Here is a 51,442-nt window from a genome sequence, read left to right on the forward strand (position 1 = left end):
ACATGAAACTCATGTTAAAGTCATGTATCTTTCAAATGGTTGTAGTTATGAGTTATTTAGACTTCATTTGGTCAAACAAAACCTCAGTGTAACTAGAATCACATTTCTTAAAATTTACACAGTCTGTCAACAGTGATATAGGTCCATAAAATGAAGTATAACTTTCAAATGATTCAGAATTTCAATTGGACCCAAACATGAAGATTAAAATAGACTCAGAGACATTTCTAATGGTGGTGATTTGAGGCAATTTCGATGCTATTATTATATCAATCACGTGTTACAAAGTCATGCACAGTCCCTGGATTTTCATGTCACAGTCATAGCATGCCCTAAAGATTTGTTCATAGCTTTCAACTTTCACTAGAAATCAGCATGCAATCCTTTTTAACACATAATAGATACACATCCCCCTTAATTCACAAGTTTTTCCCAATAATTTGAAGAGTTTCATTACTCATTCATCATGCAAAGGCCAGCCATTGTTGCTGAAAAATCATAACAGGAAAGTGTGCATATAGTGTCGTTGTTCACACCCTATTCATGCTCACCACATGCATTAGTCATGCTTATTTTATGATCAAAATCATGCTTGATTCATGTTCAATTCATACTATGAAATGGCAATGTAATGATCGCCTTACTTTAACAACAGAAGTACCCTCCAATCCTTCCTTCCACAGCCACTTCAAGCTCCTCCACAAGGCCTCCAACAATGAGGTAGAGGGTGCTTCTTCCAAGCTTCTCCAAATTTCTCTTAAAGAGAGAGAGAGAGAGAGAGATGAGAAGAACTGGACGGCGTGAGGGTGAGAGGGGAAAAGGGAGAGAGAGCTGGGTGGGTTTAAAAGAAACAAGGAGAAGGGGGAGGTGAGGTGGCAGCAAGCCACCTCCAAGTGTCATAGGGAGGGCAGCAAGTGGCACAAGGAGGAAGAGAAAAAGAAGAGGGAAAAGAAAAAGGGAAAAGAAAGAGGGAAAAGGGGGTAGTCCCTCAAGGACCATCCTACACAACCAGTTCTGGTGGTCTAAATCCAGTGCATCACTAACACTCACGGCGACACATTCATATCGTCTTGTCGTGCACTTCGCCTTATCCCATCGTGCGCCTCCTTCTGCCGTGTACAACACCACACCAGAAGTTTTGGGATGTCACATCATCGCCCCCTTAAATAAGATTTTGTCCTCAAAATCGGGTCTCAACTAGTCAAATAACTGGGGGTACTTATTCCTGATTTCTTCCTCTCGATCCCATGCCGATTCTTCCTGTGAGTGATACTGCCATAGGACACGCACCAGGGATGTTTCTTTATTGCATAGTATCTGCACTCTCCTATCCAGAATCTCAATTGGCTGCTCAACATACGTTAAGTCTTCCCTGATCGGAATTGACTCATATTTCAGGACATGGGATGGGTTCGGCTGATACTTTCTTGACAGAGATACATGAAACACATTATGAATATGTGTCAACTCGGGTGGCAAGGCAAGCCGATAAGCCATACTTGCAACCCTCTCCAAAATTTCAAAAGGCCCAATAAACCGTAGGCTCAACTTTACCTTCTTGCCAAATCTCAAAACACCCTTATTTAGTGATACCTTCAAAAAAACTCAATCATTTACTTCAAACTCAAGGTCTCTTCTTCGATTGTCGGCGTAACTATTTTGCCGACTCTGAGCGGTCTTAAGTCTTTCCGGAATCAAAACAATCTTTTCTGAGGTAACTTGAATAATTTCTGACCTTAACAACCTTCTCTCACCTACCTCGTCCCAACATATAGGAGATCTACGTTTCCTCCCATACAAAGCTTTAAAAGGTGCCATCTGAATACTGAATTGGAAGCTGTTATTATAAGCAAATTCGATCAAAGGCAGATGTTCCTCCCAGCTTCCTTTGAAATCAGTAATACAAGGTCTCAACATGTCTTCCTGAGTTTGAATAGTTCTTTCTGATTGTCCATCAGTCTGAGGGTGAAAAGCAGTGTTAAAAGTAAGTCTCGTCCCCAAAGTTGATTGCAAACTGTTCCAAAATCTTGAAGTAAATCTGGTGTTGCTGTCGGACACGATACTGACAGGTGTTCCATGTAATCTAACAATCTCTTTAATTTACAAATGGGCAAGTCTATCCAAGGTGTAAGTCTTGCAGACCGGTAAGAAATGGGCTGCTTTAGTCAGCTAGTCTACAATAACCCAAATACTATCATGTCCGGCACCTGTCCTAGGTAAGTCAGAGACAAAATCCATGGTGATGTATTCCCACTTCCATTCGGGTACCGGTAAGGGTTGCAGCAGTCTCGTTGATGTTCAGCTTTCACTTGCTAACATGTCAAGCACTTGGATACATCATATTATTCCACTATAAAGTTTTCTTCAGGTCCTGATACATCTTGGTACTCCCTAGGTGCACAATATAACGGGAGTGGTGTGCTTTTTCTAAAATAGCCCGTTTTATACCAATCGTTTGGAACACATACCCGATCCTTAAACATTAACAGATCATAACTGCTAATAGAGAAATATCTTTTCTCCCCAGCTTTATTTCTTCGACGATTTTCATGACTTGGGGATCCTCTTTCTGTGCCTTACGAATTTATTGAAAGAGCTGGGGCTCCACCCTTATACCAGCAGTCATTCCTACCCCATTTCTGAGGGGGCAGATCTAGGTGTCACTCCACTGCATCTTCTATCAGTTTCATTTCTCGAATCATCAGATGTGCTATTGATATCACCAGTTTTCGACTCAAAGCGTCGGTTACTACATTAGTCTTGCCCGGTTGGTAATTGATGGCACAATCATAATCATTCAGTAGGTCCATCCATCTTCTTTGCCTCATGTTCAACTCTTTCTGTGAAAATAGATACTTAAGGCTTTTATGGTCCGTAAATATCTTAAATTAGGCCCCGTAGAGGTAATGTCTCCAAATTTTCAAAGAAAATACTACAACCGCGAGTTCCAAGCCATGAGTAGGGTAGTTTTGCTCATACGGCTTTAACTGCATGGAGGCATAATCCATGACCTTTCGTCACTGTGTCAACACACATCGAAGCCCTTTAAGAGAGGCATCAGAATATACCACAAAATCGTCGTTTCCTTCGGGCAAGGTCAGTATTGGGGCTGTGGTCAGTCTCCTCTTCAGTTCATGAAAACTCTTCTCACAATCAGCTGACCATACAACATTCACTTCTTTCTGAGTTAGCGGGTCAGGAGCGTTATCTTTGAACAACAAAGCGCATATAATATTCAGCCAGTCCCAGAAAACTGCGGACCTCAGTCACATTTATCGATCTTCCCCACTTCAGAACAACTTCAACCTTATAAGGATCAACTGCGACCCTATCCTTAGAAATAATGTGCCCAAGGAAGAACAAGCTAGGAAGCCAAAACTTGCTCTTCCCTAACTTGGCATACAACTTTTTTGTTTTCAGAGTCTGGAAGACCGTTCTTATGATGCCTATGTTCTTCCAGGTTCTTTGAATATACCAGAATATCATCTATAAAGACCACTACAAAATCATCCAAAAAAGGTTTAAACACCCTATTCATCAAATCCATAAAGACTACCAGGGCATTGGTGAATCCGAATGGGATTATTAAGAACTCATAGTGGCCATATCGGGTTCTGAATGCGGTCTTAGGGACATCCCTTTCCTTGATCCGCAGTTGATGATAACCCGATCGGAGGTCAATTTTAGGAAATACTTGAGCCCTTTGTAGTTGATAAAAAAGGTCATCAATTCTAGGCAAGGGGTACTTGTTCTTTATAGTGACCTAGTTCAGCTGTCTGTAATCTATTCAAAGTCTTAAAAATCCATCTTTTTTTTTCACAAATAGGACCGGTGCACCCCAAGGTGACACACTAGGTCGAATGAACCCTTTTTCTAATAATTCTTGCAATTGCTCCTTTAATTCTTTCAATTCAGCTGGGGTCATCCTATAAGGGGCTTTAGAGATGGGAGCAGAACTAAGAACCACATCTATTTCAAACTCTATCTCTCTAGCTAGAGGCAGAGAAGTCAACTCTTTGAGAAAAACTTTTAGATACTCTCTCACCACTGGTATCTCTTCCAACTTGGACTGGACATCCCGATTCTCGACTACATATGCCAGATACTCAACACATCTTTTGGCCAATAGGCGGGAAGCCCGAAGGGCCGAGATAAAGTGTATAGGGGAAACATCCTTAATACCAACAAAATTCAACTCAGGTAAATTTGGGCATCTGAAGGTCACAGTTTTATCATAACAATTTACTATAGCATAATACGTGGACAACTAGTCTATGTCCAAAATTACATCAAAATCCTGAATGTTTAGCAATATTAAGTCTATAGGCAAAATACATCCTTCAAACAAAACTTCACAGTGTTTATAAACAGTATCACTTTTATAGACTCCCACATAGGTGTACTAACTACTAATGTCCAGTTAAGCAATGCAAGTCTAACATTTATGTGGCATGCAAAGTGAGGTGCAACAAAAGAATGAGTGGATCCAGGGTCAATCAGAATTTTAGCTTCCCAACCACGGACGGAGAGTGTACCTCTGATAACTGAAGTTGATGTCTTAGCCTCCTGCTCAGTGAGAGCAAATACCAGACCTGTCTTTGGCTGGTTCTTAGGTCCCCTTACTGGGCTATCTCTAATTTGGTGGCCCAACTTGCCATATCTGAAATATGCCCCAGTCTTCCTTCGGCAATCGGCCGCCAATCCCACAGTGTGGGCACGTCGGGCGTTGACTCTCTCTTACATTGCCTAGCCATGATTTTTGAATCTTCCTGCCCCTCTAAATTTCTCCTCCCCTAAGGTTCCTCTTAAGCGGTGGGCGAGCTTTTCTCCCCGAATTCCCAACCCGGGATCCTTCACAGTCCCTTTCAATCTTCATAGCTAAGTCTACCAAAGGGGAGAAAGCCTTCAAATTTTCCTATATTACATTCCCCCTTATCTCTGACCTAATGGCCCTCTCAAACTTATTCGCCTTCCGCGCTTCGGTATTGATGATGTAGGGCGCATACTTTAATAACTCAGCAAACTTGGATGCATATTGTTCCACAGTTCAATTTCCCTATTGCAGCTCGATAAACTCTACTTCTTTTATTTCCTTACTGATCAGAAAAATACTTCTCATGGAAGGCTCCAAGAAAGTTTCTCCAGTTTGCTTCCATTCCTGCTTCTGCCCATGACTGCTTCACTGAGCCCCACCAGTGCTCATCATCCCCTTTTAACATAAAGGTCCCCAACTTGACCTTCTGTTCTTTTGAGAAGGTTGGAGGAGCCAACCTCCTAAATTTCTCTATCAAACTGCTATCATTTAAGTCAGGGGCAGGGGTAGATAGGGTTGGTATAGCCTCCTTCATCATCTGCGTCATAACCCCTAAAGTCCTGACAAACTCCCCAAGGGCATCAGTATTTTCGTTACTGGAGCTTACATCATTGGCTCTTGTTCTCGGCATCTTCAACCTAAAACAGAAGCACCAAGGAACATTCATGGTATCATAAGTATGTCATTTCAATATCTTATATCTGATAAAATACCATGGTATCATCTCTCTTTCCTCTCCCTCATCCCTCATCTCTCTCTCCTCTCCCTCTCATTCTTATAACATATATGGTACCCCAAGCAAAAGATTTGCTTGAATAAGCATGAATAATGGAGTAATGATCCCTCATAAGTGGATCATTACCCATGAATAAGCACAAATAATGAAGTAAATTTCCCTCATAAAATATAATTAGAGGGTACTTTGTTGTTAAAGTAAGTGGATTATTACCTTGCCAATTCATAGTATGAATTGAACATGAATCAAGCATGATTTTGATCCTAGAATAAGCAGGAATAATGCATGTGGTGAGCATGAATGGCATGTGAACAATGACACTATATGCACACTATTCTATTATGATTTTTCAGCAACAATGACTTGCCTTTGCATGATGAATGAGTGATGAAACTCTTCAAATTATTGGGGGAAACTTGTGAATTAAGGGGGCATATGTATCTTAAAAAGAATTACTTGTTGATTTCTAGTGAAAGTTGGAAGCTATGAATAAATCTTTAAGGCAAGATATGATTGTGATATGAAAATTTTGTGTAAGTCTATATCAAAGTTCTATATAATTTAAGAGTTGTATTTCAAAGTATGTGAATATGTCACTGTTGATAGATTGCAAAAAACTCATCCCAAGCTATTGAATTTGACATCTAATGAGTGAGAATGATTATGATCTCTATGCACAAAAGATAAATGGTCTCTTTGTAGACAATCTTTTTTTTTTATTGAAGTTTAGTCTATAAGTTAAATAGGTTATATTGGTAAAATTTGAAGTCCTAGAAATACTTTTAAATTAAATTTTACTTGATGGGAGCAATGGACATCATAATGCAGTATAAAATAATTTGGGTATAAACACCTTATTTATGTAAAAGGCGAATGGAATTTGTGGGAGGGTAGTGTACAACAACTTCCCAGGGGAAAGAGCAGCTTGGGAGGATGTTCTTTTTGAAAATTTGAAATCTAACTATAACTAAATGACTCGTGAAAAGATATGGCAAAGATTTATATTGGTTGCCCTACCTGACGCAACCCTTATCCTTTATCCAGGCTTGGGACCAACATGACTAATTTGGAATTAGCTATGGTGGAGTTAACTACAACTAAATGACTATATTCAATAAAAAAAATGGATTTTGGGTTCTTGCCCTTCAAAATTTTGATAGTTCTTATTCAATATCGGGACCTTTTTTTTTTTTTTTTTTGAGGCACATAAGGAGTGTTGTTTAGCTTTTTTTCTCCATAAATTGGTTATTAGGTTCTAGAGATTACGTCCCCAAAAGTTGGGATTCAAATAATACTTTGAGCTAGAATTTTACTCAAGAGAGCAAATGCATAGTATGCCCCTGCTATCAAGCATTAAATATTGTCACTATTTGTATCTTGGGTGGGATTGCATGTGGTCACTTTTTAGGTTACAAGGAGGTCAATTTCACTTATAACTATCAGATGTGAAACCTGACAACTTCGAGAGTGTATCTCTAAAGTTTGAAACTTTTATTTGGAATTTGAGTCAATTAATGGGGTACTCAGCCACTCAAATTCACATCTAAAGGTCATAGTTGATTTGGCCTCTTTGTACCAAAGATAAATAATTTTATTGTATACTTTCTCTAATGATTGTAATATCTATATGATCTATTGAACTTGTGATTTATGACCATAAAAAACATAGATATATGGGTAAATTCGTGTCTAGCACATCTAATCTTGATGGACGGTGATGAAGAGAAAATGGAACTCTCACTTCTTTGATGTAATTTTTTGTGGATCGGTTTCATCCATTCATTGGATGATCGTGATGCTTATGACCGTGGCTTTTCTATGAGCTCTTAACCATGCATGTAAAAGTAGAGCCCAAATGATGCTGACCAGCTCTATTCTTAAGAAAAAAACGGGGATTTGATTTGCGCTACAAAATTTCAACAATCTCTATTCAATCTTTGTATGTTACTTTTTTGAGGCATATAAAGTGCAGTGCAATTTAAACATTTATTTTTTGGGCATCGATCACTAATTTGAAGATATTACATCTACAAAATATTGGGCGGGAAACGTACTCATAGATTGTTTTAATTGAGAGTATGCTCTATGCTCCCGCGGGAGCAAAGAATATCTGTCAGGTATATACAATAGATTTAAAAGAGGAGCAAGTAGAGTAATTTTAGCACTCCACGCCCTTTTTATATGTAACATGTATGACTTCATGGGGTGTTACCATTAGAAAAGCCCTATATATATATAAAAGTGCTTAAAAAATAAGACTAGTGGGTCGAATTGGTTAACCGCCAATCCAACCTAAGCAGGCCGAGTCGCCAAGTTGGATGGGCTGATGCAGCCAACTATTCAATAAAAAAAGAAGAGAAAGTAGAGAAAAATGGCAAAAAAAAGCATGTAGTGAAACCAAATATCTGACTTCATAAAATAGGAGGTATAAATCAAAATAGAAAATTAAAACAAGAAAAAAAAAGCCCAAAAATAAAAATCGATTTTAAAGATTTTTCGTTTTGATTCAGTTTTTTAATCCAATAAATTATTAAGGGTCTATCAGAGGGTTCCAATGCTAACATTTTGAACTAATTTGTTGATGAATTGCTTGAAAAATGAGAGAGAGAAATTGCAATAAATTGTGAAGTTTTTAAGACAAATATATACGCAAATGCAAATTTTGGTCAAAATATGATTTTTGAGCAGTCCAAACGAACCCATCCAAATTGATCAAAATAGGGATTAGATACAAATCACAAGGAGATATATACAATGAGACCATTTACTTTCTATACAAGGTACAAATCACAAGGAGATATATACAATGAGACCATTTACTTTCGATACAAGGTAGTCACAATTAACTTTGACCATTAGATGTGAAAATGGGTGGCTGCATTTATTTCTTTGACCAAGCTCAAAGTTCAAAAGAATTTTTTTCAAACTTTATGATACACTCAAGCTATAAAATTTCATATTGGCTGATTCTAAATAATTGTGACCTCCTTATATCGAAAGAAAATGATGTCATTGTATACAATCTCATATATCATCGGTTAAAATAAACAAAAAAAAATCTCAAAAATAAATATATTTAAACATATTTTTTCATATAAAAAAAGGGTTCCAGGGGAGCATCAACATTTCCCTAATCACTTGACTAATCCTTCAGTGAGGTTGGAACTCGATTTAAAATTAAAGCTGCCTTGAGCAGCAAGGAAAGTTTGAGGACTCTTAACGCAAATAATAAGCTGCTTGAGAGGATGCCAGGTGATGGAGGGGGAAAGAGAGGTCAAAGGAGTTTATGCTCTGGAGGGAGCATGCTATCCATTTACCGTCTTAGGCAACACCTAAACTAGGAATACTTTTAGTATCCCAAATTCTTTTGATATAACATCTTCAAGTCATATACTATATTCCATAAAAGAATTTCATAATAGCATTAAGCTCGAAAGGAACAATACCTCAATATTAAAGGAAAAAGTCAATTTTTTGAAAGCTGAGATTCAAGTGTTAGAATTTCTTAACTGAAGATTTTTCTTTTGAATATAATTATCTACTAATTCTTAATTGGTTCTCAAAATTTTTGATCAAACAAAAACGAGAAAATCTTCCAAAATTAGTTATTTTACCGAAGGGAGTAAGCATACAGTATGCTGTGGCGGGAGCATAGAATACACGCTGGACCTGGGGAATTGGTAATTTACAATGCACGGTTAATTTATAATACACATACAGAGAGAGAAATATAAGTTGGGTTGGAATTTAAACTAATATTTTTCTTCTAAATTGGAAGCATTTTGAGTAAATAAAAAGACAAAAACTTGATTGTAAAATACAAAATATTGAGGACTTTCTTCAGTTTTGCAAGTTATGAATAATATTTACTTAAATTTCCCCACTGACTTACCCCAAAAACAGAAAAAATAAATCATTCAATTTTTGAAAGTTAAAACATTCATATTAAATTGCAAGGAAGGAAAGACCTTAACCTGTAACAAACTCATAATTCAAGTAACTAGTGAATAAAAGATATACATTTCCCTAACAATAATGAAATCCCTTGGATTTTTTCCCCCTTGTTTCTACTGCCTAGCAAAGGAGAGATAGAAATGACTAGCAAAGGAGAGATAGAAATGAATAGAAGCTGTCTTAAAGGTCGTCTACAGATTTTATGCTCCCACGGGATCAAATCATACACTTAGTCATGAACTTCAAATGAAAATGTTTCAAATTTTACAACCCCATAGCTATTGGAGATGCGTCCTCTGAACCTCGTGACCAACTTCAAAAAAAAAAGAAAAAAACTCCCAAAAAAAAAGAAGCAAAAAGTGAGTTAAAAAGTGATTTTAAAGTGGATCCTAGAAGAATTTAAGAGTTAACGCTTTCTTCTTCTTTTCTTTCTTTTGAAAAAAAATATCTACAACGTAATTTTAAGTAGTCTTAAAATTTCAAAAAAAAAAAAAAACCAAAAAATTTAACCACTGCAAGTCTATTGACTAAAGGAGTAAGTATATAGTATGCTCGTGTAGGACTACGCCAAATGCGTGAACCAAAACTCTTACCTCAATCAATTAGTTATGGTGAATTACCAAAAATAAAAAATAAATCAATTAGATATGGCATAAACTAGGTAATAACTCGCTTTTGAAAAATCATATAACGAACTTGAAGTGACTTGGTCTAAATAAGGCATCATTTGTTAACAGAGTATATAATGACAACTATGCAAATGATTATAACCCCATTTCATTGGAAAAGCAAATCCCCTACTTTGCAACTCTCATAAGTGGAACCCGTGTTCGCAAAACCGGCCGGTGAGAACTGGAACTGGCCGGTTAGTTCGCTACCAGTGGGGTGGCAATTTCAGTTATGGCCGGTTTTGCAGTACACATGGTAAGGTAGAACTCACCAAAAAAAATCGAGGCCAAAACTGGCCGGTTCAATGTCAAACTGGCAATTTTCTTAAAAATCGGTCGATTTTCTTAACCGGTCCGGTTTACTATTGTTGTCGTGCGTTACAACGTTGTTATAATGCATAAAATAACAGCCGTTATTTGACACATGCCAGTTATTTTCATAGTTCAAGATTTTGTAGCATTTTTTTCTTTCATTTTGTAGTTTTTTTTTTTTTTCAGTCAAATATTAATGTTATACACCGTAAAGTTTCTATAGATTATCTATTATTGAATCAGAGATCGAAAAACAAAGACTTCTTGGCGAATTGAAATGGAGATTTTTGAAAATTAAAAATTTTCGCCATTCTATCAAATGTAGCTTTAATACCTCATAGATTTTCATATAAATGGAGGCCTTTGATTGATTGTTGAAGGATTCAATGTTTACATATTTCAATTTTTCCAAAACGCTGAAGATTTGAGGTTTTTTTGGGCCCGAAGTACTGCTGCTCGAAAAACTATTTTTATCCAAACAAATTGATTTCTTATCGATCAATTGATCGATTTTTATAGAATTAATCACTGAAGTTTGATCATAAAGTCCTTATCTATCAAATAAACTAGTTATTTTGATTTACTATTGATTAAATTTTTTTACAGCAATTTTTTTTTACTGCGTTTTTTCCTGAAATTTTCGTGAAGTAAAAAATTCACAATTTTTTGAATAAAGATCTCAATAGTGAATAAGTTTTCATGAAATTTGGTGCATTTGAATCTTAATTGAAGTATCTATCATATCCGCATATCAATTTGTTAAAACATGAAAGATTTGGGGTTGATTTCGACTTTAAAGTTTATGTATTCTTTGGCTCGATTTTAGGATTCTTAAAACATTTTTTTAAAAATAAAATTACGTTTTGTTTTATAAAAATATGAAATTTGTGATGAATATGAGGGAAAAAAAGAATATACCCTTTTTTTTCTAAATTTCTATATTTTTGGTGAGCTTGTTGGATTGTTTTTACAAAAATATGGTTATTTGTGATGAATATGAGGAAAATTTTTGTTTCTTTTTAATGTTATACATTTTTGGTGAGCTTGTTGGATTGTTTTTAATGTTTTATATATTTTTTTATAAAAATATTATTTTGTGATGAATATGGGAAAAAATTTATTTCTTTTTAATGTTATTTTTGGTGTATGTTACTTATGTATGTGTTCTCAACTTCTTGTTTAGTTGTGATATTTTCTTCTAATTTATTTCTTTATTTGCTACAAGCTATCTATTATTTGTTTTAACGTCATACTCCTTAAATCTGTTTATTAGCCTCTATGAAGAAAAGACGTAGAAACTAAAAAGTGTTTTACTTATCTCTCATGTCTCTACATATTGAAATGGATAAAAACTTAACCTGTTTTTTTTAAAAAATATGCATCTTAACTGCAAAAAAAAAAAGAAAAAAAAAAGCAAAAAGTGAGTTAAAAAGTGATTTTAAAGTGGATCCTAGAAGAATTTAAGAGTTAACGTTTTCGTCTTCCTTTCTTTCTTTGAAAAAAAATATCTATAAGGCAATTTTAAGTGGTCTTAAAATTTCAAATAAAAAAAACAAAAAAATCAACCACTGCAAGTCTATCGACTAAAGGAGTAAGTATATAGTATGCTCGTGTAGGACTACGCCAAATGCGTGAACCATCATATGTTCTTTAAAGGTCAAAATTTTTACCTCAATCAATTAGTTATGGTGATTTACCCAAAAATAAAAAATAAATCAATTAGTTATGGCATTAACTAGGTAATAACTCGCTTTTGAAAAATCATATAACGAACTTGAAGTGACTTGGTCTAAATAAAGCATCATTTGTTAACAAAGTACATAATAACAACAAAGCAAATGATTATACTCCCATTTCATTTGAAAAGCAAATCCCCAACTTTGCAACTCTCATAAGTGGAACACAGTAACATCCTTTTGGCTACCAAAAATACGGTTTCATCCTTCTAATAAAACGCTATCCCTCTCTCAAAGTAAGATTCCAACTTTATACTATTGAACTAAGGTGCACTTCAAAATCCATAAAAAATGAGTGTTAGGACGTTGAACAACCTTCCTTTTGATTATCTCGACCTTGAGAAGTATGGGTATAAAGAAAAAAAATTCAAATCCTAAAGTTGTCGATCTTGTAACAAGTTATATAGACGGTCTATTTTCAAATATTTATAAATTTACTCAATCTTCAGCATTTTTAAAATTTTAAATTTCATAATTAGAGTGAACTTGAATTTTTTAATTTTTCTAACATTGAGGTTACATCTTTCTACAAAATTTAGAGGTTAATCCTACTTCTATAGTATAAGGTGGGCACCTCGTACAAACCTTACTTCAAGAATGAATTGAGACCGTTCAGAACTCATAATAGCTTTTTTTTTTTTTCTTTTTTTTTTTTAATATTCATATACTGATTATGATTATTACATGGTTCCCAAGATTTGAGATTGAAAATATTATCCCAAGTAAGCGTTTTACCCGAGGGAGTGTGCTCCTGTGGGCTATGCTCTCTCTACATATATAGGGAGTAATTTTATGCAAACCTTTTAAAAACCATGTTAAGGTATTTGTTTGACTCCAATTCTAAAATACACATTATTTTCATTACGATTGAACAATTTATGAGAAACAGATTTTGAGAGTATAATATAAAAAGTGTTTTTTGTAACCCAATGGACATAGGCTGTGTATTTGAATTAGACGATTAGATATAGACATTTAAAGGGTTATTTTAATACCATATTTTGTTAATAGCCTTATCATTTTTAGACAAGCAAATTTAAAAAGCACAAAATGATTTTAAATTTTTAAGGACCTAAATATCAATATCGACCAAATAGATGGTCTAGATTCTTGGTTAGAGAGAAGAACCATGTTTAACTTTTGGGGTTGATTAGGATGAAGAAATTGCTTGAACAAAATTTTAGGTCATACTCGCGTTACAAACATAGTTTTTTCACTATATTTTGAAATAGTGGCATAAAATCACTGACCGTTAGAACAAGGAAATGTATATAATAAGATCATTCAATTTTGGTATAAATAAAGTTACAATCATTATTAACCATTAAATGTGTAATCAGGAAGTTGGAGATGATTGCATACAAAGTTCAAAATAAATTTTTTCAAATATTATGACGAACTTTAATCTATTAGATTTCACACCAAGTGGGTAAGAACGATTGTGACCTCGTTGTACCAAAGTGATGAATCTTATACTACAAAATCCTATACAAGAACATTATACAATAAGACCACCTATCTTTTGTACAACGTCATCACAATTAATAATAATTATTGAACGAGAAATTGGGTGGACACATTTATTCCATTGGACAAGCTCAAAGATCAAAATAAATTGTATCAAACTTTATGACACATCCAAGCTATTAAATTTTATATCCATTGGTTGTTACTGTTGGGTTTATGTGGCCTCTAAAGGCTTTAAGAGAGATTGTGTAAACATTTGAAATAAATGAATCATAAACTCTATGGGAATGTGGTATTCTTGTGAATCATACTAGACAAATGCAATTTGCCAATATTCAGAGTAGGCTCGACGTGCTAGGCGAGCCAAGTTGGAAAACCCAAGGTACTTAGGCATAGAGATGAAACCAACGAGGGTTTATTGGACTAGCCCTTGATGAGGTCGTAGTATGATCGGATGAGAGCCGAGAGACTATGTGACCCTTATATGTGTGATGAACAATCCATAGAGACACGACTAAAACCTCATTGTTGTATCATCACACAGCATGTTCATAAATAACCGTACTGAGATAGTAATTCACCATTGAAAGTGAAGTGTGTACACGTGCGAGATATTACCTTTATGTACCATAGAGTTATAGTTACATCATGGTCTGACAGATCATGATTTGTCTCTAAAAGAGAACCTGAAATCCACAAATTGGAATTGCGTCCCCTAACCCATTGATTTCATCTCTTAGCCCATTGATCTTCAATCATCTTCTTAAGATGATGTGCATGGAGTTGAACACAAGCACTTCATACTTTAGTCCATGGCTTTTTTGGTCATTACGCAAATTCTCATATTTTGTCAAATTAGGCTTTCTACCCAAATCCTTAAAACGGCCACAGCCCATGAACTTCATTATTTTACACAATTCATTTCTTAAGAAAAATTGCTTAATTGAAATCACTAAAATCCAACAAAATAACCCAATCAATCTCATAAAATTTAATTTTCTCTTTTATGATACAACATTTGACCAGCCGACCCAAGTAATTGGGATAATGCTCGTATGATGATGATACAATATTCCCCTTTGATAGTCGACTCATTAATTTATGTCCAATTTTTTTTTTTTTTACCTGGTTCTCTGATCAATATCTCACTGCTACCAGTAATCCCCACATGAGCACGAACCGTCGCGAAAATGGTGAAAGCGATTATTGTCCCTCAAGATTATCTCCCTCCCCATGACCTTTGAAATGAGCTTAATAACAACATGGCAGTCATTGCAGATTCTGAGATTCTTCACAACCCTAATTGGCGTCCCTTCAGTCGTGCTAATCAGCCCAAATGCAACTGCTAACCTCTCACTGTGAACTGAGACTGATTGTTCCTTCTCCTCCTCCTCTATGTCATAGGCCACATAGCCCACATCAGGCACATAGCCCTCAAGCTTTAACCTTGAGGTTAACTCATCAAGCATATTATAAATCTCTTCACTTCTTTCATGTGATCTATCCCCAACCTTGAATCGGTGAACCACAGTCCCAACCTCAGTCCAACTGTTACCAGGCATCTTCTTCATTCCCATCTCAGTCATCTTCTTCCTCACCTCCGCGGCCTTGTCCCATTTCCGGGATTTCGCGTAGACATTTGAGAGGAAGACATGGCATCCGGAATGGAGAGGCTCCAGTTCTAAGAGCTTATGGGCAGCGAATTCTCCAAATTCGAGGTTGTGGTGAGTCCTGCATGTGCCAAACAGGGCCCCCCATATGATGGCATCGGGCTCGACGGGCATTTGAAGGATGAACCTGCAAGCGTCTGCGAGCAATCCCGCTCTACCGAGGAGGTCCACAATGCAAGCATAGTGCTGCAGTTTGGGGACTAAATTATAGCATCTAGTCATGTTGCGGAAGTGGGTAAGACCATCAGAGACTAGGCCCGCATGCGCACACGCGCATAGCACGCCCACATAAGTGATGTCACCAGGCTCTAGTCCCTGATCCTGCATCTCACTGAAGACCTGTAAGGCCTCGAGCCCAAGCCCATGCATCGCTAGACCACTTATCATGGCTGTATGGGCCACAACATTACGCTCCGGCATGAGATCAAACACGCTCCGCGCCTTGTCTATGTCACCACATTTCGCATACATATCTATTAGAGCAGTGCCAACATAAATGTCGAGCTTGAAACCGTGATCCAACAAGAACATGTGCACTTCTTGGCCCAGCGCAAGCCCACCTAGATGCGCACAGCACGATAAAACACTCACCAGAGTGATATCATTCGGGCTTGGGCCAGAGGCTTTCATCTGCTCAAAAAGGCTAAGAGCCTCATGGAAAAACCCATTTTTCGAGTACCCAGAGAGCATTGCACTCCACGATACCACGCTCCGCTCCGGCATCTCATCAAAGATCTTCCTTGCGAGCTCCAATTCACCATGCATGGCCAGACCCGACACAATCGCGTTATAAGAAGGCACATTTTTTTGTGGCATTTCATCGAATACTTGGAGTGCAGCCAAACTGCTCTCCGCCTTATAGTAAGAATCAAGGAGTGCGGTCCCCACGAACGCATCAAACTCGCACCCAAGCTTCACGATGTGGGCATGGACTTGTCGGGTTGGCTCGAGGGCTTGGAGCCCAGCGCACGCCTTGAGGAGAGGAGGAAACGTAAACCGATTCGGTGGGGATGAATGGTAGAGAGAAAAAGACTTGTAGAGAGAGAAAGCTCGAGCATGGAGGCCATTATCGGACAAGGCTTGGAGCATGGTGTTAGAGAGATAGGTGGTGGGGTTAGGGAAATGGGTGAAAAGAGAGAGGGAATAGGCGATGCGTGTAAGGCGAGATGAGAGAGAAATGAGTTTGGAGATGAGGGCGGGGTCTTGGTGGTGGTGGAGGCGGAGGATGAGGGCGTGGGCGCGGTGGAGGAGAGAGGGAGGGGGGAATTTTTGGTTTTGGAGGAGAGAGAGGAGGGTGGAGGGGTCGGGTGGCCATTTGGGGGGTGTCGGTTTAAGGTGAGAGACCAATAGCCTTTGTAATTCTTTCATGTTTGTTTGAGTACGTAGAGGGGTGTGCCTTAAAACTCTCTCTCTCTCTCTCTCTCTCTCTCTCTCTTTCTCTTGCAACTTTCTCTCTCTAACCACATTTTTTAGCCCAACATATCTCAACCAATATAGAAGTACAAGAGATATGCAACATTTCAGATTTACTCTGCCCTAGCTTAAAAAAAAACCTCAAGAGGGGTGATTTTTTGTATTTCCCCTCCATCAAACAAAATTCGTTTTGTAAAAAAAGTGAAAAAAAGTTTATATAAGGTTGCAACCTTCAATATAGAATTACATATACATCTCAAAACTCCATCGGAAAAAGGTTGTTTTAATGTTGAAAAACCTTCTAATTGATCATCTCAACATTACCTTCTATAAATATGAAAAAAAAGAAAAAGATTTTCTGTCTCATAAATAGGGCATCTTGCAACACATTATTTAGACCTCCCATTTTCAAGATTTTCATATGGTTATAAATCTATTTGATTTTAACCATTTTTTAAGTTTTAAAATTTTATAATTAGATATCAAAATACATTTTCAGATAATCCTAAGAATTTTTTATGCCAAAAATACATGCTATGATAAAATTTGGAGTTGTGCTTTAATTGGATTGTTTAAGGTTGCAACGTTATAGGAAACCACACCCAAAAAATGAAGAAGTTTATATAAGGGCGATGCCCTAAACAATCAAACCTAAAAAATTCACTAGAAGATGTTCTTTCGATGCTAAAAAATCGTTAAATTGATCATCTCGACTTCAACATGAATGGTCATGAGAAAAAATAAATTTTAAGTTTTGGAAATAGTGTATTTTTTTAATACATTTTCTAGACCGTCAATTTTCAATATTTTCAAGTATTCATAGTGAAGCTTTGAATTTTATAATTAGAGACGAAAAAAAAAATTTAGGCCATCACAAATGTTTTCAGTACCGAAACAATACCTTTCAATATTTATTTGAAGGTGCGCCTTACTTTGATTGTTTAGGGCCTCAGCCTTATACAAACCACACCTTTAAAAAAAAAAATTGTACCTCCACCCATTTTTCCCCACCATTTGTGACTATGCTTTGATGAAATTTTGAAAATTAAAATACAGAAAGAAAAAAAAAAAGAAATAGTTATACATAAAGTGATAAATTTCCCATTCTTGCTTCATTCATTCATTCTTGCTTAAGCCAAGTCAAAATGTCTACTTGGTATAATGAGTAGAAAGAAAAGAAAAATAGAAAGATTTGTCAATAAAAAGAGACCATTTATCTTTTGTACATGGAAGTTATAATCATTCTCACTCATTAATGTCTAATTGGATGGCTTGGTGTGAGTTACAAAATCTTATTTTTTTTGGAACTTATTGTCTCTTCAATGGCACTCTTAAAAACTGCCCATATTGAAAGCGTTAGTTTGTTTGGTGTTAAATTTTGGGAAGCACCTTAGAATCACTACTCCCATTTACCTAACTGCAAAAGAACGGAACAAATATATTACTGCAAAACTGCAAAAGAACGGAACAAATATATTTTCTTCTAAGCACTTCAATCTGATCATCAAAAAGTGGATTGTCCATATTTTGAAAGGAACTTATGAGGAAGTTCTTAGTGTGCCATTTCTCTTGTTCCTTTTAATATGCCGTAGAATGACTAGATCACAAACCAAACTTGGGGTAAAAACTACTTCTAAAACACTTTTTGCATGAGAGAGTACATGTACATTTTACTCCAGCAAGATGTAATCTTTTATGACAAAAGAAGCAAAAGAGAAAATAAATCATTGAGCCCGTATATTAATTTTATTGAATAAAAAATATGGGGATTTATGACTTAACTGATGGTATGGCCCTTAATAAAACAGAACGATAGGCCGGAATTTGTGTAGCTGACTCCAATAAATTAAGCAAAAGCTTTGATAATGATAATAATGATGACATTTATTCCATTGAGCACATGACATACTTGGTATGATTTTCTTCATCTAAAATTTTGAAATCCCCTTAAAGAGTATTCTCACGTAAAAAAGATAAACAAAATTGGATTTCTAATTGCAAACCAGCTTGATTTGAAGGTCCAAAGTTAAAGGTCCATATGGTGTGAATTTTATTAGGCAAATCCTAGATGTATCCCTCCAAGTTATTTTATGGGTTAGTCGCTTGACTGAGTAGATCAGGAAAACCAAAATTCAAATTTTGGTATTCCATGTAGTACCCCAACTATGCTTTTGCCTGAGGGAGCAAAAGCGCACGTTACTCCCTAGGGAGCATGTACTCTATCCGGCCAGGAAAGAGTTGTCAATCAGTCAATGGTCCCAGCTCGGGTCCAGGTTCAAATTCGAGTTTTGGAGTCAGAGGTTGAAAGGATCTAGGTCTTTGGACCCAACAGTCAAGTCAGCTCAGGTCCGGCAAGGGTTCAACCATGACCTAATCGGGTCAAGCTTGGATCTAATCGAACCAAAGGCAGGTTCAACTATGACCTAGTCGGGTCAGGTCCAGAGCTAATCTAATCGAACCAAACCAAACCTGGTGGGGTCCAGGTTCGAAAAAGGAGACGCAACCCATTCACACCATGGTTAATCCGGGACGTGAGAAGTCATCGACAAACGCCTTTCAGCGGTTTAGACCCAATAAAATCTGATATCTCCATTTTGGCCAATCATAAAGGAAGATACTGCCATGTATCACAAAATTAAAGATAAGGAGCAAGCAAGAGAAAAGATCCACTCATTTTCCCTCGGGTCTCTTTCATTTTTCCTTCTATCACATTTTTCCTCGAATATCTCTCTCCTCTCACATTTTTCCTTAATCTCTTTCACTCTGATTGCATATTACACCATGCCTCCTGCTCTTCATTTCCTTTCTTCCATGCTCACCCAATCATCCTTCCATAGGGCGCTCTCTCTCTCATCAAAACTCACAAACCACTCATCAGAAATGTCCTCAAAGCTCCATTTATCAGATCCACCAAAAGCTCTTCAGTCCATTAAAAAAATCTCAGAAAACAACTCCAAATTAGGGACCCAAATTTCCTTGAATATCAGTGAAAAGCCTCTCCAACATAGTGAGAAAACACATCCAAAGAAACCCACTTTACAGTCTCAAATTCAATCCAATTTGGACGGAGAAACATGTAATTTAGATGGCCAAATACCCACAAAAAACCATGAGAAAACCCAACTGAAACAACCCATTTTAGAGGACCAATTCCCGTTCGAGATCGATGAAGAAGAGCTCCAAATCCCACCTCACTTAGACCAAGAAATCCCTGATAAATTCAAAGAGATGATCCTGTGCCTTGAGATCATGGGCATCGACTCAGGTAGAGCTCTCTCTCTAAACCCATCTCTGCACTCTACAAGTCTAGACTCCATTAATAGAATTCTCTCCTATCTCCAAACCAAAGGAATTCACCAAAAAGACATCCCAAGGATCATAGGAATGTGCCCAAAGATCTTGACCTCAAGCATAGAAAATGACCTCAAACCAGTGTTCCTCTTCCTAGAAGATGACATGGGAGTCCCACACAAGAGCTTCAGGAAGCCCATCACCAAGTGCCCAAGGCTTCTGGTTTCTAGTGTGAGAGACCAGCTCAAGCCAGCTCTTTTCTACTTAGAGAAACTGGGTTTTATGGAGAGAGAGGCACTTGCCTTTCAAGACCCCATTTTGCTTGTTTCTAGTGTTGAAAACATCCTCATTCCAAAGCTTGAGTTTATTCAGATTCTAGGGTTCAGTTATGAGGAGGCAGTGCAAATGGTGTTGAGGTGCCCTGCTCTTTTCACTTTCAGCATTGAGAATAATTTTAAGCCAAAGTTTGGGTATTATATAGATGAGATGAGAGAGAATTTGGAGGAGTTGAAGGAGTTTCCTCAGTATTTTGCATTTAGCTTGGAGAAAAGGATAAAACCTAGGCATGAGGAGATGGTGAGGAGTGGGGTTAGGTTGCCTTTGTCTACTATGCTCAAGAGCACTGATGAGGAGTTTAGAGAATTGATAAAGGGTCGGAGTCCAGTGAGTGGTGGTTGATATAGGGTGCTCTCTCTTTCTGGGTGACCTATAGCTTAATTTTTAATGCTCTTGAATATCTATTGGAATTGCACTAACATTTCACCTTGGAAGAGTCTAATAACTGCCTGTATAGATTCAGGCCATAGCATTTGAATTCATGTATGTTTTTCAGGGATGAAGTTTCTACAAGGCCTAGGCTTTGAATGAAAACCAAATAAATGCCTCACCTCAAACTCTCATAAGAAAAGTAAGGTTGTAACTGTAATTTTTATGATGGCTTTAAAATCAATTTTCAACACTGCTAATAAATTTTGAAACTCAAAAATTTATACAGATCTTGCAGATTTTTTAACACTTTTTTTTTAGCATGAAATGATGGTCTAGATAATTTGTTAAAATATATATTGTTTCAAATCTTAATTTTTTTTTCACATTTATTTTCAATGAGTTATGATTATGAGGTGAGGCTTTACTTAGGGACGCAGCCTTATCAAACTATAATTTTTTTTTTAATTCAACCTCAGTTTTATTTTGAATGTTTCAGTTGGGCCCACATATGTGTGAGAGAGATTTTGTCAATCACAGCATTTATAATACAGGCCTCAGTTTTATTTGAAATATTAGTTGTGACGCAGCTTCTATGAGGCTTAAGGCTTTATCAAAACAAAGTAGAGACTCAATTGGATATTCGAATGGAAAGCGCTTTGGGCATCGGAAATCATCATCTCAAGTTTTTCCTATTTGGGATTGACTACATGAGTTTTATTATGCCGTTATGTTCTATCAAGAGATATACCCCCCTCAGTATAGTCATAAGTCGCCGTATATTTTCTCACTACTTTCAACCATGTCTTTTTACAAATCCATGAACATTTATTTTTAAGACGATTTAGATAATGTATTATAATATACACATTTTTAATATTACAACCCTAATGTTTTTGCACAACTACATGGTCAAGGCCAAGATAATTAATTTGAAGGCTTTTCAAAGCAATAACTTCAATTTTCAATGAATTTTGAAGTGAGACTTTACTTATTTTGATAAGATCAAAACATTTTCCTTTCAAAATTAATAAATGGTCCTAAAAATTTTCAATTTTATAGTGGGGTCCCTTTTCATCCTCGGTTTTTGTTTATTCCAAAATTACCCGCGATTGGACTCTCATTTCAGGTTATTCCATACTTGAACAAGCCATAAGGACCAACTCAACCCTCCAATGGTGTAAACTTAAGCAAAACTGATGCTTTGTCGAACTTAACCTAGCCATAGGGACCATTTCAGCCCTTTAAGGGTCGAACTCACTTCTAGACTTTCCGGAAGAACTGTTGAACACAAAAAATCGATGTTGCTCGATCTTAAGCTAATCATAGGGTACGAGTTCGTCCTTTCAAGGGTCAAATTTAAAGCAATTCTAACCAACATAAGATCAGCCGAGTTAGCATCGACTTTACCGAGTTACTCAGGCTCGGCTACTTGGCAAAGATTGAAAAATATTTTGAACATGAATACTTATTTTTACTTTCGAAAACAACTCCTATCACGTACTGATTCTTGAAAATCTTTTTTTATTCCCTACCATTTATCCTCATTTATATGTATTTTGTTTAATCTACTTTAAACATATATTTTGTATTTTTTTGGTATTTTTGATATTTTTAAATTTTTAAATACTGTTTTGCTTGAGCCAAGTTATCCGAACTCAAGCCGAGTATTTGGCTCGGGCATGGGCGGAGTGCTCAACCCGACACATTCAACACTTGCTGGCCATTAGGACCAATTCAAAACTAGTTCCATTAGCGAGTTGGACCCTCTCAAAGGTCAAACTCAAAGCAAGTTCAAACATTCAAGGAGAAATTCTAGAGATAAAAAACTGAAAAAAAATACTTCAAATAAAATCAAAAAAGTCTTAAAAGTATGTTTCATTACCATCTAGGTCTTATCCCAACTATTAAAAATCTATTACATAAATCATATTTTGCTATTTTGCTCTATTAAAAACCATACCATCAGTACCATAAGTAATCATATTTCATCTCACTACTTCTATCCATATTCTTTTAAACTTTCCGCTTGCCCATTTAAAACATTCCACTTAATAAAAATTCAAACTACTTTTTAATAAAATAAAAACCAATTCCCAAAAAAAAGAAATCAAATTTGGCTTGTCCTCCTTTTGGTAGAGAGAGTGCAGGCCAAAAACGGAATTCGCCCTCTTTGGCTCTTGACCAAAGAGTTGGTCCTCTTTTTGGCTCTTGAGTGAAGTTGAAGATTGCAGAACTTGAAATGTACCAAGTTTCAAAACAATCATAATATTGGATTCATCAACCCTTCTATTGGGTTCTGTGTCGAGAATGGCGAGTATATATAACAGTGTATGAGCAGGTACATCGAATTACAAATTTCAAAAGAAAAAGAATTACATCAGACAACTATCCAAAATCCGTTATTTTTCAAAAAGGAAATGTGTATATAAGGCCCAAGTTTTGTGGAAGAATATAAAGCTGCACCTCAAAACCCTCAAATTGATGATCCCGATCACAAAAGCAATGGATGTGAAGAAAAATTGGATCTCAAACCTAATAAATAATGCATTTTATAACACATTATGTAAACCTTGGACTTCCCATTTTCAAGTGCTCATGGATCTATCAAATCTGCACTATTTTTGAAACTTCAAATTTTACAATCAAGGACAAAAATATATTTTCAAGCCATCGATCTCTAGCACTGAAACCACAATTTCCGGTGAATGTTCATTTCAAGGTGCAACTTCACATTTCACCATAAAGCCTAGGTCCCCTAGGCCTTTCATAACAGCAGTAACAGCACGCTTCTCGAAATATGGCCCTCAATGTTAATAAACTTTATTTTGATAGTATAAGAAACTATTCAATCAGTAAAAAGAATATGAACACCTCTTTATTTTCCTGATTTCCTGTCTGTTCCAAGTTTCCATCTGCCGTAACCATCACATATCGTATCAAGCCCTCTCCTATATGCATATCCATTCATTTTTTGGAACCTTGCCTTTCAATAACAGCAGTAATATGGCCCGAAATGTCAATATAACTTTATTTTGGTAGTATCAGAAACTATTTAATCAGTAAAAAAAAAAATATGACCGTCTCTTTATTTTCCTAATTTCTGTTCCATCCGCTGTAACCATTGTATATCGTATCAGGCCCTCTCTTTACATGTGAACCCCATGCATAAAAGCACGCATGCAACTGACATGTTATCCATGCATAACATCTACAAACTAAGCCAAGAAACCAAAGGAAAGAACAAATAGATAAACAGTTCAACAAAAAATTTGATTACAGAGTCGAGACTAATTTGTTCAATAACAATAAAATCAAAATTAATTCTTTAATCCACAAGTTAAGAAGCTGCAAAAGCAAATGAGTTTCCATCCAGGAATACAGCCCCATATTAAGAGACAGTAACCCAATGCAGGCTCCACTTAAACCCAATACATCTTGCATTAAGGAACTATAACTAGGCTACACTTGCGCAAGAAAATCACTTAGTTAAATAGCTGCATATAAGTGTCTAAAATCAAAAATTTCGGGAAGAAAGCGTACAGGTTTTTGCATCATATGAAGATAAATAGTCATCGCCAGAGCAACTGACTGCAACAGTCAATCAAGCGGAACATGAGTTTGCGGACCTGTACACACTCTAAAAAACAAGATAACATAGGACAAAATGGTGAACTTGTTTAACCTTCTCAACATTTTTTGGACGAATAACACCCTTGCAACTTAATGCGCGACATGTATGGCAAAGAGCAACGCATGTCATTTCTCAGAATAATAATGACAATTATAAGTAAATGATCAAAGTATGACCTATAGGTATTATAGATATTTTTCCCTTACCAAGTTGCATTTACCGCTAATTTTCATTCTCCCTGGATGAATCTCATATTGCACTAAGGTGTAGAGTTAAAAGAATCCAAAAAGTTAAGTATCAAGGGCATTGTAACAACAGTCCCCATTATTCTTTCGACACATATCATTCTTAATGGCTAATTTTGTCCTCTTGATTCTTGATTTATTCTATTTTGTTCTTTTGTCTATCTATTAAGTTTAAATAAATTCAAAAATCTCTCTTAGCTCATTTGATCTTTCACAAAATATGTCGCATGTATAATCTACTCCACTGTCTCCACATCTCTCTCTCTCCTCTAATGAGATATTTATCTAACTTATCTCTTCTTACAGAATATTAGGACTGGCAACATGCCAGGCTAGCCTTGGCCCTAGCCCGGCCCTATTCCTTTGAGGGTCAGCCAAGCCCAGCTCTGGTCCTATTAGGCCGGGCCAGGAAAAATTAAAGGACACAATGCGAAAAAGATAAAAATTAAATAAATAAGGGTTGGGCCAGGCCAAACCAGGCTGGGCCTATCTGGGTCTGGCCCAGGTCCAGACACTCGGGCCACATTTTGTGGCCTTGGCCGTATGTTTTTAGGGCCATGCCGGCGGGCCGGGCCAGGCCATCTGGCCCATTGCCAACCCTACATAATCTCTTCATAAATCTTCTATGGGAATTGGGATAAATTTTTCTGAAGTATACTTCCATTGGATAGATTTCTTTACAAACAGAAACACACACATATTGTCAAGATTTGATTGATATTAGTAATTTCTCGACCAGTTAATCACCACCCTTTTTCACAGTCCTCCGAAATAATAGACTTATCCTTCTCTTATAAGTACAAGTAAAATAATAACACTCCTTTGACAGGGTACTACTGCAGTCCTGGTTAAGAATGGAAATTGTTAGGTCTAGGGAAACAGAAACTTGGGTGAACTATAAGGGGATAATATTGGGGAATAGAGATGAAAGGGAATGCAAAGGGGGCAATGGATCCCTGATGTGGCTGACCTAGCCGGAAGTGAGGCATCAAAGTAAGGACTAGGATGAGAAAAAATAATAGGTCTCTCACTTATAATGGGCAACCACAGAAATTGGTCTGTGTTGACAATGGTAAGGAAAAGGGAACTAGGAGGAAGGGAAAGGGCAGAGAATTAATTAAGAGTCAAAAAAGCCCGAGCCAATGAACAACTGGTGGCTCAAGAAGTTGAAGTTGTGCTAAGAGGAAACATTGCTGTACATGCATTATAAATTCTAATGTTTGTATTGCACATAACTGTTCTAAGACACAAGTTACTTCAGTAATTACTCCCTTAACATACAATCATTTGTAAGAATAGTATCATGAAGGCAATCAGTATTCCTTTTACAAATAACAAAGTTCTGGAATGTTAAGGTCCTATCTGAAGATGAGAATATAGAATAGCATAAATTTTATCTTACAGATAAAAGAAAAGACAAAGACATGAACAATTTTCTTTGGGGAGGGACAAGTAATGTGAGCATTTAATTATTGGCATTTGGGACAATATACCTGCTCTCATGTGAACATTTCACAGCTGGCCATGGCTTCTGCTTACAGAGTGACGACCCAAAAGTTTCTGAACAGGAGTTAAGTGGTCATCCTGTTTTAAGTAGAACAACAATTACTAGATTGAAAAAAAAAAAAGAAGAAAAAAAGATGAAGAATATAAGATCAAAAAAGGAATGCCCCTAATTTACAAAACAGAGCCACAACACATCAAATTTAACAGCAAAAGATAAAGGGAAGATATACAGAAGCACTTATTTTTGGGTAATTCAGTGGGGAAGACAGGCGCCTACCCTTTTTTTCGAGTGGATTGGGAGTTAGCTTCTTGAAGATATTAGTGGGGTGGTGTCAGGGGTGGGAATGGAAACCACAACATGGTGACTAGGGTGTGGGGCCCCAGCCCCTTCCCATGTACAGAAGTACTTGGTCATGCAATTGCCCACAATGAACTTATTATATAAAATATAATATGTTCCCAGCCTTTTGAATAAACACAAGAAACAAATACTACAAGAAGTATTATAAAAACAAATACTAAAAGTTCCTTCATCCTCAACTATCCCAGCACGGGTTAGACTTTTCATCAAATGGACGTTGTAATGCTTCTTGAATATCAAGATGCTAAGAAGAGCATCAAATGCCACGATTATAGATGCTAAAATGTGCATTGAGTTAAAATACTGAAATCAAAGGTTAGGAATAAAAGGAGAAGAACAAGGACAGGAAAATGTGACAGATTAGTATATTAAACGCAAAAGACAACAATTTTTTTGTTTCGAATGAAGGTTAACAATTGTAATTCTTTTGAAAAGCTATACACAACATGTACCGAAAAAATGGCAACCCAAGTACCAAGCACTCTGTACATCAAAAAGTATCGCCGCACCAGCCTTCTATATATCTAAAAAGGGTGAGAATCCCCAATCACACAAAAGAACCAAAACACAAAAAAAACCAAAGTATGGATTGCACAGATCAACCAAGAAAAACTATTGTATTTATAAAAATACAATAAACAATTTTTTGGCTACAAAAAATATTATAAACAACTCAAAAATACAGAAAGGGCAATATGGTGCTTTAATCATTTGTAAGGATAACTCTTACACCCTTAGAATCTAGGATTCTCTCCATAGGTTGATGCTCCGTGCTCAACTGTGGCAATTCCTAATCAAATCTTGTTATCCTGGTGATGGTGAATCTGGAGTTTGTATTGAAATCCTATTTGATATGACAAACAGCTTTGCAATCCCATGAAAAGCATCTAAAATATCAAGAAGCAGTACAGCATTCTAATGAATTTGGCAAGGCACAATCTACTGTTTTTTCAGGCAACATATGAGGAAAGGCAACAGGAACACCATAGCAGGTCGAAGAAATAATTCCCGACCAATAATAAACCAATGTAATATTCCTACATTACATGAAAAACTGACAAAATGTGATTTTAGAAAGGATGGCCATTTGGCAAATCAGACCTTATTAAGACAATCCACTACAAATATCTTTGAAAATTCAAGATAGGTAATGCAAACCTTATATAATGAAGCTGCCGACTCAGACTCTACAGTTTGGATAGGAACATCAAGTGATTGGCATGCATCTAATGCATCTAAAGTGAGTTGCCAGCCACATAAAGCCACAGCATTGTTTCCACTACTGGTACTACTGTTACAGCCTGCAGCTGCAACATTTCCATTCACCCATGGGCAGAAATGATGGTGATGATGTATTGGATCGAACTCTGCGACATCCGCTTCGTAGTTACTTTCCCCATGAACATTTCCTGTAGAAATCAATATTATTTTTCGCAAAGCATTTTTTATCACAAAATCAATTAGAGAACAGTACATTACAGAGGAGTTTAACCAAAACATGGCAACTTAGTACAAAAAACTCAATTCCAAAAGTCTCAAAAAAAACAAAAAAGGAAAGAAAGAAAGGGGACAATGATAACAAATGAAAATATCATAATGTTGATACCAAGTACTGCAGTTTTTCCTTTTCTTTGAGAAAGGGAAAAAAAATGCGAACGCATCAAGCATTTGAAAACCCTCAACCTCAACCTTTTATGTGCACAGAAAAGCATGCATATGGCAAAAAGAGAAGAGAAGGCTGATTGTGAACTCAAACATCTAGAGGTCTACTATAAACATCAACAGCAAAGCTAGCCAGTCAAGTATAACAATATGTCCCAAAAACTCCAAAGATACAGAAGGGTAAGAAACTCAGATTTCAGTTGTAATGGATTTTATCTAGGTATTTCAGTATCAGGATTGGTAATTAATGTAGTTTTAATATTCCCATATTTAACTATTTTCTTTACTAAAATCTGAAAATTTATCTAGGAAACTTTGGCTTCGCTAAAGCCAAAACAATTACAAAAGACGACGGTAGAACATAGAAGATGTCGTAGTTAACCATACCATTTCCAGCAACATACTCGGACTCTAGGAAAGTGCAATCATCGGGTCGAGATTGCTTGCCAGCTTTAGTCACCTCTTCCTTGGACACTTCATAACCAGAAAATATCATAGCATTATTTGTAAGAGAACGATGGTCACTATTCGCACGACCGATTGTCTGGCTTATCTTCTCAGCACTTTCAAGTGACTCAGCTTTCGTTGAGCCATCATATTTTGAGCCACTATCCACCCTACCCACTGAATGTGACATCATATCTTGATTATCACCGTGACCATCATCCCTATATATTTCTTCAGGCACAAACTCATCCATTAAACCAGGATCAGGACCAAACTCACCACTTTGCCCCTGATTTTCAATAACTCCAGCCACTGGTTCTGCCTCACCAACAGTGCTGTCTGCTCTATGGATATAAGCATCAGTCCCATGAATTTCAGCTTCATGACTAGCAGCCATGCCAAAACTCCCCCCGCTTATACCAATACTAGTTCCACCTCTAGCTTCAACAGCAACATTTTCCGCATTCAGTGTTTCTTCACCTTCATCAGTGCTACTTAAACCTGTTTCTTCAGCAACTCTTCCAGAGATTGGTGGGTTACAACCACTCTGCTGGGCTTGAACACTACAAGGGTTCAGTTCTGACACATCATTCATTTCCTGGTTCCTATACATAAATGGTTGAAAATTAACATCAGTAACATCTCCAGGATAGTTCTCTACACTCTCCATAGAATCTTCATCTTCACCATGACAAAGAGTATCCATAGCAATGACAGATGATGCACGAGCTGAGTCTCTAGCAGATGGCATGCCCACCATATGTTCACTGTCCTCTTGTCTAAATGGATTGACTCTGTCGACTTCAGTATCAACATCATAACCCATAGCATGGCTTGGACCCGCAAGAGAAATATCTCCTCTCTGTGATATATGGGAGTCACGAACACGCTTGGAGGGACCACTTGAACATTGCCGGCCATCATTAACTTCATCACCATCACGATCAATAACTGTACCTTCTACACTATCAGCATGCATTCGATCCTGTGGCCTATCAACCGTGCTCCCACCTTCCTCCAAACTCCTCTTCCGTGTACGTGGTCCTCGTGATTCATAAGAAGCTGCACGATCACCAACCTCACTTCCCGATGGCTGCCTGATCATGGGATCCCTAAATCGAGCTGCATCGTTGAAATCACCAGGCATTGTGGGTGTGCTGAATTGTGATGGATTCAGTCCACCGGCTATTGTAAGATTCAAATCCACACCTACATTTGATGGTGATTTCCCCTCATCAGTGGTGGCTGCATCATCACGACCTTCAGTTTGCTCTTTATCTATTCCATCCGCTGCAACCCACCCATTAATTCCACTAGCAGCACTCACACCACGTGTCAATTTCTTGCTCGTTTCAGGAATATCAATGGCAATAGGAGCAAATCGTGTAGGTCGAGGAATAGCGAGAAAATTCCAGAGTCTAACAGTGGCTCCACATAAACTACAGTCCAACACAGAAGACCTGGATTCAGGTCTTTGGTCTGTAACTGATATCTTTTTCTTTCCAGTATCCTTCTTTGCTCTGTTCTTGCTGGATCCAGGTTCCTGTGATGGACACAATGGGTCACGGGTCGGGCCAACCGAACAAGCATTCCTAGTTGACTGGGCAGAGTGCTCTTCACAGTCTACTACATTTGGAAGCCATCGTGCTTCCCATCCACACAGACTTATCAGCTTCTGAGCCTACAAAAGAGGCATACATGAAACTTTAGAGTAAAATACTAATGCCAAACAAAAGCAGCAGCAGCAGTAGCAGAGGAAGAAGAAGACTACATCAAGAGGCAGTATGAACTGTAGAAAAGCACCATGAAGAAAAGGTACGGCATACATACAAGAGAATAAAGATATGTAGCCTCCTCTCGGGACTCTGGTCCAGGTATACTGTCAGCCTTAGAACAAAATTCTCCCATGGCTAAAATTTGAGGTTGGGAAAGGAGACGATCGATCTGTGCGCTTCTAGAGAGCCTCATTTTCTCAATAACTGATGAAGCTATAACAGGAAGAGACAGGAATTGCGACAGTGCATCACATCGGTCCTTGTAACCTCCAATGAGTGCTGATAGGGGAGTTGGAGGGAATTGTACCAAGCTTTCTGCACAGCTATTGCCTTTCCAGGGACATGAGACTTTGTGACCTAGATCAAGTTGCTTGGCAAAGGCTTCACCAGCACTATCAACTTCCACCAAAATAAAACTTCAAGTAAAGTCAGCAAAGGCCAAACAAGCGGGGTCAGGTAAAATAGGCAAACTATATCAAAAAAATTCAAAATGCTCCTCACAGGCATGAAGCAGCCATTGCTACAGCATAGGACTCGAAAATAGGAGTGTTGGACAAGGTTTTGGGCCTCCCAGAGGGAAACAGTTACGAAAACAAGCCAGAGATACATAGAAAAGAAGAAAACAGAAATCAATAAAGAAGCATAATACAGGAAATCTAGTAGCATTTAGCCCAGGAGCAAGGAAACGGGGTCTGGGAAAGAATATGTTGGTCAATTAAGGGTAACTTCATTTGGTTTTCTTAAGGGTAACTTCATTTGGTTTTCTTAATCCAAAGTACTTCGTAAATAGTTTAAGGAACGCAGCTTGGTCCATCTGGTAACAAGCTTAGTTAACAGTATAATCCAGACCTTTTCCATAGATTCAATATCCACATCGATAGTTGCGGGAAAAATAAATCCCAGAGAAAGGAGTCTGACTAAAAAATTCCTAAATTTCAGAAGGGGGATTATAATTTTTAAGCATGGGCAGGAAGGACTCCTGATCCCAGTGTAACTTTCAATGTAAGCTTCGGCAAAATTCTAATTTTCCAACAAAATGAGTCTCCACTGAAGAAGTGCTTAAATAGCTATCGGCAGTGACTAGAAATAATTAAAATGAGAAACCCCCACCACTCACAAATATGATTGCCCAAAGAAGGCAATTTATATACAGTAGATATATAACAGTTGAGAACAAGATGTCTAGTATTACATAGAGATACAGAACGGAAGCTCACCTTCGCTGGGTGCCCAAACTGGTAATATGGTAAAGCTGAGGTTTGCACCACATGACTCGCATGAGACTTTGTCAATATCCACACTCACCCAACCTCTTCGAGCACAAGCCAGTGAACTAGCCACCTGTATGTATTTCAAATGCAAAAGAATTTCCAAATTATAACAGCAACAATGTTACAATATATGCAAATAAATCAGAGAGAGATGATGATAAAGTAAAGGATTATGTCCATTGCCTCATCTTTCTGGTCCTCCATCCCAAAGATAAAATTGAATTTTGAAATTAACAAAATAACGTGACTTATGAACAGAAAATGAGAAAAAGAGAAGCTAAAACAGTTTATCTGTCCTTTCACATTCAAATTTATGCAAGAATCACAACTTCAATGAGATCAGAGATGGTCATATCCTGATATAAATTGAATATATCTAAGAAAAATGAGAAACAGCTGTCAGCCTTTGGCAGAAACGCAAACAATCATTTATGCAACAAGTAAGACGACATAACTTTCTAACTCTCTTCTAAAAATAAGGATTTGAAAGGTTCAACAAATATTAATTAATTTAAAATCAAGCCTAAATAATGTGGACTAAAGATGTCCAACAAAAAAATCCCAAACAATCTTATGGGAATGGTTTTAGGCAATGATTTAAAAATCGGCGAGTCGAACCGGACTCGCCGGACTCGTCTGGTTCGACTCGGGAATCGGCACAGCCCGTGCCTGTTCCAGCACAAAATCGGGAACCGCACGGTTCTAGAGCAGAACCACCGATTCCCACCCAGTTCCCTCCCGGTTCTAGTGGTACCCTCCTAGTTCTAGCCTCAAAAACACCTTCACACGTGTGTACGCGTCACGCGTGCGACACGCACCACTCCCACAAGTGTGCACGTGTGACACGAACGGTACATACACACACTCCCACACGTGTGTACGTGTGACACGAGCGGTACACACACACACTCCCACACGTGTCATATAATATTTTATCCCTTCTTGAGCTAATTTTTGTTCTCCTTTGGGCATATAACAAATTAAAGTGTTATTTCCAAAATTTGTATGCATTTTATTAATTTTTACATTGATAATCAAATCTTTTATTTTATTTATTAATTTTTACATTATAAATCATGTAATCTACTATTTTTCTTACAGTTGTCAATAATACATTTTAAATTATATAATATTATAAAATATTGTTAATTTGTTATTATTTATCTAATAAAATAATTATAAAATGTAAACTAATAATTATAATTTCAGTATATAATACTAGAATTAATTAGGTTGTAATAATTTTGGATTACAGTTAGTTAGGCTGTAATAATTTGGGTTTTTTAGCGGATTAGGATTTTCGCCAAAACGAGATTTTAATGGCCATTCTTTCATTGATTTAATCTTATTCTTTATTATAGTCCATGTATAATTATATATTTTATCCATGATAATTCTATGATTTTTCTTTTATGTGATGCAAATTTAATACTTAAGTTTATACAGGGAAAGAGCATCTCAATATTCACAAATTGATGAAAAAAATGAAAGTTAATAATGTAGTACCCTCATTTCTTATTGGATTCCTTAAAAACAACATTTATAATGAATTTTAATAATTTTTTCGAATTTTTTTGAGGCTTTAATTTGATCGATTCAGCCGATTCCGATCCCGATCGCCGATTCGCCGATCCGGATCGGTTTTTGAGGTGCCCGATCCAGGTCACCGATCCGCTTTTTAAACCATTGGTTTTAGGACAATGTTTCCAAAATAATCAAACAAGATAAGCCTCAATATCAGCCAGTACATCTAAAAGTATACCAACTTCTCTTGTTGCCATAATTTACATATGTAACTAGAAGGTTGTTGAAGATGAGATAAAGTGGACTGAGGTGGGTTGGCCATGTGTAGCACCGACCCAATACAACACCTGTTCGGAAGTGCGAGTTGGTTCAAGTGGAAGACTTAAAAAGAGTAATGGAATGGCCTAAACGGACATGGTTGTAAGTAGTGAGAAAATATATGAGGACTTATGGCCCCAATAAGGTTGTAGCCCTTGATAGCACAATGAAAGATCAGGATACGAGTATCCGACCTCAAATAATAATTGGGAAAAGGCTATGATGATGATGATCATGGTCGTTAAAGGTGTTCGGAGTAATTATAAGTATCTATTAACTTTCTAAATTCAAAGTCTTTGCTTGACCAAATTTTTACATTACAAGAACCACTTTTTTATTAAAACTAGCCCTATCTAATGTTTGAAAGAACATCTGTTTCAGGTTGAGTTTGAGGAAGATGAATCTTGTGCTATGCCTGATAGTTCAAGAATCACATCACTTCATTGGACCAAAGGCCATAGGAAAATCCCAGTTTCCGTTCAAGTACAACATACAAGAGGCAACTGTTGCGGAAAGGGATACACTATATATCCCAATCGCTGGTTCAGCAAAGTACAAAAAGACATTTAAGTGGATGTTTGATAAAACAGTTCATTGAGAGGAAAAACCAAGGTCCTCTTTTCTGAGTCTCGGTAGTGGTCTTGGCAACAATCCTTGATGGTCAGGATGAATGAATGAGTAGGCGAATCAATCTAGACTTTGCCATTATAGCCCCAAAGTTCAAATTCAATAAAGAATAGTTAATATTGAAAAGCCAGCATACAGAGGAGTCCACTAACATATATCATATGCAATAGCGATTTGCACGAGCACAGCACAACGTGGGCGAAAGCCTTCTATTTGTGGATCTCTAGAGTGGATAGGTTCAATTAAATGAACAACATGGATGGGAAACCACGCATGCTTCAGAAACATCTGAACGTCCATGCAAAACTTATCTATTCTACACTGCCCATAAATTCCAGGAAGAAAGCAGCACGAAAAAATGGCAATAAGAAATAAACAACAATTTTGCAAGTTCCATTCCAGAATACCTCTGCCAAAAGAAAATAGAGAAATCATAATTGGGATGCAAACCTTTGGTTTTCCAGACCAATTTGAAGGCTTGAATGTGGCAAGACGCCGAAGCAAATCTCCACGCTCCCATGGTCTACAGGAGCGTCGTGACATGCCGAGTGCTGATTCACAAGCACTTGTGCTCATTGAAGTCCAAGGTACTGGTGAACCAGACAAAGAAGCCGCTTTCGAACCCTGTCCATGACCCAACCAATCTATACTGTTGAAGTTTGCTGGAACAGCCGGTGATGATGCCCCAACGGAACTGGAAAATATAACTATATAAGCCCATCATTTTACAACTACCATGGAATGCAGCAATGAAACCTGAGTGAGAGTGATGAATAGTGAAAACATCCATTCTCCGATTTTTTTTTTCTAGTTGTACCATAATGGAAATGCTGCCTTGCCGGATGGCCTGTGTGCTATTAAGAAGTAACTGTACATTCTGATCCTTTCACCCAATCTTAAAAAATTAAAAAATACTGTTCCTACCCGATCAGCTTCATGCTGGTAGGGTGAAGAATCATGCGGTAAAAAATATCATGTAAAAGACATGTTTGTTGTCACTGTTTATATTTATTTTATAGGACCGTTTGGGATGAAAGAACTAGTAACCTTCAAGGAAATCTGAACTTCCAATAAATCACCTGCTGCACTGTTGTCTTTAAAAACTTTATACATTTATTCAGCTTACTGTATTCTCAGTTAAAAAAACCAGGTAAATCATCAACTAGTTTACATGGCAACCACAAATACAGCTTCCACCCAAATCCAATTGAACAAGAAATGGACCCCCAGTCAGCTCCTGACACTTGTGTCGAGCATCACATGCATATCAAATAACACTTTTTTGTAGGTTAAATGACAATAAGCATTTAAGATGAGAAAACTTTAACGTATACTACTGATATTTTTCAGGAATCAGGCTTGGCCTTGAGTGGTTAGCAGTGACGATGGCAATGCTATATCTCAAGTTCGATTCCTACCACTGAACTACCCAGAAAGAAAAGATACAAATTTTCAAATTAAATTTGAGCTTCAAGTATTCAATTTTTTTTTAGTAATTACGGACAATAGCAATCTATTTTCCCTAACTTGTTTGGGTCAAACTTGAGCACAAACCAGTGCATAAAATCTCTAAAGATTCCCCAAGAAGGAAATAAGCCTGAAATAATTCTTCAACTCACCAAAAGTAAACCTCATCATTGTACGACTTTATTAGCTCAGATTAATGAAGTACTGCCCTCAAAAAAAAGGTCAAGATACTATAATTTCAATAGTTATATGAGAACAAAATTGACTCCCTTGAGTAAAACTCGTTCACATGGAAGCATTTCCACCATTCACTCCATCGAGTAAAACTCGCCAATCCCTGAATTCTTGGAAATAAAACCCTAGCAGATTTTCTTGTACAAACCCAATGCTGTAGGTTTGCAAACCACACTGAAACCTAGATTTGTTACCTGATATTAGAATAAGAAAGTTAAACTAACGCACAGATTGTCAGTGTTTCAAAGAAAAAGAACAAGAAAAGGAAACAGCAAAAGTAAACAAGCAGATTACAAATCCCATGAAAGTTCACTTAAAGAATAGAAAGACTATAGAAAAAAAATTTGTTCGACTTCATGACCAGTGAAACCCAACCTATATCGGCCCACTAAGAGGGCCCACTAAGAGGTAACAAACTATGTTCCTTGAGAGAGAAAGCATAAGAAACAGGCTCCTAGATATACGGGAATTTCAGGTGTTCTAGGTCTCAATCATTCCATCCAATTAGGATTTTGGTTGCTTCCACTGAGGAGATAGTTAGGGAAGTTAACTTGAAATAGCTATGCTGGAATTCCAGGGCATCCAGGAATTAATCGTTTCTGGAATTAGGGTTTTGGCTGTCAGTTTCCCTAACATGTATAATTACGGGTTCTGGAAATAGAAATAGAGGAGCAAAAAGTAGCCGATTTGCTCCAATTTTAGAGTTCCCACGGAAATTCTTGCCTTAAAATTAGGGTCCCAATAGGCATTTTTCCTATGAGTGTTAGTGCTTCTAGGGAGAGAAATCAGGGTTTCTAGATAGATCAAATGAAATGGAATTCCAATTTCAGGTGCAAACCCTCGACTCTAGCTAGGGTTTCAACTTTCAACCGACATCTGTTTACCCATAGAGAAAAATTCAGGGCTTCTATGTAAATAAATCAGGCTCCATAGATAGAGAAAATGGTGCAATTTCAGGCTTTCAGCGAATCTCCGCGAATTAGGGTTTCTTCTGCCCCTTTTTCTTTATGAGCCCTAAAATAAAATAAAATAAAAAACATAGCTTTCAGATTCCGTATCTGAATCAGAGTATCTCCTTCCATTTCTCCACTACAAAGACAGGATCTAGGGTTTATAGAGAGAAAAAACTAGGGTTTCTAGAGAGAGAGGGCACCTGGCTGCAGTAGTTGGAGGAGGCGAAGAAGACCTGGCAATGGGCGGAGGCTCCATGGTTTCAGAGCTCTGTTCTTCTCTCATTCTCCCTCTCCCTCTCATCTGATGAAAAATAAATAAAAATAAAATTAACTCTGAATAATTAACCAGAAACCGAGGTCACAGTATAAACCAGAGCTACTTCCCTAAATACCCCTACAAAAGTCATCACCCCTTTTTAAGCCAGTAATATTGTAGTACACAAAATCAACATCGTTTTTATGATGATTGTGACGGTGATGAGTTTCGTGGGTCCCACAGTGAAGAACTCAGTTATGATTTTACCTTTTTTCTACCGTACATTTATCGAGTTGACGGTGATATATGCATCCCTCGGTCGTCCCATCTACAGCCATCTATTTTCTATTTTAAAGATGGATAGAAGAGAAATTTATTGTGGGGTTTGAGGCTAGTTAATGGAAAGTAGAAAACGGCGGGAGATTCGGGATTTCGGAGCGGCCGAAGTTCTGGAACGCAGAATCACAATTTGAGAGTGAAATTTCGGAAAAGTTTCGCCAAACCTCCCCGAAATTTTGATATTCTCCTTGTTTCGCTCCCAAAAGACGTCCACGTCTAAGCAAAACTTTGGCGAAATTTCGTTGATTTCGCGTAAACAATACTTCACGTTCATGACAAATTTCAAAGCCCAATTGGAGCTAAATTTGGGAAACCAAGTTCCAATTAAATCTTAAGCTAAGTACGGTATATGCGTGCGGTTCAACCTTAAAGAATCCAGCGCGACTCCAAATTTTATCGTAATTTTCGTGTAGAAATTTCTTAAAGCCTATCGAAAAATTTATTTTTATATTTGGTTATAAAATTTTAAACTTTAAAATGGTTAAAAAATAATGTAGATCTATAAACATATAAAAATCTTAAAAAATGATAGTCTGGATAATGTGTTGCACAATGTATTATTTATGGGACTCAAAATTATATATATATATATTCTAAACTTCACAACCCTTCAAATTACAAAGGATCAAGATAAAAAGAGTTGCGAAGGATAGATTTATTAACTTTCTAGTTTATTTTTAAAAAAAAAGTTACTTTTGTGGGGCAATTTTGTAAATATTAGTACAAGACAAATGACATTTTATCATCCCTATAAGGGGTAAAATTGAAATTTTAACTAATTAAATATTTTAAATTTGCTCTTGCTTGATGGTGAAGCTACCTATTTAAATAAATTTTTAATAAAAAATTAATGATTATTTTAATAAATACACCCATCACAAACCCTTCTAACTTAAACCTTTGCATTTTGAGGGGTTGTTAACTCTAGACAAATCATATATATATATATATATATATCAATATCAAGACAATCAATTAGACGGTTTTTCAACATTAAAACAACCTTTTCCAATAGATTTTTGAGATGTACATCTTTAATTCTATATTTGAAGGCCTTACATAAACTTTTTTTTCGTGAGAAAAAATCACCATTCATTCATTCGTAACAAAGGAGCAAAGCAGTTTTACAGAGCCACACAACCCCGTACAACGGTCAAAACAAATTACAAAAACAATTACAATAAAAAAATCACTACAAAAAAATAAAAAAAATAACAATAGTTAGATTTGCCAAAGATACACCTTCTTTAGCAAGACCATCAGCCTCCATATCTACTTCTCGAAACGCATGATCAAACCTAACGTTCACTTCATTGCATTCCATCCTCACTTCTCTCACCAATTCATGCAATAACCAAAGAAATTCAGCTTCTCTCTTTATCTATTTTATTACATTTAGTGAGTCTTCTTCCATCATTAAGGGTTTGTTAAATTGTTTAGCCAAATTAACAACTTGTAAACAAGATATCATCTCTGCCTCATTTGCCGTAATATTCCCAACAGGTCCAGAATATTTCAGCAAAACATTCATTGTCTTGTTTCAAACAATACCTCCAATCCCGTAGGGCTTGTGTTATCTATAGAGCTGCCATCGAAGTTCACTTTAATCCAGCATGGTCCTGGTTTTTTCCAAATTCCTATTCTAACTTCTTTGATACTTCTTTCTTGTACCAAAATATTCAGCTGATACATCAAATTAACTCGAGGAACCCCTTACCAATCTTTAACAATAGATAGCCATTCTACAATAGTAATTCTAATATTTTATTGTCGATCATTAGCTTATTTGCTTTGGTTTTCAAAGCATCGTCTGTTCCTTTCTTCCCATAACTACCAAAGAGTAACAAATTTCACCACTTTTCAAATATCTTTGCCTTTTTTACCCACATTTGTAATTTTCCAATCATAAATGAATCTATTTGTATCTGACAAAGCACTCACTTGCAAGCCCAAACAGTTGAAAACCCAATTCCAAATACTTTTCCCAAAAATACAGTTAAAAAATAGATGATCAACTGACTCTCCATCATTTTTACAAAGCAAACATACATTTGGAAGCATTTACCTCTTATTCTCAACATATCAATAGTTAATAACTTCTTTTGTGTCAGTAGCCAAATAAAAACACAAACTTTAAAAGGGATTGGCCATCTCCAGATCTTAACTAAGCTTTTATCCCACCATGTAACTCTATCATAGTACATAAATTTATAGGCAGATTTCATAGAAAAACCTCCAAAGTTGTTTGGGGTCCATACACACTTATCATCTTCATCAAGATAGTAAAAATATTATTGCAATAAAATCAAACATTGCAGAATCCCATTTGCCACAACATTACTTACTCTTCTATAAGGACATTGAATATCCTAGATTGCATCGTAGCCTCTTCCACTCACCATTTCACTGATCATCTTACTTTTCAAGTTTACCTTAGCAAAAATATTGGGAAATTGAGTCTTCAAAGGACAATTTCCAATTCAAGTTTGTTATCAAAATCTGGTATTGTATCCTTTCCCCACCACCATTCTTACATTACTAAAAAATAATCTACAATGAGCTTCAATTTCTTTCCATATTGATGTAATTCCCTTTTTATTGTTTCCGTTGGCAATCAGTCCATGTTCACTATGAAAACCATATTTTTCACCTAAAAGGGTCTTCCATAGCTCCTCTTTTTTATTAGCACATCTCCACCACCATTTTTTCAAAAGTGCACTATTCATGGGTTTTAATCTTCTAATCCCCATACCTCCATCATAAATAGGTGCACAAACCTTGTCCCATTGAACCAAATGAAAGCACTTTTCATCAATATCACCCCAAAGGAACTTCCTCATAATACATTCCAATTTTTTTACCACCTTAGTAGGAAGTTTGATCAGTTACATATAATATATTGGCAGATTTGTTAACACATACTTAATAAGAGTAAGACAACCACCAAGGGACAACAATTTGAATTTCTACGGATCTAGTTTATATAAAATTTATCCATTTAGTATAGGAGAATGGTTTGATCGAGCTGCAGCCCTATCAAAACAAGTAAAAATCACTCCATAACTCATGAAAGTTTTTAATTCAAGTATTGCAAAACCTTTACACCAATCATCATGGCATGAACGTTATGGTTGTTAAAAAAGATTAAGATTTCAAGATTTGAAATGGTGTATATTGTAATAAATTATCTAGATGGTCAATTTTGTTTTAAATCATAAATCTGCAGGACCTTTAACATTTTTTCAATTTTAAATTTTATTGTCGGTGTTGAAAATTAATTTTGGAGCCATCATGGAGTTTTTCATGTCGAAAGTGCTTTCCGGACGAGGATTTGAGGTGAGACTTTATTTTGTTTTCAAATAGGATCCGAAATATGGGTTTCGGAACTAGATTGGGGCAATTCTCACCCCTAAGGGGGCGACACGAGGGGCAAGAGGTGAGAGGGAGAGGGAGAGGGAAGAGGGCGAAACAGGAGGGAGAGAGAAGATCATCGAAGCTTGAATTAGATGTTACACAACTTTGGGATGTTATATTTATTCTTGGATGTAAGGTGTTTCTCCTAATGTACATGTGAACATTATTAATGTCATGGTCTTGTTGTGTATACGTTTTCTTATTCCTTTTCTTGCGGAGTTCAACTAGGCGGAGAATCGCATAAGAAATATAATTGGAAAACAATAATTTAAGCTGCTTCACATCATCCGTGATGGGAAAGGTGACAATGGAGAGCAAGCTGATCATTAAAAGCAGCATATAGAATCAAGACCCATTACAAACCCCCACAAAGGCGGAGTGCCTGCCCATCACCATGGCCTCCCTTGCGGTGTTCAGACAATCGCATAAGAAATATACTCGAAAAGGCAACAATGGCAGCAAGCTGATTATAACCCCAAAACAAATGCTAGCCTTGATCCTGCCTAGCGCCTACCCATTGCCATGGATATACTTCGAAAACATTAACATAAGTGAAATGAACTGCTTCACATCATCCGAGTTGTTCTAGTACTTGATAATAATCACCAGAAAGCAACAATGGCAACCAGCTGATTATAGCCCCAAAATAGAAGCCATACCCAGCTTGGGACAAATCAGAAGCCATACCCAGCCTGGGACCTGCTTAGCGCCTGCCCATTGCCATGGCTCCCTTGCGGAGTTCAACTAGGCAGACATGCCAGCAAGCTGATTATAGCCCCACAACAGAGGCGATACGCAGCCTGGGGCCTACCCATCGCCATGCCTCCCTCGCAGAGGTCAACTAGGCGGATAACCGCATTAGAAATATACTTGGAAAACAGCAAAATAAGGGAGTTGCACGATAACTGCATTAGAAATATACTTGGAAAACAGTAAAATAAGCGACATGAACTGCTTCACAGTGCTTGATAATAATCACAAAGCCAACAACAGTAGCAAGCTGATTATAGCCCTAAAACAGAAGCCATACCCAACAATAGCGGCAAGCTGATTATAGCCCAATACAAAAGCCATACCAGCCTGGGCCTGCCTGCTCGTCACCTATTTTTTATCAATACACGTCTAAAATTTTAAATGATTTAAATTTGTAAAAAAAAAATTAAAATTCAAACACCATCAGCCGTATGTGATCGTTAGATCGGCCCAGATTCAATTTGGGCCATTGGACTCATTTTTTCTTGTGAGCTCATTAGCTCACAAAAGCATTTTCCTATATATATATATATATATATATATATATATATACTACAAAACGCCTATAGGTTAAAATGAACAATGATTTCACCTACCCTCAATACCATCCAAAGTTCATCACACGATCACAACTATCAAGTAGTATGTCAATTTCCATTTTTTTTACTAATCGGAATGATCTGAAATTTAGAACGTCGGTACATCTTAGTGAGGCGCACCTAATAAAAATATGAAAAAAATAATTACAAAATATCAATTGATCAAAATACCTTCGAAAATTTATGGGGTATTTTGGTCAATTTATATTTTTCAAATTATTTTTTTAATATTTTTATTAGGTACGCCTCACTATGATGTACATTAGCTCCAAATTTCAAGTAATTTAGATTTGTAGATAAAAAATGAAACACTACTGGACAACTGTGATAGTGCGATGAAGTTTAGATGGTGATGAAGGTAGGCGAAAGCATTGTTCATTTTCGCCTGTAGTATCTTTCATATATATATATATATATATATATATATATATATATATATATATTATTATTTTTCTATAATGGTGAGGGATCCTAAACAATCAAATTAAGGCGCACCTCAAAAAATAGCTAGAAAATGTTGTTTTGATGCTTAAAAATCCTCAAATCGATCATCTTGGCTTCAAGATGTATGGACATGAGAAAAAATTGATTTCAAGTCTTTGAAATAGTGCATCAACAATTTTAAATATTTTTAAGTGCTCATAGATCTACTCAATCTACTTGAAGCTTCAAAATTAATATTCTGGACTATCACCAATGTTTACGGCACCAGAAGCCCTTAAAACATATTAGAGTTAGAGGCTAGGGTCCCTTCTCAGAAGAAAATTTTAGTCACCATAGTGTAGCTTCAATTAAGATTGCCACAAAATTTATTTTGCTTTCAAGTCGAATGCATCCCCTGATGCATCAAACGTCTATCTTTAAAATGGATTGTAAAAAAAGATGTTTCTTCTTGAGACCATTTACCTTTAATACAAAGAGGTTACAATTACTTGCAATCATCCAATGTGAAATCTAATAGCTTGGACGTAACTTGCAATCATCCAATGTGAAATCTGACAGCTTGGGCGTAACTTGCAATCATCCAATGTGAAATCTGATAGCTTGGGCGTAACTTGCAATCATCCAATGTGAAATCTGATAGCTTGGGCGTGTTACAAAGTTTGAAAAAATTTCTTTTGAATTTGAGTTTAATCAATGTAATAAATACAATTATCCAATTTCACATCCAATGGTCAAGATTAATTGTGAGCACCTTGAACCAAAAGCAAATGGTCTCATTGTATACTTTTTCAATAGAAAAAATAAAAAATTTTAATTTTAATGTTTTAAATTTATTTTCCTAAAAATCTATGCATATCATGGTTGAAATTATCAACCCCTAAAATTTTGAATCCAAAATCCACTTCTAAGATTAATTTTGGAGGAAGGCGTATATAAATATATGAGTTGGCTGACTCATCAAAACGGTGTCGTTTGATCTGTAATCTGTACATGAAAAGGTATCTGTACAATTCACCCACCCAAGCCAGCTTCCAGTTTCGTACACATGACATACCAATATTATTGAGTAACAAATTGCTTCTTATGGGTCTTTGTTTCTATTTGTATTGGTATTCTTTTTCATATTTTGTGGATATTTAACCACTGTTCATATGTCAAATGGGTTTTGGATTAGGAAAATTGTCCGCATTTCTACATTTGTGATTCTCAAGGTATAAAGCATCCATCTTAAAGATGAATATAAATAGGTAGACCATCTAAAAACAATTCAAACTAATAGTCCAATATGTGGGAGGGTCTCATAGTATCATTACTCTATTTCAATTTTTAAAATTTATTTATGGTAAAAGTTTATATAGAGCCGAGGATCTAAACAATCAAATTTGAGCCTACCTCAAAACTTTCACTAGAAGAGGTTGTTTTCTTGCTCAAATATCTTCAAATTGATCATCTCGACATCAAGATGCATGGGCATGAGAGAAAAATGGATTTCAAGTTTTGGAAATAGTGTATTTTGTAACATATTTTTTACCATCAATTTTCAAGATTTTAAAGTTTTCATAGATCTGCCGATCTGCACTATTTTTTAAGCTTTGAACTTTTAAAATAAATATGAAAATATATTTTAAGTCTATCACAAAGATTTTTAATATTGAAACCACATTTCTCGACACTATTTAAAGGTAGGCTCTAATTTGAATTCTTAGAGCCTAAGCTCTACACAAACCGCACCTTTTATTTATTTTTTCATATTCATGATCTCCATGTTAGAGATTACATGTCCTTAAAAATTAGGTACAAAATTCCATCTCAAAAATTGATTGTTAAGAGGTGCCTTATTTCTACATGTACTCATAAAATCTGTGTCCCTTAAATTCAGAATTTGATACACGCACTGCTATTTTTCTTATGCAAAGGTCACAAACACAGAAAGTCGTCGGATGAAAAATTTGATGGTTGGGAAGTTTTATGTCTCTACATCAGTTTGAGGAAACATGCAGTGTCAATAATGCATATCTGGATGCCAAATCTGATAGTTAAAGTCGATTGTAATAAAAATATGACTTAATAAAACTGAAAAACCTCCAAATCAATCATCTCCCCCAATAAAGATAATGAATACAAAAAATAAAGGAGTTCAAGAACTAAAAGTATTCCATTTTTGCTGAAAAAAGTGCGTCGTGTGCTGTTCAAAAACTTAAAAAATAATTTTATTTCCTTGAAGATAATCATTTAGTTCCTCCACCTATTTGAAGAAAAGGGACTTTAAGGAAAAGTCACATAACTCAAAATTCTAAATTTTTCTTTTGTTTTGAAAGTAACTCAAAATTAAATTTTTTATTTTGAAAACAATCATTTTGGTGATTCTTATGTGGTTTCTAACATATATAGGCAAAAATAAACAGTGATTTCGTCTACCCTCATCACTATCCAAACTTCATTTGCACGTCACAGTTGTTTGGTAATATTTCATTTTTCATTTTTTTTACTAATTGGAATTATTTGAAATTTGGAGCGTGTGAACATCTTAGTGAGTCGTACCTAATAAATTAGTGAGTCGTACCTAATAAAAATATGAAAAATATAAATTGACCAAAAGACTATCGTAAATTTTTGGGGGTATTTTGGTCAATTTATATTTTACGAATTATTTTTTTCATATTTTTATTTGTTATACCTCACTAAGGTGTATACAAGCTCCAAATTTCAAATAATTTGGATTTGTAAAAAAAAAATAGGATAATTGAAACACTACCAGACAACTCTGACCATGCGATGAAGTTTGGATGGTGATGAGGGTAGGTGAAATCACTGTTCATTTTCACCTATAGGCGTTGGTAAGCATTTTATTATATATATATATATATATATATATATATATATATATATATATATATATATATATATATATATATATATATATATATATGTATAGTACCTATGCTCTAAACAATCAAATTAGAGCCTACCTTTAAATAGTATCGAGAAATATGGTTTCAATACCGAAATTTTTTTTGATAGCCTTAAAATATATTTTAGTCTATACTTCTAAAGTTTAAAGCTTCAAAAATAATGTAGATCGATAGATCTATGAAAACTTGAAAATCTTGAAATTTGACGGTCCAAAAGTGTGCGTTACAAAATATACTATTTTCAAAACTTGAAATTCATTTTTTTATCATGTCCATACATCTTGATATCGAGATAATGAATTTGAGGATATTTGGGCATCAAAACAATATGTTATAGTGAAATTTTTGAGGTAGGCTCGAATTTGATTGTTTAGAGCCTCGACTCTGTATAAACTTCTCATATATATATATATATATATATATATATATATATATATATATATATATATATATATATATATATATATATATGAGTAATGATCCTATGAAACCCTCATACACCTATGTGTGTAGGACCCCAAATGATCACCATTAAATTTATCACAGATCTCTAAAAAAGTTATTACATGAGTGTGGGATTGAACTTTTATAGAGATACATGCTAAATTTAATAGTGATCGTTTGAGGTCCTATACACATGGGTATGTAAGGGTCTCACAAGGTCATTTCCCTATATAGATATATAGGGAAGAGGGGGCAGAACAAGCTGGAAGAGGTTAGGCGACGCAATGGGGTTGCTTAGCAAACCTTGTATATTAACAAGGATTCAAATGAATTCAAGAAAGTAAAAAAATGAACAAGTGCAAATAATAACATTTAATTTTATTTTATTTTATTCATGAAAAGAGAGCTTTCAAAAACATCATCATCCAAATCGCTCATATTTTCTATTGCCCCCTCTAAAAACAAAAAAAAAAACTTTAATTTCCATGAAAATGTAAAGAAACACCGTCCCCCTAAAAAAAATAAAAGCTAGCTGGCTATTTATATAAGGAGAAAGTTTATATAAAGATGCTACCTTATAAAGTAGAACTATGGATGCTCTTCAAAAATCCATTGGAAAAGGTAGTTGTAATGTTGAAAAACCCTTTGATTGATCATCTCGACATTGAGATGTATGACTATGAAAAATATAAAGATTTTAAGTCAGAAATAATGCATTTTACAGCATATTATCTACACCGTCCATTTTCAAGATTTTCATATGTTTATAGATCTACTTGATTTTAGCCATTTTTGAAATTTAAAATTTTATAATTAGATATAAAAATAGATTTTGAGATAATCTTACGAACTTTTTTCATCAAAATTACATACCATGATAAAAATTTGAAGGTGCACCTTACCTCTACTGCGCCCGTATGCAAACTGCACCCTTTCTATACTTGCTAGCACAAAGGGTATTACAAACCATACGATAAATAAATTAAGTATTTAGAATCTAATTTAAAATTGAAATATGCATGAAAAAGAGATATATACCATAGAAATGCATGGCATAATCTAAATACACGTGCATTAAGGATGAAGGACGTTAAAAAAAAAAAACTAACGATGAAGAATTGAAGCGTTGATGCTTAACCCCCTAAATTGTCATGTAAAATAGAAAGCTTTCTCGGTTCAACATTTTGCCGTCGAAACAGACGTTACATACAAGACCGTTGTGGGTGTAAAATTACCTTCTATTCTCGGTGACAATTATCGCCGAAATTACATTTGACATTATCGCGATAAAATGAATTTATCATGATAATAAAGGCCTTATCTCAACAATAACCTTGGACAACAATAAGAAAAACACTAAATATTGAGGAAAAAAACTCAAATGAAAGATCCCTTTCTAATTAGTTACATCATCATCGAAGTCTTTTTCCAACTATTTCGGGTCGACTATATGAATCCTTGTCTACCATTTTTCTTTATCAATGGTCGTACCCTCGATGAGGTTATAAGTCTAATCCTTGTCTACCATTCTTCTCTATCAATGGTCGTATCCTCAGTAAGGTCATAAGTCCCTATATATTTTCTTATTATTTTCAACCATATCCCTTTGGGGCTACTACGCTCGTCTTGTTTGAGCCTTCCACTTGAGCCAACCTGAAACTCCTAATAGATGTTGTACTGGGTCTACGTCATTGAAGGAAAAATTGGGCGATCTAACCAGTAATTACTTGGTTAGATCAGAACCGGTTCTGGTTTTGGTGACCAGCTAGGTATTTTAAAAACAAAAGTACATAAAATCCCCGAAAATGTTGAATTTTATTTGTTAGGCATTTTTAATTTTTTTTCATCATTATGGCAAATATTGAAAATTGTGTTCAGTCATTAATTATTTTTTTTACATTTTCCCGTCTTTTTTGGAAAATTTAAAAATACCCTTGGGACAAAATGACTATTTAAAATCCATTTTTTTTCCCATTAATTTTCAAGTTTCATTTGAATGTGCTTTGTCTAATCATTCTTTAAAAATATTATTATATATATATATATATATATATATATATATATATATATATATATATATATATATATATATATATATATATATATATATAACGGTTGAACCGACCGGTTAGGTTGGTTGAATTGCTTCTAGGCCCATGTCTGGTTCACTGTTCCGGTTTGATTTTTCCTACATTGACGTAGTCAGTTTGCCCAATTGTTGGAAAATATGAGTGATCTAACCGTCAACCGTCTGGTTAGATTGGAATGGTTTTGGCTGGTTTTGGTGACCAGGCGGTTATTTAAAATAAAAAATTCAAAAAAAATTGTAAAATATCAAAAATAATAACTTTTGTTTCTAATGTATTTTTTTAATGCTTTTTGTCATTATGGCAAAGAGTGGAAATTCTTTTGGTGATTAATAATTTTTTTCATATTTTTTAAATTCTTTTAAAAAATACCCCTACGTATAAATTGATTATTTAAAAATCATTTTTTCATTAATTTTCAACTTCATTTGGATGTACTTTGTTCAATATTTATTTAAATATACTTATCATATTTTATTAATTTTTTTTGTAGTTTTTTAATTTTTTCAACACTTTTTTGACCACCCGAGACTTGCCGGTTGAATCGATCGGTTTATCGATTAGGCCGGTTGAGCTGCTTCCAGGCCATATCCGATTCACCGTTCCTGTTTGATTTTACGAACACTGGTTTGCCCTATGAAAGGATTTTGTTTGATTTATATAGCGGACAGTGCATAGTATACATGGAAATCAAGCTAAGGAATTTTTGGTGCCGATTTGCATCATCCAATTGTATTGGATGGTATAAATGTCAACCGGCAATGAATTGGATTAGAAAGTCGAGTATTCTAAGCATTTGCTTTACATGATCTCTTCAGTATATATATTTTTTGAACGGTAACGTACAACTTATCATTTATTCATATATAAAATACAAGATATTCAAGCAAAGACACAAGATTATAGAAATGAAGTAACCAACAGAGAAGGAGTATGGACTCCTCTTTTGACAATAATATCAGCATCTTCATTTGCCTCTATAATAATGTTGGACCGTCGCCATAGAGGTTGACAAAATATCCCAAATTTGATAAAAATAATCCTTAATATCCAAGGAATATGGGTTTTTCTCTTACTTCAGGCAATGACGTTTGCCAAGTCTCCTTCGATAATCATACCCCCTTCCAAAGTGCATAACATTTTTAAACCTTCTAATAAACTTCATGCTTCTGCCTCGTTTGCTATTGTGATACCAAAAGGATCCGAGTAAGAAAATATAATGTGACCCAAATTATTTTTTATGAGTCCACCATAGCCATGGATTGTCAAGTGAACTTCCATCTAAATTAAGTTTGAAAAAATTCACTGGTGGTGGTATCCAAATAACCTCATTACGAGTGTTCGTGGTAACACCCATAGTCGTCACTGTCAAGGGATTGTTAATGATAAAACTTTACTTTTAGGAATAAATCTACTATCCTTATGTGCAAGGAACCAATTAGCTGCAACTGCCAAAATATTCGATTTTAATGCATACAAATCTGTACTTCTACTATCAAATACTATTCTATTTCGTTCCTTTCACACATTCCAAATAAGGCTAACCCAAATAGATCTCCAAATAATAGTTATCATATTTGAAATATTAGGTATGATCCATTGGTCAATAAGAGCTCTGACATTTTGGGGTAAAGATAATGACAGATTGAGGCACTGTCGAGCCCAATCCCAAAGATATGTAACAAAAGAGCATGAGAGAAAAAGATGTTACGAAGTTCATTATTGTATTTGCATAAGATACATACATGATCTCTTCAATATCTATCATGTCCTACTTTAAATTCAATATATATCATGTCCTACTTTCAATGCACTCATGTACATCTTATCTATGGTAATGACTCGATAATGCAGAATGGAAAAGCTCCACGAGAGCTACACAAACGAAAGTTCAATGCATACAATGCCACGCCACACCCCTAGTCATTCATGTATTATGGCTATACTATAGAAGCGTGTATGGCAATGCTCTTGCATGAATATCCATCAGGCAAATAAGCTACTTAGGAAGATTTTCTTTTCTGATATGAAATTTTTTGATCCATATAGGAAACACCAAAATATAGCTACCATCAAACTAGGGTTGAGAATTTCCTCAGTTTGGATCTGGAATTCGAAATTTGAATCCGGATATAGATCTAAGTTTTGGATCCGATGGTCAGATTTGAATCCGAATAGTAATTCCAATTGAATTTGGTACAGACGGATCCAATCTGGATCCAACTTAGTATGCTATATATTATTTTATATAAACATATATGTTGTATGGCATTTATTGTTATATATTATTTTATAAATATAAAAATATAAAATAATTTTTTTAGATATGATTTAGATCTAAATATTCTGGATCCGATCGAATCTAAATCTGAATCATGATCTTATAATACTTTTCGAATCGAAATCCAGATCCGATTCGATCCATTCTCAACCCTACACCAAACCAACCAATACGAACTAAGAAATGAACGATGTTTGCCTGAAATGAGCCAATTACCTTAAAAAAAAATGGCATGACACGTAGAGACATGCATGCATGCATCAATTAAAAACTAAACATAACTAAATGTACACGAATAAGAGCATCACACATGCTTGACACAGGCATAAGTCATGAACACATGTATGCATAAATTGAGAACTGAACAAAATTAAATATACCCGAACAAGGGCAAAATGTATAAGAATAAGAGCATCACAGATAAATGACACAGAGGCATACATCATAAACACATGTATGCATCAATTAAGAACTAACACAACTAAATGAACATGAATAAGTGGATGACACATCTTGATGATGAGTCCTTAAGCGAGAACAATGTAAGGAGCCAAAGCTTTTTGGGGGGTTTGATGTTAGTACCATTCGGACCACCCAATTTCATTTTGGGAAAAATATCATTAAAAAGGGATGAAGCCCCTTATCTCTACTACTATTTTAGGGTATGTATTTTCTTTTTTCTTTTCATTTCATCCTTTAAAAATTATTTTAAAAATTATTTTAAAAATACTTGTTCAGTATTTGGACTGAGAAACAATGAGAGGCATTTAAGTAATTTATAGCCCAAATGATGAATGTACATCTAGATATTCTATATTAGTAATAGATAACAACTAAGGGTATTTTTGATATTGTATACATGCAAAAGCATTTAAGTGCAGAATGACAGAAATACCTTTAGTTATTTTGCATTATAAATATTGAACAAAGTGTTATTTATTTTCAATGTAAAACAACTAGAGGTATTTTTATCATTTGAAAGCTTCTTTGAGTCAAATTACTGAAATGACGCTCATTGTTTCCTCATTCCAAATACTAAACAATGATAATTTGGGTAGTTTAAAAAGGAGGTATATGACTGAAGTAGAAAGGAAAAAGTATACCTTCAAATGTTTGTAGGTATA

General features: G+C 35.7%; 3 protein-coding genes across 11 annotated transcripts; 1 reads left to right on the forward strand and 2 right to left on the reverse strand.

Annotated features, from left to right (window-relative positions):
- Positions 1–14,644: 14,644 nt before the first annotated feature.
- Positions 14,645–19,431, reverse strand: LOC105420114 (pentatricopeptide repeat-containing protein ELI1, chloroplastic). The gene has a single exon (XM_020662943.2). The coding sequence runs from the start codon at positions 16,722–16,724 to the stop codon at positions 14,838–14,840; it is 1,887 nt and encodes a 628-aa protein (XP_020518602.1). The 5' UTR covers positions 16,725–19,431; the 3' UTR covers positions 14,645–14,837.
- LOC18427230 (Mitochondrial transcription termination factor family protein) lies at positions 19,064–20,939 on the forward strand. The gene has a single exon (XM_006836284.4). It carries the CDS (start codon positions 19,392–19,394, stop codon positions 20,736–20,738), a length of 1,347 nt encoding a protein of 448 aa, XP_006836347.3. The 5' UTR covers positions 19,064–19,391; the 3' UTR covers positions 20,739–20,939.
- Positions 20,940–24,019: 3,080 nt separating this feature from the next.
- On the reverse strand, positions 24,020–37,078 carry LOC18427229 (IAP-like protein 1). 9 transcript variants are annotated; one of them, XM_020662941.2, is made up of 9 exons: positions 36,990–37,078; positions 35,755–36,030; positions 34,586–34,829; positions 31,613–31,736; positions 30,451–30,794; positions 28,561–30,301; positions 27,670–27,920; positions 26,138–26,228; positions 24,020–24,356 (listed from the first exon to the last, which is right to left on the reverse strand). In XM_020662941.2, exons 3-8 carry the CDS (start codon positions 34,709–34,711, stop codon positions 26,157–26,159), a joined length of 2,658 nt encoding a protein of 885 aa, XP_020518600.1. In that variant the 5' UTR covers positions 34,712–34,829; positions 35,755–36,030; positions 36,990–37,078; the 3' UTR covers positions 24,020–24,356; positions 26,138–26,156. The 9 variants fall into 9 exon arrangements, with proteins under 9 accessions (XP_020518600.1, XP_088713429.1, XP_088713433.1 ...); XM_088857303.1 differs by having other exon boundaries at positions 24,020–24,405; XM_088857307.1 differs by having other exon boundaries at positions 30,451–30,811.
- Positions 37,079–51,442: the final 14,364 nt, after the last annotated feature.

This window comes from Amborella trichopoda, chromosome 2 (genome assembly GCF_054954075.1).
Source record: "Amborella trichopoda isolate Santa Cruz 75 chromosome 2, AtrichopodaSantaCruz75HAP2 v2.0, whole genome shotgun sequence".
Taxonomy (NCBI): Eukaryota; Viridiplantae; Streptophyta; class Magnoliopsida; order Amborellales; family Amborellaceae; genus Amborella; species Amborella trichopoda.

Coding starts and splice junctions, on each gene's coding strand:
- LOC105420114 (XM_020662943.2), bottom strand. CDS start 16,724: ATGAAAGAATTACAAAGGCTATTGGTCTCTCACCTTAAACCGACACCC.
- LOC18427230 (XM_006836284.4), top strand. CDS start 19,392: ATGTATCACAAAATTAAAGATAAGGAGCAAGCAAGAGAAAAGATCCAC.
- LOC18427229 (XM_006836283.4), bottom strand. CDS start 37,072: ATGAGAGAAGAACAGAGCTCTGAAACCATGGAGCCTCCGCCCATTGCC. Junction 31,737..34,585: donor ATTGGTCTGGAAAACCAAAG/GTTTGCATCCCA, acceptor AAATACATACAG/GTGGCTAGTTCACTGGCTTG. Junction 26,229..27,669: donor CGGCAGCTTCATTATATAAG/GTTTGCATTACC, acceptor TACTTAAAACAG/GATGACCACTTAACTCCTGT.